The 71,098-nt window shown below is 44.5% G+C and overlaps 4 protein-coding genes and 1 pseudogene across 4 annotated transcripts; 3 read left to right on the forward strand and 2 right to left on the reverse strand.

Annotated features, from left to right (window-relative positions):
- Positions 1-13,370: 13,370 nt before the first annotated feature.
- LOC139659146 (uncharacterized) lies at positions 13,371-16,026 on the reverse strand (annotated as a pseudogene).
- A 2,980-nt stretch (positions 16,027-19,006) lies between these two features.
- LOC139659150 (trace amine-associated receptor 13c-like) lies at positions 19,007-20,215 on the reverse strand. The gene is made up of 2 exons (XM_071537370.1): positions 20,040-20,215; positions 19,007-19,805 (listed from the first exon to the last, which is right to left on the reverse strand). Exons 1-2 carry the CDS (start codon positions 20,213-20,215, stop codon positions 19,007-19,009), a joined length of 975 nt encoding a protein of 324 aa, XP_071393471.1.
- Positions 20,216-45,812: 25,597 nt separating this feature from the next.
- On the forward strand, positions 45,813-47,024 carry LOC139659152 (trace amine-associated receptor 13c-like). The gene is made up of 2 exons (XM_071537372.1): positions 45,813-45,988; positions 46,226-47,024. Exons 1-2 carry the CDS (start codon positions 45,813-45,815, stop codon positions 47,022-47,024), a joined length of 975 nt encoding a protein of 324 aa, XP_071393473.1.
- Positions 47,025-53,892: 6,868 nt separating this feature from the next.
- On the forward strand, positions 53,893-55,112 carry LOC139659148 (trace amine-associated receptor 13c-like). Its single transcript, XM_071537368.1, has 2 exons — positions 53,893-54,068; positions 54,305-55,112. The coding sequence occupies exons 1-2, from the start codon at positions 53,893-53,895 to the stop codon at positions 55,110-55,112; spliced, it is 984 nt and encodes a 327-aa protein (XP_071393469.1).
- A 3,933-nt stretch (positions 55,113-59,045) lies between these two features.
- Positions 59,046-60,272, forward strand: LOC139659151 (trace amine-associated receptor 13c-like). The gene is made up of 2 exons (XM_071537371.1): positions 59,046-59,221; positions 59,456-60,272. The coding sequence occupies exons 1-2, from the start codon at positions 59,046-59,048 to the stop codon at positions 60,270-60,272; spliced, it is 993 nt and encodes a 330-aa protein (XP_071393472.1).
- Positions 60,273-71,098: the final 10,826 nt, after the last annotated feature.

A 71,098-nucleotide genomic window follows, 5' to 3' on the forward strand; every position in this document is an offset into this window, starting at 1 on the left:
TAAAAGTGATCAAACATACATAACCCGGTGACCACATGTGTTTGATGTGTATGTAATGTTCAATGTGTTTGTAGTGTTCAGTATGTAGTAGTTCAGAATGATTTGTTTCTAGTTGTTTGTATTTTTATGTTTTAATGTTTGATTCTTTTTTGTTTGTTTTTACTCATATCATTCTGTTTGTAATTGATGATTTTTTTTTTTTTTTTTCTACTCGTATTAAAAAGTTTAATTTGTAATGTGTAATGTTTGTAGCGTTTGTAGTTTCTGAATGATTTAATGTTTTTTTCTACTCGTATTAAAAAGTTTAATTTGTAATGTGTAATGTTTGTAGTGTTTGTAGTTTCTGAATGATTTAATGTTTTTTTGTACTCCTATTAAAAAGTTTAAATTGTAGTGTGTAATGTTTGTAGCGTTTGTAGTTTCTGAATGATTTGTTTTTGTTTGTTTTTTTTTTTGTTTTTTTTTTTTTACTCACATCAAAATGTTGTAGCGTGTAATGATTCAATAAAAAATAAAAAAAACTCTGAAAACCGTGAAAACTCTGAAAACACGTCATTTCCAAGAAAGACTTCCTGAAGGAGAGATGGATATGGGGAGAGAAATGAAAAATATGTATTATGATCCTGCCCATCCAGGTAGTTTTGGGGGAGTGGATCGACTCCACAGAGCCGTACAAGATGAAACGGGGGTCAAAGTAAACGTAGACAGGGTGAAAGATTTTCTGTCTGAACAGGACGCTTATACTCTGCATAAGCCCGCCAGGATACATTTTCCCAGAAACAAAGTTTTTGTGCCGCGACCTCTAAATCAGTTTCAGGCTGATCTCTGCGATATGCAGGCCTTGGCCGAGCATAATGACGGGTTTCATTATTTATTAACGGTCATCGATGTATTTTCAAAAAAGGCTTACGCGAGACCCTTAAAGAAAAAAACAGGATCCGAGGTCTCTAAGGCCTTTGCCTCTATTTTAAAAGACAGCGGGACGCCTGAAAAGTTACAAACTGATGCGGGAAAAGAATTTTTTAACAAAAGTTTTGAGGCCTTGATGAAGAAACACAGTGTTACACATTTTGCTACAGCCAGCGATCTGAAAGCGTCTGTGGTCGAAAGATTTAATCGTACCTTGAAAACTCGGATGTGGAGATATTTTACGGCTAAAAACACCAGACGCTACCTGGACGTTTTACAGGATTTACTTGAAAGCTACAATAACAGTTATCATAAAAGTATAAAAATGACTCCTAAGCAGGTGACGATGGAGAACACCCCTCAGGTTTTTCAAAACCTGTACGGTAGTGCAGGGAATCCGGCGCTATGGGATAGCACCAAGTTCAAGAAGGGAGATCTGGTAAGAATATCCAAACTGAGAGGAGTGTTTGATAAAAAATATGAACAGAGTTATACGGATGAGTTGTTTACAGTGGTCGAACGCATACCTCGCCTCCCCCCTGTGTACAAACTGAGAGATTACGACGGGGAACCTATCGACGGCACGTTTTACGAAGCAGAGTTACAAAAAGTAAAGGTTGCTAAGGACAAAACTTATCAAGTAGAAGAAATTCTGGGAGAGCGTAAACAAAAAGGTGAAAAGTACGTCTTGGTGCGCTGGAAAAATTGGCCGGAGAAATTCAACAGCTGGGTCAAGGCTCGTGATCTTAAAAATGTATAAAAACAATAGGTAACCCTCTCTGGGTTTCATACTCTTTTAGGCAGCATATCAAACAAGATAACAAAAATAGAGTCAGAGTCATGGATCAAATGTCCGGGGAAGGTTTTTATGTGACTCTACCCTCCAACGCCAGTCTGGATGTTTTTAAAAATAATACAACTTCTAGTTTTCGCGTGGATTTAGCTCAGCATATCGATTTAGAGGGCCCGTGGCAGGTAGCCTTGACGGAAATTTCATACCCCCACACATGGTTTAACATTCCCTCAGAGTCGGCCTACTTTGATTGGAGGCCTAAACCGGTCAAGCCCAGCGCAGAGACCGAGGCCCGTCGTCAAAGGTTTAGAGGAGGTTATTACAACAGCCTGAGTCAACTCAAGGTGGAGCTGGACACGTTTCTTAGAAAAGTTGGAAGCGACGTTTTTTTAAACTTGAGCGGCATTCAAAAGAGATTTGAATTTCAGGCCGGAGGTCAATGTCATCTACGCTTTTTTCCACCCGTGGCTTACATGTTGGGCATGAAACCGGGAGAATGGTTCATTTTCGATGAACGCATGGCTCCCTACCCGGCGGATATAAAGTCTGGGTTTTATCAACTGTACTGTTATAGCGACGTGGTTCGTCATCAGATGGTTGGAGACGCTTACGCGCCGCTCTTGAGAACGGTTGAAATACGAGGGACGTACGGTGACATAGTCACACAGTGTTTTAACCCAGCCGATTATCTACCCGTGGCAAGGAAACACATTGAAAACATTCACATTGAGATCAAAACGGACCAAAACATTCCCGTAAACTTTACCTACGGGAAGTATATTGTGAAACTGCATTTTAGACCCGCGAAATCATGATCATGAACGATCCTCATCGCTTTGTCAGCTATTATGAAAATCAAGTCGGGGGAGGTCTCGAGGGCTTTTATGGAGCCCCTGTAATGTACGGGAGAGGAATAGGCTCTATATTTTCAAAATTATTTCGGTTCGTAGCACCCCTGATGAAAAAAGGTTTCTCCCTCGCCAAACCTCATCTTAAAACGGCCGCACGAAACATTGCCTCGGACGTATTTGGCCGAGTCGTTAGTAAAATAACCCGTAATCAAGACCAGGGGTCAGAAGGTCAAGAAGGAGCGGGTGTTATGATGCTGTCTAGAAGAGCGAGGAAGAGACCGCCGGGGCGACGTGTAAAAGGAGGCAAATCAAGAAAAAGAAAATCAGTCGAAAGACGCAGGCCTAAAGGAAAGAGCTCTGACGCAAGATCCGTAGATATATTTTAAAATGGCTCTTTTACATGAAAAATCACCCGAATGCACCATGACGGAGCTGGATTTATTTTCCGCACCCATGACGCAGCTGTCTATAGAAGAAAAACACTACACAGAAGTGATGCCTCTGTCGGCCATTACTGATAGAGGTCCTATTGAATTCTTTATTCCCGGGGATGGTGAAAAATACCTGGATCTCAACGATACTTTGCTACATCTCCGTCTAAAAATTACCAACGCCGACGGCACAAACCTGGCTCAGGACGCCGCTGTGAGCGTCATTAATTACCCTCTGAATACCATTTTTTCACAATGCGACGTAATTCTCGGAGACAGACTGATTTCTCAGGCCAGCGCCACTCATCCGTACAGAGCTATGATAGAGACCCTGCTAAACTTTTAAGAAGATACGCTAAAAAGTCAGTTTAGCGCGGGGTTATTTTACAAAGACACAGCAGGCGCTATGGACTCTGTAGTGATTAATAACGGGCCTAATAAAGGAGCTGTTCAGAGAGGTCGATTCAGCGCAGACTCTAGAGAGTTTCACTTGCTGGGCCCCCTTCACGCCGACATATTTTTCTGCGAGAGGTTACTTTTGAACTCTGTGGATTTGAGAATTAAGCTGACCCGGGGAAGCGACGCCTTCTGCCTCATGGCGGGCGCCAACGCCGATTACCGTTTAAAAATACTCGGGGCTGCCCTGTTTGTCAAGAAAGCCACAGTCTCCCCCGCCGTGCGTTTAGGTCATTCGGCAGCCCTGCTAAAAGGTAACGCTCTGTACCCGTTGTCGCGTATTAATGTGAAAACATACTCCATCCCCCAGAATTCCAGAATATGTAATCAAGAGAATCTATTTCTGGGGACCATGCCCAAGTACCTAGTACTCGGAATGGTTAACCACGAAGCCTTTACGGGGAGAAATGACTTGTCACCTTTTAACTTTATTCATAACGATGTGGAATACATGGCCCTCTGTCAGGACGGCAGACAGGTTCCCGCCAAAGCTTTCCAGCCACAATTTAACAACAACCAGTCGGTCAGAGAGTTTTACAATATGTTTACAGCCACGGGGAGACATCTTAAAGATTTACCTCTCTGTATTAACCGAGAAGATTTTCAACAGGGGTACGCCTTATTTGTTTTTAATCTAAACCCCGAAGAAGACAGCAACGCCTTATCACCCGTTTCCAGCGGAAATCTAAGACTGGAAATGAGATTCAGAGTCCCCTTACCTCATACGACCACGCTCATCGTGTACGCCTGTTACGATTCTATTTTGGAGATAAACTCCAAACGACAAGTGATGGTAGATTACTACTAAACCTGACTCCATTATGAATAATCATCAATTGGAAGGCCTCTTGCGTCATTTACTGGGAGATATATTCTGCGGCGTATGGGCCTCCGATGAATTACCGTTACTGCAGAGGACGTTTAGGCCTCCGGCCTATTTTATAGTAAACACGGACCCCCGTCATCGACCCGGACAGCACTGGCTCGCCCTGACTCTGGAGGAAGACGGAAAGGCTACTTTTTTTGACTCTTTTGGATTTCCCCCTGATTATCCCCATTACCCTAAAAGTATCTTACAATTTATGGATTTCAATTCCATAAATTCAATTTTCTACCACGAGAGAGAGCTTCAACACCCTCTATCAGTGGTTTGCGGGGAACATTGCGTTTATTATTTATGTCACAGGGCCAGCGGCCTGTCCTACGAACGTGTGTTATCTCTGTATCAAAATGATTCGATAAAAAATGATGTCATGGTATCAGATTTTGTGAAAAGATATAGACGATGTGTAAGGAATCAGCGCGCAGGGTCCTTTAACCATGCCTCTTGTTCTTTAAAATTGTTTAACGAGTGTCATTTTTGATTTTAGATTTAGAGTGTCACAATTGAGTGTCACAAAAAAAGAAAAAAAAAAAAAATGTAGTACTTTACTAAAAATGAAATGTTCTTTATCCTTAAAAATATGTACTTGAAACAATATTGGAAAAATGAATACGCTGAAGTTTGTCTTTAAATAAAAATGTTCTTTATTGAAGAAAAAAAGTTGAATTGAATCTTATTTATGAAATTTGTAACCAACGAGGGGAGAGTTCAATATTCCTCTTTTTCTTCTTTCTCTCTCCGACGGTCTCTGAATCTTCTGAGACATCTCGACCGATAGACCAGCGTGGAGAAAGTACAATATTCCTCTTTTCCTTCTTTTTCTCTCCGACGACGGATTCAGAACCGTCTAGGTCCGAATCTTCCGAGAGGTCTTTGAGCCTTAGGATATATTGACGCGCTTGAGTATTAGTCACGGTTGAAAGAGGTATTTTCAGATCAGACAACGCCTTCAGAAACACATCCCAACCTATAGGTCTGGTTTTACGGGCGGATGTTTTATGGGTGGATGTTAAATGTTTCATTAAATCCAACATGTGCGATCCTCTGACGGGGATATCTCTGTAGATAAATTCACCGTCCTTGTTCCATCCGGTCGCTCCTTTTGACTCTAATATTTTGCGCATAATATAGTCCGTATTCTTTTGAAAACGAGGATTAACGTTCCCGAGTACTTCATTAAAGATATCTCGGTGAGATTCAGTTTCAGTCAGATTCGATTCAGTCTCTTTAGGAAGGCTAAGGGTAATTTCTCTAGTTTCACCTTCCTTTTGTTTTTGGAGATTAAGATATCTTTGTAGGAGCATGTTGTATTTTTTAATTTTCTCATCGGGTAATAATCCTTTTTGATTAAGAATCTCTCTCATTTTCTCATCCAGCTCATTTTCGGCCTTTTGTCTGATATTTTCAGAACTCTTTTGCGTTTCCTGTAGACTGTTTAGATGCTCGGGAGAGATCATATACATTTTCTGCATTTTCTTTTTAGGATCTGTGAATGAGTCCGCTGACGAGTTGACCCACAAACGGTAAAACAGAAGTGAGCAGAGGCATCAAAAATCCCCCTTTTTGAGTCAATAATTGTCGTTTCTTGCTTAGGCCGGTGTTTTTATTTGCCATCAGTCTGATGTGTTTCTTGTGTCGTTTTAGTTTTTTGTATTGACAACCGGTGAGGGGGATGTTTCCTTTCAAAAGATTATGGCTGATTTCGCATAAAGCCTGTATGACGTCGTTCGGGCATCCTTCTATAGCGGATTTGCGTCGGCTCGGAGAGCTGTTGGCCAGCTTTCTCAGCAGCGGGAGGTTTCTTTTCAAACGTACGGACATGTTAATTTTTCTTCTTGGGCAAATACACGCAGGAGGGTTCTCCGGGTAGTAGACCCGTTCTTAGTCTAAAGTGTTCTGGACAGGTTGGAGTCAAGTCTAACAATAAATAACCGTGAGGGGTTTTGGTAGCGTCGTCATAACTTTCCATAAAAAAGGCTTTTTGTCGGGGATATATCTGATGAGCCAAGATGTTCATCTGTAACTTGTCACGAGGATTTTTAAACAAGATGAGATAATTACTGTTTAAGCTGATGGTGCGGCTGTATTTACCTCGGTGAAAAATATTCTGAGTCAAAAACATGACGCTCATATTTCTGTGATGTCTATACTGTGTAAAGATTTTTACAATTTCAGGATGGTCATTCGCTTGAAAAATAACATCGTCCAAAATAACCAGGTGTGATTTTGCAGAGGGAAAAAGTTGTTCATCTTCAAAAGAATCAGGTAGTCCGTGAACAAAGGTAATCTTTTTATTCAGTTTTTGTAATTCAGCATACATGGGTTGAAACGATGTATAAATCCATACAATGTTTTCAGGTACTGAATCCATCACATCATCACAGTTTTCTAGTACATTTTTTACAAAAAAAGTTTTTCCACTACCGCTGGGTCCCACAATCAGACAGGAAAAGGGTAACCGTAGCCTATGATCATAATCAGTTTCTTGTATTACACCGAGGTGTGACATCTTTATTTACAAAATTGATCAGGGGTTAATAACCAAAAGTTAATAACCAAAGGGTACAGTTCGACCGTGGGATAAGAGTCGCCTCTTGTCATACACCACTCTAAACTTTTTGTGAACTGAAGAGTTTTTTAGATGAAACCCCTTTTTATAGCGCACAATGTTATGCTGCGGGGCCGTTATCACATCTGTCTGTCTAGAGTTTTCAATGTAACCTTCTACCAACTCTTTAATGCTGTCAAAGTTGACCCGTTCTCTACACTCGTGAGTCTGAGTGATGCCCTTTGCTCGCAGCACTACTTTGTTGTTTCTGGTTTGATAAGCATAACTTTTGGGTCCCGCCGCCACAAATTCCTGTATGCTGTCACCTTCTAACTCGTCCGTCAGCTCCCCCAGATAATGACCCAGTTCAAGTTGCGTCTCCCCCGGTTTTGTGACATAGACCAGACTATCGGTATCGTAGTACAGAACCCTGTCTTGGAGCGGTTCCATAAAACTGTACAGCTTGAGACGCCCGTAAGCGGTGGTGAAAGCCGCTATGAAGACGTTATTAGCCTTGTTCGGGGGTGCTACACTGCGTTCACTGTGACACCACTGAAGCAGAGCCGTTTTGTCGTTGAGAAAAGTGAAGTACTTGACCGTGTATGTTTCTGAAAACATGATCTGGAAAAACTCATGAGGCTCTTTGACTAGCTGGGTTTGAGGCAGATTACTTCTCTGTGCAAACTTTCCCCAAAAGCTGTTGAGACAGAGTTTAGACACTTGTCTTTTGGCAGGGTTTGATGCTATTTTAGAAGGGTCTAACCAAATGCCCTGATTTGCGTGATAGTCCCTGATGTATTTTTCTCTGCTTTCTTGATTTTTCAACGCTTCGACGGGGTAGCCTGAAGCTTCCTGCTTTCCCTTGAGAAAAGTGTGAATGTATTCGACAAATATACAACTGCTACGCCTCTGAAAGTCCCACACCTCTGTGATTTTAGCGACCCTATAACCCATCTCTAAGGCCTTGTTAAATTCAGGAGTGACCCAGACCCCCGTCAACGCTCTAGCCTCATCGTTATGTGCACAAGGACCCTCTTGAAAATTCAATTCGGCGCACGTACGACAGAGAGTAAACACTAGTTTACCTTTTCCTGTTTTGTACGGTAACACGGGGAAAAACAATCCTCTCGGAGGGTAGACAACGGCCCTGATTAATCCGAAGTAAGCCTGAGGCTCTTTGAAATCTTTGTAGATTATTTCGGGGTGTCCTAGAGGGTAAGGATACTTACAGTTTACATAGGGGTAGAGGGAAGTCACGTCTACGTACTGTACAGTTTCATCAGAAGCGGCTGTGTACCTGAGCTGTACGGCGCACGTCCGACCTCCGTACAAAGCCTCTCGGGGTGAGAGAGGCTGAGGAGCGTCGTATTGTTTTAGAAAATCCTGCAACCCCCGATCTGATTTTTTCATCTCTGTCCAGACGTGTTCTCTCATCACTACCACTTTTACACCGTGCACGGATTGTAGCGTTTGTAATTTTACCTCGCAGGCCTCGTGCAGATATCCGTAACTACTATGTGTCAGAGGGCTAACGTCATGAGACGGAAAACAGGTGGGACAACCGTGGTAAAAACACCCCAGAAACTCCCAGACCCATTTTTCACCGTTAATTTCAGCGTATCCGTCTACAAAATACTTTCCTAGTTGTTTTTCTCCGAGATTCAGCGCGTGTTGAATAAAAATGTTATCTGTGGACATGACCCACTCTAACCACTGGATGCCGGCGCTTGAATATGTTTTAAATTGTTGTCTGTAGTCGTAGGGTGAGGGTATGGCGATGGTATGAGGTTCTAAGAAATTGGTGACAAAAACTTTCATGCACGCTGAGGCGATGGTAACGCAGCTGAAAGGGTCTACTTTTGTCTCTTTAATATACTCATTCCTAAATATCAAGCAAGCCTGCTTGAGGATGTCTGTGTCATTTTCGCAGTAAAGTTTAGCTTCCTTCTGAAAATCAAAAATCCCATGAAGAGCCGTAGTATTGTACCAGGCGTCAAATTCCTGTTTTTGTTTTTCAGTCATTTGGTCTACTCCGTAAAGCTCACGAGGGGGGTAGGGGCCCACGTAATTTAAATTGGCCTCTGAGCTGAAGCGGTGAGGGAAAAACCCTTTGACTTTATTGGTAAAGCCTAAGGCCTTTGGCATAGCGGCTAGCGACATGAATAGAAACGACAGCGAGTCTATGTATTTTTGTCTGTAGTCGTTGTCTTTGAAACAAATGACTTTGCTACCTTGCATGATTAAGGTGGGATGTACACCCAACTCGACCATGGCGTTCAGAACGAGATAGCTGTCAAATCCTTTAGAATTATGTGCTATAAACAGCGATTTGGCATATCTGGGATTTCTGAAATGCAGAACAAAGTCTTTGGCACATTGGAGCCCGCTAGAGTACCACTCCTCTCCCTCCAATGTTTTAGTAGTCACAAGAAAAGGGACGTGAACGCCGTTTTCGTCCGGAAACGTTTCAAAGTCATAAAATATCAAGTTCTGGTTATAATCTTCCTCGGGGCGCAGAGGCTGTATATAACACTCGTGCCTCTCGTCGGGGTCAGAGTAAGGCGACCGGCGTTCTCCGCAGATTAAACACCCCGGCGTCGGACACTCGTGCGGTTCGGCGTCCTTAGTCAGAGCCACGTAGTATAGCAGACCGCATTTTTTACATTTTTTATGCATTTCGCATTCGCAGGCGTATACTAGGGCTTTTGGATGCCATTTAGGCTTTTTGTGCGCTTCCAAACAGAAAAGGGAACGGCACGTCCTGTTGCAATCGTTACACGCAGTAAGTTTCAACTCATGCCCTGTACAATCAGAGTCTAAGCAAACTTTACAGTATTTGTCACAGCTGTGATTCAAAACATTGTTGTATCCCGCGTAACAATGCTCACACACGTAACTAACGCCTAGAAAAGCGCTGAGATTTTTAATGCCGTAGTAGTGATTTAGGAAGAGGAATAAAAACAGTGTAGACCCGTTAGTCGGCTTTTGGAAAGACGTCTGGTATTTAGAGAGCGCTTTTGAATTATCTGTTCTGTAAAACACAACAATTTTACGGTTCAGAATTTGTTCAAATTTACCGATGTCGCTAAAAGTCACAGCCGTCTGTGCGGTCAACCCCGCCTTATGCTGAATTTGAGCGCCGAGTATAGCGGCTCCCCTGTCACAGAGACTGGGACGCAGAAGATGAGCTATATTGATGGCAAAACACAGTTGATTATCGGGGTTTTCTACCACGTACAGAAAGCGAACCTTCTTTTTAAGGATTTCACACTCTAATGTTTTTTCCAACATTCTTCTTTTACCGCCTCCTCGCGGGTTGTGGATTACTTGGACGACTAATTCTAGAGTATCGTCCGTTGCTACGGACTGGTTTGACTGTACTAGTCGATCCAAGAGGTTCTGAAAACCGTTTCTATCCATTTCATCGCCGACGGTTAAAATGCGGGATACGCTATTTTGTAACCTTTCACCTCTCAACTCCATCTGGATTACATCACCGCGCCGCGCGTGTGAAAAAGCTCTTTCCGTCATGTTGTTTATTTGAACCGCTACATTATTATAGAACGCAACAAAATCAATCTCGGCATCACCCTCGGAGCGAGGAAAAGTTAGAAGCTCTCTTATTTCTACGTTATTAAATGTAGTGCGTGTTACCACTCTCGGTTCTGTGCGAGGCTCGGGGATAGGCTCTGTATGGGACTCTGTACGAGGCTCTGCGTGCTCAGGCGTTTGTTGTTGTTGTGAGTTGTTTACACCGTTTACTACGTTTACATTTTCACCCCCTCGCTGTAATTCAGAGAGAGCGTTGTTTATTTCACTCAAACAATCTGTTTGAGTTTCTGCGAGGGTTTGTGAATGGTCCGGTGCATTGAGGCTAGCGATAGCGTTGTTGAGGGGTCTAAAAGGGTCTAAAAGATCAGCGTCTACTCCTTCCTGATTTAGTTCACCTATGGCATCTAGTAACGGGGCAGGCAGTTCTTGTAAGGGGTCATTATCGGGGAGAACTCTAAAAGATTCTGATAAAGATTCTGATAAAGCCCTTAACTGTCTAAGGTCTAATTCTGTATTATTGTTTTCACCCATGATCAAATGAACAAAAATGTCACACCTAGGTTTACATCAATTTACGGTTTAGAGGCCAGATACAGTATCTTACTCATATTGCAGACGATGGAGCCCACGCTGTTGAAAACATCATTCACATTACAGCAAACATCGCTCATGGTCAGCAGACACTCTTGCGTAATCGACCTCCTCAAGTTCAAAGACCTTCCTCTTCCCTCTCTGGCTCTTTGTCTTCCGCCTGTCTCTGTGTGCGTGAGAGAGAGAGAGAGAGAGAGAGAGAGAGAGGGGAGGAGTTTAGGGAGGGGACGGTGAGAGAGAGAGAGAGAGAGAGGGGAGGAGTTTAGGGAGGGGACGGTGAGCGCGAGAGAGCGAGAGAGGGGAGGAGTTTAGGGAGAGGGGCGGAGAGAGAAAAAGAGTGAGAACAAGTTTTCATTTGAGGATTCAGTCATCACTTTTCCTGGCTAAAGAAACTTACCCCTTCTGCGCGATCTTCTAACGAAAGAAGAAGCTCTGGAGCTAGAGCTGGAGCTAGAGCTGGAGCTAGAGCTGCAGCTGGAGGATGACAAATTTTCATCCGGCTGAGCAGCCGGTGGAGCGGTTTGCGTTGCTACGGAATTCACCGGCGGCGGGGGTGGTTCTGAAATCTGTGGATCCTCAGCGGCTTTCTGTTCGGGTTGCGAGTTCCAGGGTGTCAGACACGCTTCCAGATCAGCCAGAGGTTCTATCGTGTGATAAAATATATATCGTTAATAGATGAATATACTATTATAATAATAATAACGGGATAATAATAATAAAAATAATATTCACCATAATTGTCTTGAGAAAGTTGAGAGAATCCAGGAAAGTCTGAGATAAAGGAATTTCTGTCTGAAATAAGGAAAATAATATATATATTAATGATAAGAGTACTTTTTGTAAAAATAATAATAAATAAATAAATAATAACCTACCCTCTACGTCCTCAGCAGCATTATGGTTTGTTGTTGATGTCGGGGATCCACCACGTGTTCCAGGAACTGTAAGAAGAAAAACAAAAACTCAATATTTAAAAAATAAAAAAAAATAAAAAATAAAAAGTAACTTTAACTAAAAGCAATATCTAAATAGGAATGTACCAGCAGCCATGGTTTTGTCTGTCTGTGTCTGTCTTCTTTTTACTAACGGCTCACACAATTTGAATTTATAGGCTAAAGTTCCCGCCAAAAGTTAAGCCTGAGAATAAAAATGAATAATAATCATACCTTTTTCTTTAGTCTTCTTTTGTCTTCTTTAGTCTTCTTTAGCCTTAGTTGTTGTAAATGATGCTTTGTCTTTTATTCATATTGTGTTGTGACTATTCAGCGTACCGAACCCCTGCATCGAACCCCTGCGATGATATCATATAGGTCCGCCGATTTAATATTCGGGGAAAGGAAAGCTTTTCTTTCTTTAGTCTCACCGGGAATAAAGGCTAAATGATAATAGCCTAAAACCTACTAGTCACCACAACATCACTCATCAATCATCGATCAACAACACATCATATCACATCTGGGGAGAAGGGGAGAAGGGGGCATTCCCATGACATCATGTCACAGCGGGAGGGAGGGTGGGCGGGCGGGCGGGCGGGCGGCGGGGGGGGGGGTACCCTGACCTTTGACCTAGACCTGTCACATTAATATTCTGATGAAAGCTGTTCTTTATATCTCTCTGATTTGGGCTAGATGAAGACCTAATTTTACCTACCAAATACATCTGGATTGTTCATAACATTGCTGTTTCTGAAGCACTTTACCGCCTCCCCCAAACCTCCTGAATGGTCCTACATGGTCAGGATTATAGTATGTTGTTGCCTCAATACCCATCTCTTTACAGATGAAGTTTCCTACATATATCTCTTAAGATGACCCTATTATGAGCTTGTAGGTGGCTGACTCCATAGCTGATTGCTTATCCTTACCATGGGGTGATACGTTGATAATCAGATGGATATGGCCATGACATTTACTATGCATGGCCTCAGATCAGTGAGTTTCTTAAAATAATATCCTAACTAGTGTTGTTGCTAAAAAAGTTGTAGGCGTCTAATACTGCTGCAAGAGGTTTTACCATGGAGTCTATTGAACACCCAGTGCGTTCGCGAAAGGGTACCTTTTGCATCGTCATAGTCACTCCAAGGGATTTGACAAAGCTTCAATACAAGACAAGTTGGGATCGAGAATGGGTTGGTGGTTCTGAGGAAAATGTGTAGTGCAAAGGTAGCTGGTAGCTGATATGTGTACCAAGTTTTGTGTAATAATAATAATAATATAATAATACATTTGCTGAGTGCTTTTCTAGATACTCAAAGACGCTTTACAGACAATAACAATGAATAAAACAGAGAATAGAACATGTCGAGCGCGAAAAAGAGAAGACAGTTAAAATAAAAGGCCAGGAGGCCAAAGGAGAGCTAGAGATTAAAAGCAGTTTTGAAAAGGTGTGTTTTAAGGGATCTCTTGAATGTGGAGAGTGAGGAAGAGTCTCTGATGTCCTTTGGGAGAGAGTTCCATAGGGAGGGAGAGAGCAATCGAGAAGGCTCTGTCCCCCCAGGTCCGGTGCTTGGTCCTGATGGGGGGGGAAAGGAGGTTGGCATCAGCAGACCGGAGGCTGCGGGTGGGAGTGTGCCAGTGGAGGTTTTGCAGGACGGGGGTGATGTGGTCGCGGGTACGGGAGCGAGTGAGCAGATGAGCCGCAGAATTCTGGATGTGTTGAAGTTTTCTGAGGATTTTGGAGGATGTACCATAGAGGACGCTGTTGCAGTAATCCAGTCTGGAAGTGATGAATGCATGAATGAGTGTTTCCACGGCTGAGAAGGAGAGAGATGGACGGAGACGGGCGATGTTTTTGAAGTGAAAGAAAGCTGTTTTGGTAATGTGATTGACATGTTGCTCAAAAGAGAGGGTTTGGTCGAAGCTGATGCCAAGGTTGTGGATGTGAGAGGAAGTCAGCACAGTGGAGCTGTCGATGGTGAGGGAGAAGTTTTGGGTGGATTTGATGAGAGCTTTTGGTGAGCTTTTGGCTTTTTTTTTTCATCCAATGGTGATGATTTCAGATTTGTCACAGTTCAGTTTGAGGAAGTTGGTTTGGAGCCAGGACTTTATTTCCATGATGCAGTTGGTCAGGGTTGAGTGAGTGGCAGCGGTGATTGCATTGGTGGAGATGTAGAGCTGGATGTCGTCGGCGTAGCAGTGGAACTGAAGTCCATGACAGCGGATTATGTGGCCATGGGGGAGCATATACAGAATGAAGAGGAGGGGGCCAAGCACTGAGCCTTGGGGAACACCTTGGGAGAGGGGAGCAGTGGAGGATTTGCAGTTGTTGATGCTGATGTACTGGGGTCTGTCAGAGAGGTAGGATTTGAGCCAGGGGAGGGCAGTGCCGGTGATATTGAAGATGGTTTCAAGGCGGGTGAGGAGGATGGAATGGTTGATGGTGTCAAATGCCACACTGAGGTCAAGCAGGATGAGAATATTGAGATTTCCAGCATCAGAGGAGAGGAGAATGTCATTGGTAACTCTGAGGAGGGCTGTTTCGGTGCTGTGTTTAGTTCGGAATCTGGATTGGAATGATTCATACAAGTTATTGGAAGATAGGTGGGCTTTGAGTTGTGAAGCAACTGCATGTTCCAGAATTTTAGACAGAAAAGGGAGGTTGGAGATTGGTCTGTAATTATTAGGGATGTCAGGATTGAGCCCAGGTCTTTTGAGGAGGGGGTGACAGCAGCAAGTTTGAAGGTCAGAAAGGTCTATAGGGGAGACTGGGGTGAACTGAGACAGGGACTGGCAAATTAAAGGGGGACAAATGAGAGAAGGGGGGACAGACATAGGAGTGTTATAGATGGTCTCTATTTTTGTTTGAAAGAATGACAGGAAGGAGTTGCATTTGTTGACTGTGAAAGATTGGGAAATGTTGTCCATAGGATTGAGGAGTTTGTTTATTGTTGAAAATAGGACTTTGGGGTTACCGGAGCCAGACTGTATGAGTTGAGAGTAGTAGGTGGAGCGGGCGTTGGAAAGGGCATCTTTATGTTGTTGCAGGTGTTCTTTGTGAGCCAGGTTATGTACTGTGAGACCTGTTTTCCTACAGAGTCTTTCCAGTTGACGCCCACGGGTTTTCATCTGACGAAGTTCGGGAGTGTACCAAGGAGCAGAGTGAGCGAAGGAGACTGTTTTGGTTTTGATGGGTGCCAGCTGGTCGAGGCATGAGGAGAGTGTGCGGTTGTAGTAGTTGGTGAGGTCAGTGGGGGTATGGAGCTCAGGGAGAGGGGAGGTGGACATTTTTTCGATGAGGGAGGATGAGAAAGAGGAGGGACAAACAGAGTTGAACTTATGGAAGTTTATTGTGCGTTTTTGTTTTGGCATGGGGGTGGGGATGTCAATGTCCATGGTGATGGCTAAGTGGTTGGAGATGGTGAGGTCAGAGCCAGAGAGTTGATGTATGCTGAGACCAGTGGAGCAAACCAGATCCAGGATGTGTCCGCGGTTGTGGGTGGGGAAATTGACATGTTGTGTGAAATTAAAACAGTTCAGTATTTCCATGAATTCAGTGGTTGTTGTGGAGTCTGTAGAGTCAATGTGTATGTTAAAATCACCTAGGAGGATGGAAGGTGAGAGAGAGCAAAGTTGAGTAAGGAAGTCAGAGAAGTCAGAGAGGAAAGATGGGTTTGGCTTGGGGGGACGATAAACAACAGCCGTGACCAGAGGTGTAGGGCCGGAGAGTTTAAAAGCCAGATATTCAAACGAGGGTGGAGGTGGAATGGAGATGAGACTTGTCTTAATGTCCTGCCGGTGTACCACAGCAATGCCACCACCTCGACCCTCAGGACGTGGTTTGTTGATGTATGTATATCCATTAGGTGTAGTCTGGTTGAGTGAGAAGTAGTCCAGGGGTTTTTGCCAGGTTTCGGTGAGGCAGAGAAAATCAAGTTTGTTGTCCAGTATGAATTCGTTGAGAATGTCACTTTTATTGTTGAGGGACCGGGTGTTGAACAAGACGAGTTTCATACAGTTTTGCATTCTGATTGGTTGAGAGGATCTGGCCAGGGGTCGCAGATTGGCTGTATTCATGTGCCTTCTGTTGTGATGATGTAGGGAGGAAGTGGGTGTGCGGCAATAGGACCACAGAGACAGGATGGAGGTGGCAGAAGCGTCATTGTAAACAAACTTACAACCGGAGCCTCTGTGGACAGGACGGGGTTGGCGCAATATCCCAGCTTCTTTTAGAATATCCATACAGTCCGGATATGAGTGGCTGTTGAGTTTGAAGAGATCTGCTGCGGAGTAAAACGGTGCCATGGCCGAGGAGCAGGACGCTAGCCCGGTGCCAGCTTGTGAGTGGGAGCCGGGAGCCCAGGGGAGGACCAGAGGGAAATCCACAGGAAAAACAACTGCATAACAGCTTGTAGACTGTGGCAGGCTGGTGAAATTCTGGAGAACTCAGACTGACGCTCCAGAAACGACAGCGTTAGACCAGGCGAGCTAACCGCACCTGGAGAGGAGTTCTTGCAGGTTCTGGCAGGTGAGCAACAAAAAAGTAATAAATCCAATGAATGAATCTGATCGATTGGGACAGCGGTGCGGTTGGTAGCACGTAACCAAACTCAGACAACCAGGTTAAAAGTAAAGAGAGATCGGTTTAGAAGAAAACGACTCAAAATAACGCAAATTCAGGTAGCAAAACGGCAGCCAAACGCGCCAGCGTCTGCCATGATATTGTGTAAATCATGGTGTAGTTGTATATTTTGACCATTAATTATAGCACCCCTGTAAGGCCAATTGGGGTAATATTTGCTGTGCAACATTTGCACACAACTTACCATCTCACAGGAATTTGTGAAAAATTTATGCCAGGCCCTCACACTTTTCTGGCATTTGTGGTGCCTGCTATTGGTTGATTTTAGAATAGTTGTACACACGTTTCAACAGCTTTATGAAACATATTTAGCAAGTTAAGTGATGAATGTACAAATATGTTTTGAGTTATAATCAAATTTGTGTTAGGCCACACCTGTTTTGGGCATTTGATGCGATTTGATTGGCCGATTTCCATGAAATTTTCTTCCATTAATGCATCTACCAAATTTTGCGATAATTGGACCAAGAGGTGTGGAGTTATGGCCATTTTTGTGTTAAGCCACACCCATTTTCAAGTTGATTGGTTAATTGTGGCCATACTGTTCATCCGATTGTGTTCATTTATACATCGTTTGTTAGGGGTGCAACGGATCACAAAACTCACGGTTCGGATCGTATCACGGTTTTGACTCACGGATCGGATCACTTTTCGGATCAGTAAAAAAAAAAAAAGGTTTAGGGTTAAATGCACTTTAAAAGTAGGTAGTTGGCAGCACAAAGCAACAAGTACTTTAAAACGAATGTAGCACTTTAGGACTTTATTATATTATGTATGTTTGAATGTATAAATGTGATAAGTGTTTTTGCAGTTCTTATTTTATATATTTTATTTACTTATGTGTGTGTGTGTTTTTGTGTCTGTTCATAAGAGCTGCACTGAGGCAAATTCCTATCAACTGTGTTGACATGGCAATATTTAATTGAATTAATTTAAAAATGTGCTACTTTGGCTCTGATGCAGCCGCCTCTCTCTGTCTGTAGTCACCACTCTGTAGTCTCGCTCAATGTCCTGCCCACAGCACTATCTGATTGGTTACACATCACGAGTAACAGCCTATCAACACTGAAGGCTATGCCACAGACAGGCAGAGAGACTGGAGCTTCTCCGAGCGGAGCTGTGTGTGAAGGGAAGGCGGCATATTGCAGAAGTTGAAATAAACATCACAATCTTGTGATCTATTTCAACGATGACAAGCATGCCCAGTTTCCCAGTTACACCACTGAAAATGCCCGAAGTCAAGTCACAGCCTACGGGATTTCACTCAACGGAGGCGAAAGCGACGGCTTTTAAATCAGTCGCTCTTCCTTTTTTTTTCTTCCCTAACGCAATCATTGGTCTTCAGAGTAAAACGCAGCACGCATCTGTCTTGTCTGTATCTTTTCACTGCAACTCTGCATCCAGATTTAGGGAATTATTACTTTAAAAAGTAACAGCGGCAGTAAAACTGTATTTCACACTATGATGGTTAAACTTTGCAATTAATCCGCGGTTCACATGCGTGCCGAACCGTGGGGGGGGATCCGTACGGATCACGGATCAACTACGGTCCGTTACACCACTATCGTTTGTGTATCTTGGTCCACTAAGCGGTCAAAAAACCAAAATGAACAGTGATGCTGTCATCTTCTGCACTGTGTGTGTTTACCTAAAAACATTTGATGGGGCTTAAGACTGACTGGATTGAGAAAAACAATTAAATAAATAATGTACAGCAAACAAAGATGGAAATAAGAGTAGAATACTTCTTTCTTAACCAATACTTCTTCCAGACCAAAAGTGCTATTAGAGGCATACAATCTAACACTGCATATTTCATAAAACTCAACAGTTGCTATCCTTCTCCACACTCAGGCAGATTGGGGTTTGCCAAGGCAGTTCCAACTCTGGGCCCTTCAGCTGGGAGATGAACTCACTAACCACTATGCCATCCTGCCTCCAAAGATAAGGTGAAAAGATCAAAAGCACTGTGGGTTTATCTGAAACTGTAAACCAGCTGGCAGATCATCTCTGTTAGAGAAACATTAGGAAAAGAGTCACAGACGTGATGTTTCATAAGCCCAGGCTAGCTCTTTTTGGCCCATTAGAGGGAACCAGGCTGTTGGTCCTATTTAATCTCATGTAGACAACATGCCTTTAACCCAAAACTGGTATTCTGGAAGAAAAGAAACGACTCTTTATGTTTGTAGTAACATTGGTAATGCAAAGATATCATACTTTCTGTGATATACATATGCAATGTTGAATTAGCAGCTTACATGAAACTGGGTGCTTCCCTAAAAACATTTATGGTGCTTACAACAAATATTTTGAGGATGGAAACAACACCAAAGAAAATTAATATAGCAATCAAAGAACAACTCAAATTAGTTTTTTTTAACCTCCGTTTCATTTAACTCTCTCCACAGCTTCTCGCTACAGTATCTTCCCCTCACAGGAGTCAGGCTGCAGTATCTGAAGTGTAACAATGAGTTTAATAGATTTTCTAAACCAGGGGTAGAAAAAGGCATAGACCACAGGGTTTAGACAGGAATTAAAATAGACCAGAAAGACCAAAAGGGCCGTGTTCTCCTGGCCTGTGAGAGAGACAAAGTAATGGGGACAAAAGCATATTAGAAACACAGCTATGACAATACCAAGAGTCCTGGCTGCTTTCCTCTCAGATTTCTTAGCAGTTACAGTCACTGAACAATGGCGTGTGACAGCCACAGTGTGGGACCGCATGGCACGAGCCTGAGACACAGCCACCACAAATACTCTCATATACAGAACTATGATGACAGTAATGGGACCAATAAAGGTGAAAACAAGGTCAACAGCTCCTGCAATGTTGTTGATGACAACCACACACTCTCCAACACAGGAATTATACCTGCCTGGTTCTCTCAGGTGATCATTTAGAATCAGACTGCCAAAGAAAGCAGAACAGACCCAACACAGACAAACACAGATTTTAACTCTTCTCTGAGTGACTTTGGTGGGGTAACGCAGAGGGTCACAAATAGCCACATAGCGGTCGACTGATATGAGCACCATGTTTCCTACTGAGGCAGAGATGATGGTAAAGGCAACAAAGAAAGACAAAGCACACATGAGGTCACCCAGTAACCAGCAGGCCTCTGTATAGAGCATTTCAGTTGGCATCAGGAGGCCTGCGAGGAAGTCTGAGACAGCCAGGGAGAGGAGGAGGAGGTTGGTGGGGGTGTGGAGCTGCCTGGAGAGAAAGGTGCATTAGATTCATTAATACTGTTAGTATCAGTAGTATTTCTGATCAGTAGATGTGACAGAAATCAAGCATTATAAAAATACAAAAGCATTGTATAACAACTTCTTTCTTCTCATCAGAGGCCAAGATGTGACAGTACCTCTGTTCTAGTCTATTAGCCATTTCTTTTGGTAAAGTCTACCAGTTTTATAAAGATTTGTATATGACAAAATCTATGGCCACCTGTAGTGGGAGATGGAGATGATGACCAGCAGGTTGAGAGCCGCAGTGAGCAGAGAGATGGAGGACAGCAGAATGTAAATGAGCATGGCCTCAGAGTGAGGACGTGTTGGCTTCCTGCAGGAAGTGTTGAGGAGCTGTGGAAAGCAGAGTTCACCTTCTTCCAGGGTCTCCATCATCAGAGAGAGAGGAGGAGAGGAGAAGCTGCTGAGGTCTGGCAGCTTTCTGACCAAAGCTCTCTACCATACAGCTAATTTATCCTTCTCCTTTCTTTGCTTCCTTTCCTCCCTCCCTCCCTCTCTCTCATTCTCTGTTTCTTGGAGATTGATGTCCCTCTTCCTTCCTTTGCATCATCCTCTTCATCTTCATCACTATCTCTGCTGCTATCTCTCTTCTTCCTCACCTCTTTTCTCGCTCCTTAACTTCTTTTCTCTTCTGCTCCCTTCCAAATCCTCCCTCTCTACTAACCACTCTCCCAATTCACCCACTTCTAATGGTGGAATCTAATGGAAGTGAATTCATGAAATCATATTCAATATATCAATAGATGTTGCATTTTCACCAGGCGACTGATAAGTTGATTGCGCAACACCTCTCAACTTACCTCTCCACTACCTCCACTATCTCTACACACAGAGGGAGGAATTTAGAAGCCTGTCACTCAATCTTTGACCTGACTAAGCCAAATTCCAGGAATGCATTTGTGCTTCAGTGCCATCTGCTGTTCAAACCAAAAATGATGTACTGTCCTTCATATGTGTGGGTGTCTGTACCAAGGCCCCAGTAAGTCCAAGTATAGATGTCTGCAGGCTGGATAAGGGGGTGTGGGCACAACATGGGTGTTCCAACAGCATGTGGGTGTTCCCATAGGAGGCAGCCATTAGTCAAAGACATATTAGTAAGTTTATGTAATAAATAATAACTCAGTCTTTTACTGCATCAAAAGAAGTAACAAAACAGCAAATGCTCTCTCTCCTTGGCCATCTAAATTTCGCAATGCGTGTTGTTCCCCAGGGTCACTCGTTCATTTCCAGACTGCTGGACCTGGCTTCGTCTGTGCCTAATTTGCATGACAAAATTTCATTGGATGAAGGTTGCCGCTCCAATCTGAATTTTTGGTCTTGTTTGCTGGATCAGTGGAATGGCGTAACGTTTTTCTATGATGATTTGGTTCATTCCTCTGATTTGCTGAAGTTTTTCACTGATGCTGCACCCTCTGTGGAATTTGGAGGGTATTTTCAAGGCCAATGGTTCGCCAGCAAATGGCCCCATTCCTTCCCCAAGCTCGATTCCTCCTCTGCACTGTTTGAAATTTATCCCATTGCAGTAGCGTGTCATGTGTGGGGGAAGTTCTGGCAACGCAAACGCATTGCAGTCCAGTGCGACAATCAAGCAGTCATAGGCATCATTAATAAAGGCCGTTCATCCAGTCTCGAAATCATGCCATTCATGCGATGCATTACATGGCTATCTGTCACGCAAAATTTTATAATCACAGCCCGTCATGTGTCAGGTCATGCTAATGTCATTGCTGATTCTTTATCCCGTTTTAATTTCCAGGTATTCAAGAGTCTTTGCCCAGAAGCCAGCCCAACGCCCATAGTAGTTCCCCCTCTAGAATCATTAGCCCTCTGTTAAACCAGCTTTCCCTGCAGTCATATTTAGAATCTGCCAGGTTTTATATGAGAAACGGTCTAGCTGCCTCTACCCTGAAATCAAATACATAAACAACTTTATTAACTGTATTAGAAGTGTTGGCATAATATAGTTAATAAAGTTGTTTTTTATTACTTCGGGGTTGTTGTATGTTGGTCCACATTTGAGCCACATGATTCTGCGGGAGAACCCGTCTTTACAGCCAGATATCGCAATGCCAAACGGTTTTAATTTGTCATACCCGTCTACATGCCACAAGTAATTTGGACCCATAGAATAGTACGTGCGTCTAATAAACCTACGATGTGTCCGCGACAAGGTTCCACGTGGGTTCAGTTCACGGAGCATTCGCATTACCGTCTCCCTTTTAACACAGAGGCCATGTTTCTGCTTTACAGTTTTACTCAATTGCTTTGGCACAATTCTCAAATGATAATGAATATTTTCAAAACATGTGCAAACCTCCAAATCACTGGGCACTTGTTTGAATTTCTCATTCTTTTAAATAAATTGCAAATGCTTTAGCACATCTATGCAAATGAGTAAGTACAATTGTCTACAATTTGCACAACTACCAATTGAATATATCTTGCTGATCAAAACTGATTATGTTGCTTCTCAGTTGAATAGTTGTACTCTCCAAAACATGTATGAATTATTTCATAGTCTAAGTCATCACATGCACGCTAGTCCATTCAATTGTCAAAATCTGTCAGGCATATATACCATGAATATCATTACACTAATATGAATTTTTTGTAACGTCCACTAAATTGGTTAATTGCCTGTCAGGTGAAACTTGACATCTTACATCAACCAATCACACATTATGTCAAGTTAGCTGACAGGTGCTATTCATGAGTATGGATTTTGCCAAACATATTTATAGAGCTTGACCACAACAGAATCACTACAATTTCTGAACATGGAGGAACCTGGCCAGGTAAATAATGAACAGGGGCAACTGCCTGCTCGAGGAAGAGGAAGAGGAGTAAGGATCCATGGTGGTGTAGTGAGGGGAAGACAGCAGAATAGAGGGAGAGGCAGAAGAGTACAAAGACATAGAGCTGTCCCAGATGAAATCCGGGCCACAACTGTGGACCATGTAATTAACCATGGCCTTACAATGGCAGAGACTGGTCGCCGAGTGCAGCCTAATGTAAACCATGCTACAGTGTCTTCAATTATCCAAACATTCCGCAGGGAAAACAGGTATGTACTCAGTCAATACTGGAATTATTCATGTTACAGTATTTCAGTTATAGCAATACTGTAGAATTAGAGTAAAGTAAAAAAAATACAGTAGAATTACGTAAAGTCAATAAAAGACAATGCATGTCTGAAACTCATGCTGTAAAAAATACATGAGGCACACAGTACAGCACAGGACAGTGCATATACAGTAATATTATCTATTTGTGAATTCCAATGTGTAGGACTAGACGACTATCTTGTGCTGGTGGCAGAAGAGCAGTTTATACCTCAACAAGAGCTAGAGATCTGCAACATGGTGGTAGTAAATAATGTTATTACACAGAGAGAGATCCAGAGTGCAACCTTAGAGGACAATGGCATCTTTCAAAATATCAACTCTGTCAGCATCTCTGCAATACATAGAGTGTTGAAAAGACATCAGATGACCATGAAACAACTCTACAAGGTACCATTTGAGAAAAACTGTGACAGAGTGAAGGAGCTGTGGTACCACTATATACAGGTAAAGCAGTGGCGTGCACTACACCTAGTATATTGTACAGTGTTATGGGTTTTCCTTCATTATGGCCTGTATACAGTATACTTACAGTATATAGGCCTGTATATTGAAGTTGCAGAGAAGAACACAGAACATTTTTACTTTGCTGTAACTGTATGATTCTATAGTAAAACTGATTTGATATTTTGTTTATTGTATTATAGAGAATAATGGAGCTGGAAGGAAGTGAAATCCCTCACACCCTTGTGTTTGTGGATGAGGCTGGTTTCAATCTGGCCAAAGGCAGGAGAGGTGGCCAAAATGTTATAGACCACCGAGCCACGGTGGATGTGCCAGGCCAACATGGGGGCAATATCACTATGTGTGCTGCAATATCTGAGAATGATCTGAGTACACATATTCCCAATATTGGCCCATACAACACCCAGAAACTCCTGACATTCTTGGAAACCCTCTACAGAGATCTTATCCCTGATAATGAGAGAGGTTTGGTAAGGCATGACTTGCCAAATTTTGTAATTGTGTGGGATAATGTAAGCTTCCACCATGCAAATGTCATCAGGGAATGGTTTGCTGTCCACCAAAGGATGCTGATGGTGTTCCTTCCACCATATTCTCCATTAACCTGACGCACCAGATGGTTTGTTACACAGAACCATCTGGGAAGTCATCCTTGGAAACTGTTTGGAAAAGGGCAGGCACTTTCAAAAAATACTTGACAGTTGATTGGATGAACCATCTGTCTATCACTGTCTATCACGGGCTAACTTCAACCAATCAGATCAACAAACCATATGACGTAGTAGGACAGCGCCGAAGAGGAAAGACAACAACAAACTATGTAGTTAGCATGTCGGTAGATAATTCTAGCCGTTTTTGTAAGGAAAATTTGCGCATAAAGGGCACTCTTACTCTCCAGTTCAGAAATAACTGATGTTATGGCAGCATCTATGCTAGCCTCTTTAGGAGCCGCCATTGTTGTGAACGAACAGTTGCTTCTCGCTGTCGTCACACCTAAACCACGCCTGTAGCTGCCCTCATAGGATGCTGATTGGGCCGCACCACTGTGGTTCGGCCACAAACGCATAACTTAAAGCCTGGCAAGATGGATTCTCGTGTGATCGTGATCAATTGAGGAATTCTTTTCTGCATGGAGGTGGAAGGTGTATGATCATCGGTCTCAAGACCAATGGTTTTTTATCTTTTTTTATTTATTTAGCACAAAAGATGTTCAAACAAAATATCCATAATGTATACCAACATCATAAAGAGCATGTGCAAGGAAGACCAAAGAAACCCCGAGGGGCTTATGGAGTGTCTCCCTTAATACCGATCACACATAATTACAATATAGTGTAATAAAACCCCCCAAAAAGTTTAGAAAGAACAAAACGATATAAACAAATCAATAGCTAAAGTAATACTGTTAAATAAATAGGTGGAAAAGTAGAAAATAAGTAAAGGAATATTAAAAGAAACCGAAAAGGAAAGAGAAGAGAATGAAAAGCGGGAGTAAAGGGATAGGGAAAACAACAAAAAAAAGGAAAAGATTAGTTAACATGAAGTAATTAATTATACCAAAAAAGATACAGCAGTATGATCACCTCAATAAACATGATGATTGTGAAATAAATACTGTTTGACAGCTTTTTTAAACAGATTGGGTGTGAGATCAAAGAAATGAGGGGGGGGTTGATTGAAAACTTTGGCTCCTCTAAAATGAAGACTAAACTGAGACATGGATGTTCAACAAAAGTTGTCTCTTACATCTTGTATTGTAAATATGATTTTCTTCAGTTCTTCTGAAGAAGCTATTGAATGTAAAGGGAAGCTGATGATAAATTACTTTGAAGACAAACTGTGCTGTGAGGAGGAAGTTTACTTGAAAGATGCTGAGTATAGATAATTTCTTAATTGAAGCTTACCTAGCAAGTTTCAGGAGCAGGACCACACCTCAACCGCGCCTCTTCCGGCATCCCTTAAATACCATCCTAACCCTCTCTTCCCCTTTCGCTCTCGTATTCTGTGCTAGAACCGAGAGCAAGCAACATCGCCTCAAGCACTCAAACTATTGAGCTACCACTTCGTACGAGCAATATCATTCATCCACTCACCTCATCTCGAGCATGGATTTCACTCTCTTTCCCCTTCGGACGATGACCTTTTCGGAAGGAATCAGGGCGGCCAAGCCCAAAGTTCCCACCAGCCCACGCCATCAGAGCCTGCAGCAGAAGCCGAAAACCTCCCCGTCGCCACCGTGCCTGAAACCCCGCTTACTATGGCCTGAAAGCCGGCCAGGACGCGGGCGAGTTCTGCAAATTCAGTCTCTTCCATCGTCCGCATCCCGCCCAGTTCATCCCTCCACAACATTTGAGATTACTATAGTTCACCTGACGAATCCTCCGCGTCTCCCAGCCCACCTCATTCCTCAGGAAAAAGAGGACGAGGCGATTCAAGGGCAATCCATCGCTGCAGTTCTCCAACTCCTTCGCCCTCGAGGATAACTCCAGCCCCCCACCATCGTTCCGCATATGTCGGCCTCACAACTAGCAGCCGGTCGCAGTGTCAACACGCTCCAGCGAGGTCCCCCGACGGCCAGCCTTCTTCAAAAATCTCCGACTGGACCGTAGCCACTCTCCAAAAAACACTAAAGGATAAAGGAATTCTATTTCATCGCACGGACAACAAAGCAAAACTCTTCAGCAACCTCATGTCTGCCTGCCGTGCCCACCGCTTCGTCAACACCAGCGCTCTTCCGGGTGACGTCATCACGCGCACCCCAACGACACGTCGCAACATCAGCCTTCCAGCTCAAAGGCAGCAAAAAGTGTGGCAACAAAAGCAACAAATCGGATCATCAGCCAGACCACATAACACCAGGGTTTCAGCAACCACCTCCCATCAATATCTTGCACAATCAGCGACATCAGTTGGAGCGCCTGACACCGGAGTTCCAGGACCCTCCACCCCCCATCTAGGTTCTCATCACCAGCACCGGCAGCCTACACCATCCAGGGCAAATGACACAGCACCCCCCGCCATCCAGTTCCAGTATTTGCAACAGCTCGCGCAAGCTAGGGGCTTCCGGCACCAGGATGCCGGCGCCCCCTGCTGCCTACTTCCAGCAACGATAGCAGCTTGCTCTAGCCGGGGCTTCTGGCACCGGGATGCCAGCACCCATCTTTCCTTCACAGCTCTCGCTGCAGCAAGTTCCTGCTGCACCTAACTCCGGTCTTCTCTCCCAACGGCATCAATAAAAAAGGCAGGCCCGTCATGCACCAAGGAGGTCGCACCATATGCAACAACTTCAACGATGACGGTTGCAACATGTCCCAGTGCCGCTTCCTCCATGTCTGCTCCTTCTGCGGCGGTGGCCACTCTTGGACGATTTCCTTATCATTTCCCCTCCCTCATCGCCACCCGCTTCCGGCCTGGTCACTCTGACTTCAGTTTTCTCCGACCTCGGGGTTCCCCTGTCTGCAGAGAAAACGGAGGGCCCCTCCACATAGAGCTTTGAGAATGTTAACACTGTTTCAAGAAATGAGCCAAAGCAATTGAGAAAAACTGTAAAGTCAACCACATAGTTCTGTATCCAAACATCTGTCCAGGTCTGCGCAGCTCTGATAAGATGGCCCTTCTGATGTCACTTGTTGAAGAGTAGCCGCCCCATCTCCTCAGTAATTCTTTCAAGCGTGCTTTCAGGGTTCCACAGGACATTTTATTGTCATGATATGTTGAAAGCATATCGAGAATTACATCATATGAATGTCCTTTGTTAAAATATTCCCTTATGATTTCAATCTCCTCTTCCATCCTTTCAAACTCAGTTTAAAATTCGCACAAGGACACTGCTGAGAGTAGTACACAATAGAAACAGGAAATTACATTGAACTGTCGCCAGGGACTTGGGTTCTGTCCAATCACAAACAAGAAGTGTTGTCCCACCTGTTCCGTAATCTGAAATGTTGTGTTCTGTGAAATGTTGTTGTGTTTTGTGAAATGTTGTTGTGTTTTGTGAAATGTTGTGTTTTGTGAAATGTCGTTGTGTTTTGTGAAATGTTGTTGTGTTTTGTGAATTGTCGTGTTTTGTGAAATGTTGTTTTTTGACCCTCAGGGCCACCGTATTAACTGCATCATATGGTCTCACGACTCTGACAAACACCTGCTACTCGCTCTGCTTGGCCACCTCAATTATGCCATAGCCTATGCATTATCCCTCAAGGTCGATCCTTCCTGCTCATGTCCTGTCCATAGCCACCGCTGTCCCTTCTCTGCACGCCCACATCGTCCTAGACAACGTATGGATGATGGATCTATGGAACTAAGACTATGGCAACATTTCCTCTCCTCCTGCAATGGCATAAACTTTTATTACAAAGACCACATTACCCAGCCCGAGGACATCCAGCTGTATACTGATGCAGTGTATTCATCAGATTCGGCAGCTATTACACAGGAAGGTGGTTCTCGTCCAAATGGCTGCCTGAATTTTCTTCCCTTTCTCCTTCCTCCACAAACTGTACCCCATCGTAGCAGCCCCTTCTTTGGGGGCAAGAGTGTTCCAAGAAGGACATTCTAAAACATACTGACAACACTGCAGTTGTCAACATAATAAATAAAGGACGGTCTCACTCGTTGGACATCATGCAGTTATTGTGCAAGCTTACTTTGGTCTCAGCTTAGCACCAATTCATCATTTGCGCTAATCACATTCCTGGTTACAAGAACTCCATCACTGACCACCCATGTCTCATTTCTCATTTCAGAAATTCAGACTCTTGCCGCCTGACTCCCATCCCACTCCAGTTGCACCATTGTCAACCACCATCTTCAACTTACCCGGCAGCTCCAACACCTGATTTCAGCGTCCCAAGAAGCTATCCTCAATAGCTTTGCTCCCCGAGCAGTCATTATATTTCACAGGATGGAAATGCTTCAAGGCCTTTCATACCTGTCACAAGCTGCTGTTTCCAACAAACTAGCCATAACTAGTTTCATCACCTATGCCCATTCAACCCTCAATGTAAGAACCTCGACCATTCAGGTCTACATCAGTAGCATCAACTTCTTCTGTCAAATTACTCACCAGTGCGCCATGCCTTTCTATTTATTCTTCCCACATCAGTATGCTAATCAAAGGTCTACGAAAGGCCAAGCCACAGCTCATATCAAAACGATTGCCCCCCACTTCAAACCTCCTCACATGTTGTATCCAAACTCTTAGCACAGGATCCTTCACACATCCCCTTTCATCAACGCCACCCTCAAATCCATATTCCCCTTGGCCTTTTTTGGTTTTCTACTATGTTCAGAATTTACCACCTCCATCCACGATCCATCTCGTCACGCAAGTCTCTCTGATTCCATTCTATTCCATTCATACTCCGGACTCCCTCACCTTCAACCTCAAATTCAGTAAGACCGATCAACTTGGCCTGTCACATCCCATTTTCCTGTTTCACCTAGGTTCGTACTTAAGCCTGTTCGAACCTTTATATAACTACATAAATTCCAGACTCAATCAATGTGGATGACAGGGTCCACTAAAAGGAAAAAAAAAACATAACAGAAATACTGTTGGGTTTCACCTGTGTTATCATAGCCTTAAGCATGTGATGGCTGTAGTTCCATACATACAAACAAACACACACACACACACACACACACACACACACACAAACTCTGCCTGATTTACCAATACCTATGAGACTGGAAGTGCTTCCAAGCACTGAACAAAACAAACATCCATTTATGCTTAATGGCTGTGTAGTGTGTCTCTCTACCAAAGGAGTCTGTTCACACCTCTGCTAATAATGTGAGATGATGACAGATCCAATCTCAGAGGTATCACTCCAATCAGAGGTGTTAAGAAAAACACACAAGTTCAAACAAACACATGATGTAGCCTCCTCACTTCAACACATGATGCAACTATGGCTTAAGAAACCAACAATTTTATTTTATTTTAATATTGGTGGTTGTTTGTACTATGGAGGATTAAGGGTCATGCCAATGTAAACCCTGCAACTTCAAGGCCTTGTTATTGTAACTCCATGCTTTGATGGCTGGATTATACAGAAAAGGCAAGGCAAGTATTTATATAGCACATTTCATACACATTGCAATTCAAAGTGCAAAATGAAAGAGAAAAAAAAATACAGGTAATAAAAGATATAAAAAGTTGTGCATTAAGTGCATTAAAATCACAATTAAAAAGACAGTGCAAAAAGATATCAATAAATAAATATGAAAGATTTTAAAAAATATATACATTTCTTAAAAAACCCTGGTGAACAGAAATGTTTTAAGTCCTGATTTAAAAGATTGTTAAGTGGAGGCAGACCTCAGATTTTCTGGAAGTTTGTTCCAGGCATGAGGAGCATAAAAACTAAAAGCTGCTTCTCCATGCTTTGTTCTGACACTGGGAACAGTAAGCAGACCAGTACCTGAAGACCTGAGAGGTCTGGCGGGTTCGTAACACTGAAGGAGATCAGAAATGTATTTTGGTCCTAAACCATTTAGTGCTTTATAAACATGCAACTCAATTTTTTGGCACAGGTCAGGCAGTCAGACTCCTTTCGCTTCGTGAGATGATGCGCTTCGTCAGATGGCCTCAAGAGGGCGTCTTTTACTGTGAGATGCAGTGTTTCCCTTACAGAGGCACAAAATCAAAAGTTGATCAGTGTATATAAATGGAGCTAAATCGATCTCTAATGTGCCTGATGTGCGCAACACGTCATGTTTGTCATGTGGAGATGCACAGACAGCAGACCAGCAGCAATATACTCAATCCACAGAGTCTGCCGTGCAAATTCGCCTGTGTTAGTAACAAGATTTGTAGACAGTGACATGATGCCCTACAAACTTTAATGGTAGGTAACGTTGTTATCTTGTGGTATTAACATTACTGGAAATAGGTAATTCGACCATGTCGCTGTGCTTCAGTGCATAGAATTGAACACACGCGCCTTGGGTCTTTACAGGACCTGTGCTTGTCTTAGGCCCCGTGTCCACCAAAGACCTGTGAAAAAAGTGCTGGCGCTGTTCTTTCATTAATTCCAATGGAAAAGTAGCGCTTTCAGCGCCTACGACCCAAAACAGGTACCTGACCTCTTTTTTTTTAGCGCTGAGCGCCGTGAGCGCTGAACCTGTGCTCCAGTTGAAACAATTTCAACTTTTCTGAAGCGCACCGCTCGTCAATGTCACTTCAGAGTTCTACCAACCAATGAGGATAAAGCAGGGGCGGGACAAGAGCTGGCATCCTTGTTGTTAATAGCTAACATTAGCTAGACTAACATTTAGAATAGCAACAACACCAGGAGACGTGTTCTCAGCTCCCTGCTCCAGCACTCACCTGATGCAGCCAAAGCACTCAGCACCAGCACTTCAAGCGCTGGACACGCCCCCTTAGTCCTGGTCAGAACCTTGGCTGCAGCATTCTGGATGAGCTGCAGTTCTCTAATAGCATTTTTAGAGAGACCTGTAAGGACACTGTTACGGTTGTCAAGCCTACTAAAAATAAATGCATGAATATGTTTTACAAGGCCCTACTTGGACATGAATTCTTTAATTCTTGTTATATTTCTGAGGTGATAATAGGCAGATTTTGTAATTGTCTTGATGTGGCTATTAAAGCAGACTTCTAGTGTTTTGTGTTTTTTTTTTTTTTACATACACGGGCACTCAGCCATTTTGTTGTTAGATTTGGTGAAATTGAAGTAGCTTACTAGCTAAGCTGTGGAAGTTTCAAAAGACGGATATCCCAATATCACTGGCTATTGAGGCGGATTTGACCAAAGGGCTGTCACCAGAAAAGATTGTTGACAGCTACACAGGAAAAACACAAAAAAGACGTTTACTACTGCATTAGGTAAGACGGCTGTTTATTTGAAGTTTGTGTGTGTGTTTTCAGTTGGAATTTATCTGGAGGTGTTGCACAGTGTGGTTATAACTTTTTCATGTGCTGTCCTCTGGTCTACTGCCAAGTCATCTATTTTTCCCAGTACTTAATTACTTTGCATCGTAGGGTATTAAATTATAAAAGCCTGGTTTTGGATGTGTCCGTCGGTTGTTGTTGTAATTTGTTGTGGTGTATGGTCTGTTGACTGTAAGTGATCTATTTTGGCATTGTGTGGGGCATGGTGCAGCATAGTTGGGAATTGACAGGAATATAATTTTTTTTTTCTTTTGGGCCCAGGTAACCAACCAATCAACCAACCAAATGCAGGTAAATTACATTTTTGTCCAGTAAAAAACTTTGGACAGTGAGGAATAGGACTGCATATTTTTGGCTATAATTATAATTGAGATGGATTTTATTAGACTTGTGATCAGGATCATTGACCACGATTGTTGTTGTAGAGCTGGATGATTTGGCTGAGCTCATAGGACTAGATTTTACAATCCCGTATTGTAATCGGCAGTCATTCCTTGAGTGGGGGGTAGGGCTAATCGCTTCACTGGGGTCATCAGGTGGGCACCCTCCTTCCTTGGTGTTTCGTTGATAGGCCTACGACACCTCCAGAGGGCTCAACGGTGACACCTGACATCCCAGGCGCACCCCCCTCCGCTTTTACCCCTCCTGCTGGCTGATTATCATCTTGCCGCCCAGTTCTTGTCCTTTCTTTTCAGCCAGAGCCAGTTGCTACTTCACTCAGCAACTTCTGCCAGTGACTTGATAGCCTGTTGGAGAGCCTGTCCTCGGACTCCCATCCCTTTCAGCAGCTTGGTGGTCGACATGGCCACAAAACCCCTGCAGCCGACCTCCACAGGGAGCACCTGTGTTCTTCAGCCCTTTTGTTCTGCTCCAGTTACTAGATCAGAGTAGGGTTGCACGCTATACCGGTACCAGCGGTGCCAAAATGTCACGATGCCTACTATACCATATGCTTTATACAACGCTACTACCGTGGAATACGCTACTACCGTGGAATACGTTACCAGCGGGACAATGTTTTACCTCTGTTCCCAAATTCACTGGTTTCTGCAGTCACAATATTGTATTGACGTTAGCGCACCCTCTTGTGGAAGCAACTAGTAGCGCTGTGACGTGTGTGTGTGTGTGTGTGTGTGTGCACGAGCCATTCTTGTTCTCATGAGCATCGTCATCATGGCAGAAGCGTTCCCTAGCCTTAGCTCTGCACCATCAACTTTAATATTACTTAAGAAGCCTAATGCTAAAAGTTTGATCTGGAAGTACTTTGGCTTTTTACCGAATGAGGAAGGCAAAGCTGTAGATGATGGGCAGCCGATGTGCAGGCATTGCAATAATCGCATACAGGCAAAAGGAGGCAACACATCTGCTGAAGCATCTCCTATGTCGTCACCCTGCAAAGAGCTAATGAGGGCACTGCAAAGAGCTAATGAGGTTAGCTAGCAGTTTTCTTGCCATTAAAAATGAATGAATAAACTTCTTAAAGCGTGTGCTGTTGCTAGCTAACGTTAGCTAGCTAATGGAGTGCCTGTCATCAGCTATAAGGAAATGCTTGCTAGCGTTAATGTTGTATGTCGGGTTACCGTAACGTAAGTCGCTGACCCTCACTGAGCTGCTGTCGGCTCCTCGTTATCGCTAGGTTGCATTGAGTTACATTATGATGTGTTCAAGCTCTATTCAGTAAAAATGAGTAGTGGGCGAAGGTAAATTATAACGTTATCATGATGTGTTCAAATGTAATCTTGTAAAATGTAGTTTTTGGCGAGAAACTTGAATAAATACAGTTGTTTGAAGGAGAAATTTGTTGATGTTTTCACAGCAATATAAAATAATAGATATTAGAGAGGGAATTATGACCTGTTTAACTTCCTAACACTAGTTCTAAGCAGCTTGTAATACATAATTAAAACTACTAATGCCAATAATTTTTTTTAAATCAAAGCAAATATTTAAATGCAAATACAATCATTTATTTCCTAATCATTTGAAAAGGGGCGTTTTTATGCAAATAACCACTATAGATGACAATAACAAAGTAAAAGGATAAGCTCCTGTAAGCTCCCACTAAGTCCCTAATACCTGTGATTGTACAAAAAATAGATTTCTCCGTGGTATCGCGATACTACCCGGTATTGTGATACTTTGGCTGGTATAGTATTGCAGAGTAAAATATTGGTATTGTGACAACCCTAGATCAGAGTACTTCAGCTTTTTTTTTTCGTACGCTTCACCAACTGCATCCTCCCATGGCACCGTCAGTTCTATGATGAACAAGGCCTTTTGTGAGGCTGACCACAGGATCAGATCCGGCCTAAGACTGGTTGTAATGATCTCCAGTGGAAAGGTGAGCTTCTGGTCTAGATCAACCTTCATCTTCCAATCCCGGGCTGTATCCAATAGGCTTGAATCTTTTCCTGCAGTTGACCTCTTTGGCACCTTTCCTGCTGGTACAAAGGCCATGGTGTTTGAAAAGCTAGGGGTTGGGGGAGAGAGGGCATTGTTGTTAGTCCTCCTTTCTTCCAGTACAAATGCCAGTTGCCGAAGGACCTGGTTGTGCCTCCAGGTGTAGCGTCCTTGGGTAAGGCTGGTCTTGCAGCCAGTGAGTATGTGCCGTAGGGTTGCTGGTGTTTGGCAGAGGGGACATGATGGGTCTCCCCCAAGCCACTGGTTCAGGTTCTTGGGACTGGGAAGAACATTGTAGATGGCTCTGATGATGAAGCTAAGTCTGCCTCCTTCCATTTCCCAAAGATCCTTCCAGGCAAGCTTCCGGTGTTCGAGGTTTTCCCATCTTGTCCATTGGCCCTGTTTTGCCTGTGAGACTGCCTTTGCACATCCTTCTGCCTCCTCCTGCTGCCGTATCTCTTTTACCACAAGCCCTCTCTTCTGGGTAGGTTTGCTCTATGCCATGTGGGTCTACTTGTGCCTAGCCCAAAGCCGCCTCTTTCATGCTGCACTTGGCCCACAATATATCCAAGCCTGAGAGTGGATTTCGCCTGCTGCCGCCTGTATTGTGGTGTCCTGAGTTTCTGTCAAGGTCATGTCCAGCCTTACCTTAGAGCATTTGTATTCTTCAGTAAGGCTAGTGATAGGCAGTTCAAGAGCCGCTTTCCCATACAAGCCGATATTGCTGAGGGAGCATGGGAGACCGAGCCTGGAAGTAGGGTCTTGTCTATGTTAGCAAGGCCTTTGATGGTTTCTTCCTTCAGTTGCTTACTCTGGTCTGAGTCCTTAAGGCCTGCATTGTACCACTGCCCTAAGCTCCTGACTGGCATCTCTGACAGGGTTGGTATGGGTGTTCTGTCAATGTGGAATCTCTGGTCTTTGAGCTTTCCTTTCACAATGGAGATGGTCCTGGATTTGCTGGGCTTAAACTTCATCTGTGCCCATGTTACGTTGGAATGTTACGTTGGAATGACTCCAGGAGTCGCTTTGTGCATGCGATGATTGTGGTCAGAGTGGTCATGTCATCCATATAAGTGCGGATGGGAAGTAGTCATTGTCCGGACTGCAGGCGTTCTCCTACCACCCATTTGGATCCTCTGATGATCAGTTCCATGGCCATGGTAAAGGCTAGTGGGGAGATGGTGCATCCTGCCATTATTCCTATTTCCAGGGATTGCCATGACATGGTGTACTCTGATGTTGTGAGGCAAAACTGCAGATCTTGAAAATAGTTTCTAACCAGTTTTGTGATGGTCACTGGACACAGAAGAACTCAAAGGCTGTCCAGAGGATAGTATGCGGGATAGATCCAAAAGCGTTGGCCAGGTCGAGGAATGCAACATGAAGATCTCTTCCTTCCTTCTTTGCAGCCTGAATCTGATGCCATATCATGGTTGAATGTTCTAAGCATCCTGAGAAACCTGATATACCGGCTTTCTGTACCGACGTGTCAATCAAGTTGCTATCTTTCAGGTAGGTTGTCATCCTTTGTGCAACAATGTTGAAGAAAATTTTCCCTTCAACATTCAGAAGATTTATTCGCCGGAATTGATCGATATTCGAGGCATTCTTCTCTTTAGGGATTAATAATCCCCCTGCTCTTCGCCATGCTTTTGGGATGTTTTTCTTCTTCCATACCACCTTCATTAGCCTCCACAGCAACCTCAGGACATCTGGAGTGTTCTTATACAGCTGGTAGGGAACTCCATTTGGTCCTGGAGCTGACGCTGTCCTTGCCTTCCTCACAGCTTTCTCGACTTCGCTCCATTTAGGAGGGCTGTCGTCACACTGGTGTTCTGGTTGAGGAATGGGGTCAGGAGGTATGTTCCTCTGTTCATGTCTCTAGTTGTCTGTGTACATTGTTTTCAAATGATCTTCGAATTCCCTCTTTGACACTTGGAGTGCTCCGCTCTTTTACTTTGTGAATAGCCCTTTCACAAATCTGAATGGATCATTGTAGAATGATGTTCTTGCCCTCTCCTTCTTCTTGCATCGAATTCTGAGGTTTTCTGCCCTCCATAGTCTTACCAGGCGTTCTTTTAGGTCTGTTTGCAGGAGGTTGATTCCCTCTCTCTCCTCTATTGAACCTTTCCTCCATCGCTTCCTCAAGTCCCGTCTCTCCTTGACTAGGCGCTCGATTTCTTGTTGCCTTCTGGACTTGGGTGAGGTTTTTGTTTTATTCTTCCTTGGGTCTCTTGCTCCAAACCTTTCTATCCCATATTCATAAATCTCTCCAACTTCTTCTCTGCTGTTCCTTGAAGTCCTTCCAGGATCTTGCTCAGATCTGCATTGACCATTTCCCACTCTTTTTTGCTGCAGGACTTTGGCCACTTCACGTGTGGCCTGTATCCTTGGATCTTCTTCTCCATCACATGTTGTGTCTGGATGGGTTCCAGGTTCTCAGATATCGTGGATGAATTACCTTCCTCTACAACCGGGATATTGATGCTCGGCAGACTGTGGGTTGTGTCCTGTCGCTGAGCTTCACTTGACTGACTTGACCCTTCTCTCAGGAGATAATGGTCGATGCAAGGTCCTAGTCTCACCTGCTTCAGGCATTTCATCCGGCCTTGGTGTATTCTTAGGCCTCGGAGAGATGTTACCTTGGACCAGTCACAGCTACTTGCTCGGAGCTCGTGTCCAGCAGCTGTTGTTTCTGTGTCAATTACGTGATTCGTTGTCATTTCCGTTACCGTTGTGTCAACCGATGAGCCATCTTCCAGAATGAAACATCTTATTTGGTAAATGTGTGAAATTCAGTAGAGTGGATTCTCTGCACAACCTGTTTGCAGTGGACGGTGAGGGGTGGTGAGGATTGTAGTGGCACAGCTGAAATGCATGAGTAATCAGTGTAGGTTGTGTATATAAGCTATGTTTCAGAGCTGACCAGACACAGAGCCGTGGGACCAGAAAACTTGCTGCTGTTCTGTAGAGAAAGGACTCGCTCCCTCCCTGGAAACCCTGCCTAAAGAAGGAAAGATGACTCCCCGAAGGAAGGAAGGGAGGAAGGGTGGAAGGAAGGAAGGATATGGACAACTAGAGTAGTAGGCATCCGTCCGTCAGTGCTGACGATGGATTGCGCCTGAAGGGTTGTCAGTTTTTCTTGCAGCGGCGATTGTGGCTGTGCAGCCCCACTCTGGAGTGGCAGTCTCTTCTGCAGTTGGCGCAGATGAATGGAGAGGGGCCTGGCACATGAGTGGGGGCTGCTGCTCGCAGTTTACCCTTCTGTCTCTTCTCCTGCAGTAAGGAGGTGCGCCTCTCCTCAGCGTGGCGAGTTCCTGCAGTGGCAGTCTGTCTCCAAATGCTGCGGTCACCTGCTTCATGTCACGTTTGCAGACATCCTTGAAGCGCAGGCACGGGCAACCAGCAGGCCTGGAGCCTGTCGACAGCTCACCATACAGGATGGCTCTGGGGAGCCGACTGGGGTACATCCTGTGGATGTGGCCAAGCCAGCTGAGGCGGCGCTAACTCAGCATGGCAAACATGCTGGTGGAGTGAGCACGTTCCAGGTCTTCCGTGTTGGGTACTTTCTCCTGCCACGTGATGCCCAGGATGCAGTGTAGGCATTGCAGGTGGAAGCTGTTCAGCCATTTTTCTTGTCTGGTGTAGGGGTTCCAGGCTTCACTGCCGTACAGCAGGGTGCTGATGACGCAGGCTTGGTAGACCTGGAGTTTTGTGCACACAGTGTTATGACCCTGGGTCATAATTGGTATTTGAGTGTATTTGTATTTCTGCTGGTCATAATTTGTATTTGATTGTATTATATTGTATTTGAGTGTATTTGTATTTCGGCTGTTCTCCCTCCCTGCCTGCGGGTGGCGGTGTTCACCCTGTTTGTGTGTTTTCCCCAGTCTGTTGAGTTGCAGGTGGCGGCTGGTGATTGGGCGAGAGACTAATGGCGCCTAAAGGGGTGTCTGTCCGATGCCGGCTCACTCCTTCTTCTTCCTGGCTCCCAACCAGACCGCGCAGTGCTGTAGTGAACCAAGTGAATGCCGTATTGACCTAGTGCTGTAGATTGATCTCTGTTGTACATAATATAAATAACTTCTAAAAGAGCAGTCCTGGTAGCTGTAGGGGTGGGAAGCCTTTTGCTTTGTTTTCTTTTCTCCTGTTTATGTTAGGGAGGCAGGTAAGCTGCTTGTATTTTTTCTTTGTTTTCTTTTGCTGGTTTAGGTAAATTAGTGGTTATAATTTTCAGATGGTTGATAAGTGGTGTCACGCCAGTAAAGCTGAGAACTTCGCGCAGCTGTGAGAGCTGGTGCTTCTGGAGGAGTTTAAAAAGTGTTTGCCAGAGCGCATTGTGGTGTATCTGAATGAACAAAAAGTTGCGTCTCTCACCGAAGCTGCTGTCCTGGCTGATGAGTTTGCTTTAACCCACAAGAGTGTTTTTCCATCTCCCATGCGTCGCGAATCTCCAGTACGTGAGAATAAAAGAACGCGTTCACCAAGAGTTTCTCGGGGCAATTTTTCCGCCGGGGGTGAAACCCGTGCGTGTTTTTATTGTCACAAACCTGGCCACCTCATTTCAGTCTGTCCTGTGTTACAGAAGTGAGAACAGACAAAGGGTAAAGGTCCCTCTGCTGTTGGTCTGATTCAGTGTGGGCCAGCCGCTAGCCAACCTGAACTTTTGACAGGCAAGTTGCCAACAAAAGAAATTGACGATGACTTTAAGCCTTTCGTTACACAGGGGTTTGTTTCTCTGACTGATAATGAGGTGGACAGGATTCCAGTCACTATTCTGCGAGATACCGGTGCGAAGTATTCTGTGGCTCGACATGGTGTTCTGCCTTTTTCCGACCAGTCGTACTGTGGTTCAGACCTATTGGTGTGGGGAATTAAATTGAGTGTATTACGCGTGCCGCTCCACACAGTTAATTTCTCCTCCTCCTTGGTGTCTGGTACAGTACGAGTTGGTGTGCGTGATCAGCTGCCTGTTGCAGGAGTAGATTTCATCCTCGGGAATGATTTGGCTGGTGAAAAAGTGTTTCCTACTCCCGAGGTCACTGAAACCCCCACTGCTGATGTGTGTGTTGTTGTTCCCGCTGCGCTCGACTCGCCTCCCGTTTTTCCGGTGTGCGTCGTGATGCGTGCCCAGGCTCGTAAGCTTGGTGATTTAGTGGACCTTTGGGATTCTTTTTTGAATGCGTCGGATGATTCGGTCAGCCCCTCTTCTGAACCTAAAAGTGTGCCTGTTAATGTGGATGTGTTGCCTGATGACATGGACTTGTGTTTGGCAATAGACAAGGATCAGCTCATCAAGGCTCAGCAATTAGATAGTACATTGGCTACATGTTTGTCTGCAGCTCAGGAACAGAAAAATGATTCACAGCCGGTGTCTTACCTGTTTGATGACTGTTGCGCAAATGGTCCCCGGTGTCTGGGATGGAATGTGATGTGGTTTCCCAGGTTGTGGTGCCAAAAGAGTTCCGGCTCCAAGTGTTAAGGTTAGCCCACGATCACAGTCAATCAAGAAAACATACCATCGGGTGCTCCGATATTTTTTCTGGCCAGGGTTAAAATCCGATGTTGCCAAATTTTGTCGATCTTGCCATGTTTGCCAAATAACTGGAAAACCAAACCAGGTTATCCCTCCAGCTCCGTTACATCCGATCCCGGTAATTGGCAAACCTTTTGAGCATGTCATAATAGACTGTGTCGGTCCCTTGCCAAAAACCAAGACTGGTCACCAGTACCTGCTTACCATCATGTGCGCAGCCACCCATTTTCCTGAGGCCGTTCCGTTGCGCACGTTGAGGGCTAAAGCAGTAGTGAAAGCCTTGGTTAAGTTCTTTTCCACTTTTGGGTTGCCCAAACGAATTCAAACCGACCAAGGATCTAACTTTATGTCCAAGGTTTTTTCGCAGGTGATGACGGAGTTGTCTGTTAAACATCAGATCTCCAGTGCGTATCACCCGGAGAGTCAGGGCGCACTGGAGAGATTTCATCAGACGTTTAAGTCCATGCTCCGAAAGTATTGTGCTGAGTCAAACAGGGAGTGGGATGAGGGTCTGCCACTGCTTCTGTTTGCCATTCGTGAAACCATACAGGAGTCTCTTGGGTTTAGTCCGGCTGAGTTGGTTTTTGGGCATACTGTGCGTGGCCCGCTGCGTTTGCTGCGGGAGAGGTGGCTTGCAGACAAACCCAGCCCCGCGCACAGCATCTTAGACTACGTGAGTTCATTCAGGGAGAGGTTGCACACTACTTGTGAGCTGGCACACAGTTCCCTCTCCGTTGCGCAGTCTAAAATGAAAAAGCAGTATGATAAGAAAACTCTCAGTCGCAATTTTCAACCAGGTGACCGTGTTTTGGTTCTGTTACCTATTGTTGGGTCCAGCCTCCAGGCTAGTAGTAGTTAGTACGCCGGATAGGAGGAAAAAGTCCTGTGTGTGTCACGTCAATATGTTGAAGCCATATTTTGTTCGTGAAATCTCCGACGTGCCATCTGTGAACTCTGTGCCATGTGTCTCTCCTGTGGCGACTATAGTGTCACCGTCATATAGTCCCGAGGACGACGGGTTGCGTGGGCAGCCTGCTTCAGTTCCGTGTGTGCGATTGGAGAATTCCAAAATTCTGGAAAACCTGGAGGAACATTTGTCGTATTTGTCAGAGCCGGCCAAAAGGGATGTTTGTCATCTCATTCGTTGTCACACACCATTATTTGGTGACAAACCCACCCAAACTACAGTCTTGCAGCATGATGTAGAAGTTGGTGACAATAAGCCCATTAAGCAGCACGCGTACCGCGTCAACCCGGTAAAAAGAGCTGCAATGCAAAAGGAGGTTAAGTATCTCCTGGAAAATGGCTTTGCTGTGCCAAGTCCCAGCCCGTGGAGCTCACCCTCGCTTTTGGTTCCAAAATCTGACCAAACTCCTCGGTTCTGTAATGATTTTCGTAAAGTGAATGCCGTTACCAAGCCGGACTCGTTTCCTCTGCCGCGTATGGATGATTGCATAGATCGTGTAGGGTCAGCCAAGTACGTCACAAAGTTAGACCTACTAAAGGGTTACTGGCAGGTGCCTCTTACACCTCGTGCATCTGAGGTCTCAGCTTTTGTTACTCCTGATTATTTCCTACAGTACACCGTTATGCCTTTTGGTTTAAGAAATGCTCCTGCCACCTTCCAAAGGTTGATGAATACGGTTCTGTCTGGTGTCAAAAACTGTGAGGCATACTTGGATGACATCGTGGTTTATTCTTCCACCTGGTCAGAGCACGTAGACAGTTTGCGGGAAGTATTCAATCGTTTGAAGGGTGCTTCTTTGACTTTGAATCTGGCGAAATGTGAGTTTGGTAAGGCGGTAGTTACTTACTTGGGAAAACAAGTAGGCCAGGGGCAGGTGCGCCCCCTGTTGGCCAAAGTCCAGGCCATCCTGGATTTTCCTGTGCCAGAAACACGGCGGCAACTCCGCCGGTTTCTGGGAATGTGTGGCTACTATCGGGGGTTCTGTAAAAATGTTGCTAGTGTAGTTGCGCCACTAACTAGCTTGGTAAGCCCCTCCAGCCAATTTGTCAGGACTGCTGCGTGTCAGGACTCATTTGATTCTGCCAAGGCTCTTCTATGCAGCGTGCCTGTACTGGCTGTACCTGATTTTGCACATCCCTTTAAGTTGGAGGTAGATGCCAGTGCTCATGGTGCAGGCGCTGTACTTCTACAGGAGGATGATCATGGTATTGATCACCCGGTGTGTTACTTCTCAAAGAAATTCAATAAACACCAATTGAATTATAGTACAATTGAGAAGGAAGCCCTGGCATTGCTTTTGGTGTTACAACACCTCGAGGTCTATGTTGGTTTGAGCGCAATTCCGGTTCATGTTTATTCAGACCACAATCCTCTCGTGTTCTTGTCTCACATGCGGAATAACAATCAGCGTCTTATGCGCTGGTCGTTACTGCTGCAGGACTTCAACATTGAGATACATCACATCAAAGGAGTGGATAATATTGTGGCCACATTGTCTCGTGTGGGGTGTTAGGAATCAAGCATTTCTTGGGGGAAGAAATGTTTGATCTTAGGTGGGGGGATGTTATGACCCTGGGTCATAATTGGTATTTGAGTGTATTTGTATTTCTGCTGGTCATAATTTGTATTTGATTGTATTATATTGTATTTGAGTGTATTTGTATTTCGGCTGTTCTCCCTCCCTCCCGGCTGTTCTCTCCCTCCCGGTGGCGGTGTTCACGCTGTTTGTGTGTTTTCCCCAGTCTGTTGAGTTGCAGGTGGCGGCTGGTGATTGGGCAAGAGACTAATGGCGCCTAAAGGGGTGTCTGTCCGATGCCGGCTCACTCCTTCTTCTTCCTGGCTCCCAACCAGACCGCGCAGTGCTGTAGTGAACAAAGTGAACGCCGTATTGACCTAGTGCTGTAGATTGATCTCTGTTGTACATAATATAAATAACTTCTAAAAGAGCAGTCCTGGTAGCTGTAGGGGTGGGAAGCCTTTTGCTTTGTTTTCTTTTCTCCTGTTTATGTTAGGGAGGCAGGTAAGCTGCTTGTATTTTTTCTTTGTTTTCTTTTGCTGGTTTAGGTAAGTTAGTAGTTATAATTTTCAGATGGCTGTGTTTGTTATTTTGGCTGTGCTCCCCCCAACGTTTTTTCGCTGCTGTGATAAATAAATCACTTTTGTTTGGACTGCACCTGTTGTGGCACTGGTCATCCTTGGGAGTGGGGAAGGAGGGGAGCCACTTTTATGCTATGCTCGGTGTTTCCCGTAGGCCGGGGCGTAACAACAGTTAAGTCCTTGTTGGACCGCATTCTCTTTGATAGCTTGGCCATCACTGTGGCGGCCCTCGCAAGACGAGTGCTCAGTTCCGCATCAAGTGACAGGTCGCTGGAGACTGTGGACCCGAGGTATGTGAAGGTGTTAACACAGTCAAGAGTCTTGTTGTCAATGGAGATGGAGGTGGGGTTTCGACTTCTTGGCCCATGACATTGGTCTTCTTAATGCTAATGGTGAGGGCGAACTCCATACAAGCATGTGAGAGCCTGTCCATCAGCCCCTGGAGCCCTTACTCGGTGTTGGATGCTAGCGCTGCATCATCTGCAAATAGCATTTCCCTCAGGAGCACGCTGGTCACTTTGGTCTTGGACCGCAAGTGGGCAAGGTTGAAGAGTTTGCCGTCAGCTCTGGTGTGTAGGTAGACGCCTTCAGGAGAACGCAAACGACAGCAGGAGAGAGAAGAAGATTCCGAAGAGGGTTGGTGCAAGAACACCACCCTGCTTCACTCCGCTGCGGATTGGGAAGGCCTCTGAAGTTTCTCCTTCACAGCAGACTGAGCCCTGCATGTTGTCGTGGAATAATTTTACGATGGTGTGGAGTTTTGGGGGGCAGCCAATCTTCGCAAGTAGCTTGAAGTGACCATCTCTGCTGATGAGGTCGAAGGCCTTTGTGAGGTCAACGAAGGTGAGATACAGGGGTCTCCTCTGCTTCCGGCATTTCTCCTGCAGCTGTCGAAGGGTGAAGATCATGTCCACCGTGGATCTTGCTGCCCTAAAGCCGCGCTGTGACTCAGGGTAGACACGTTCCGCTAGGAGCTGGAGTCTGGCAAGGGCAATGCGGGCGAAGACCTTTCCCACGGTGCTGAGCAGAGAAATGGTGCGGTAGTTGGTGCGGTAGTTGTTGCAGTCGCTGCGGTCTCCCTTGTTCTTGTACAGCGTGACGATCTTGGCGTCACGCATGTCCTGGGGGACAGCTCCTTCATTCCAACAGAGACAGAGGAGGTCATGAATATGTGGCAGTAAGGAAGGTTTCCCAAGTTTGATGACGTCAGGGGTTATCCCGTCAGCACCTGGGGCCTTGCCGCAAGCGAGGCTGTCAATGACTTTGCTGAGCTCCTCCCGTGTGGGTTCCTTGTCAAGCTCCTACATCACAGGGAGGCTTGCGATGCCGTTCAGAGCTTCCTCTGACAATGTGTTCCCTGTAGTGTACTGCTCCATGTAGTGCTCAGCCCACCTTTCCATCTGCTTGCTGCGGTCGTTGATGACTTCACCGGACTTGGATTTGAGTGGCGCCGTTTTCTTGATGGAGGGATCTGTTGCTTGTTTGATCCCCTCGTACATGTCCCTGATGTCACCCGTGTCGGAGGTGGCCTGTATGTTGGAGGAGAGCTCAAGCCAGTAGTTGTTGGCGCAGTGTCGTGCCATTTGCTGGGCTTTGCTCCTGGCTTCTCTCAGAGCCTCAAGGTTCCTTGTTGATGGGTTTTCCTTGTGTTTGAGGAAAGCGGTACGCTTGGCCTCGATGACTGGCTCCATCTCTGCTGCGTTGGCCTCAAACCAGTCTGCGTTCCTCCTTGGTTTCTTGCCATAAGCTGCGAGGGCTTGGTCGTGAATGGTGTCGCATAGACAGTTCCACTTGTCCACAGCACTTTGCTTGTTGGAGGCAGAGAGTGCTTGGTCAAGGGAGGTGAGGAAGAACTGGGTGACAGCTGGGTTGGTGGAGTGGCTGGCGTTGATGCGCGGACGTGCCTTCTGCTTGGCATGGTGGTTCTGCTTGGGCTGTAGCTTGACCTTGCTGAGGACGAGGGAGTGGTCCATGTCACAGTCCGCACTATGAAAGGTGCGCGTGAAATGGCCTCTCGTCTCATGATGATGAAGAAATGATGAGGAAATGGCCTCTCGTCTCATGATGATGAGGTTGAGCTGGTGCCAGCATTTGAATCTGGGGTGTCTCCAAGAGACCCTGTGCAGAGGCTTGGTCTGGTGTTGGTGATGCAGAGCTGGTGGTAGCAGCACAGCTCTAGCAGTCTCTCTCCGTTTTCATTTATGTTCCCCACTCCAAAGTGACCAAGGCAGTCTGGCCAGGATTCATGGTCGGTGCCAACCCTAGCATTGAAGTCCCCCAGAAGGAATAGGTGCTCGTTCTTTGGGATGGTACTGGTGGCCATGTCGAGCTCCTCGTAGAACTTGTCTTTTGACTCCGGTGGTGAGCAGAGAGTCGGGGTGTAGACGCATAGCAGGTTGGCTGGTCCGCTGCAGATGGCAAGGATGCGTTCGGAGCCTCCTGTCGGTGGTTCAGTCGTGGCAAGCAGGGTGTTGTTCACTGCAAAGCCCACGCCGTACTCTCAGGTCTCGTCTGCACTCTTGCCATGCCAGAAGAAGGTGTAGTTTTGTTCCTTCAGGGAGCCGCAGTCAGCGAGCCGTGTCTCTTGCAGAGCAGCAATGTCGACATTGAGTCAGTCGAGCTCACGGTTGATGATGGCGGTCTTGCGGGAGTCGTTGATGTGGTTAAGGCTGTCTGAGAGCCCTGTGCACATGGTCCTGACATTCCAGCTTGATATGCGAAGAGCTGGCATCTTCGTTTTCTTCTTGAGTTTCAGTGGTGCAGTGTTGACGTCCGCTTGTCGTGCTTTACACTAAGCCCCAAGCACCCATTGAGGCAGGCGGACGTTGTGCTTGTGGGCCATGAAGTTGAAAACGTTTGGTGATTAAAGCACAAAGCATAAAATTCCTTCAGAATGTATGATTACACACAATTAATTGTGCAACCCTTGCATGGAGTCATATCTCTTTCAGTGTGTGGAAAGAGTCACAGCACCTCAATCAACTACATTCTACACCTACAGACTTTTTTTTTAAATTATTTTAACATTGATCATATCTCTCCCTAACCCTGTTTTTGGAAACAAAAGGCTTTCTGTCATCCACAATAAACTGAAAGCAACCTCTTACATTGGATGAGGAAAAGGTCAGTAGGAGGAAAGAGTTGACGAGGTGGAAGACTGAAAAATGTAGGAGCAAGAGAGAAATAAGGTAGCAGAGGGATTGGGTAGGAAGGAGGGGAGAGGAAAGGAGACAAGGGGGGAAGAAGACACATGAAGAAGAGAAGAGAAAGGACAGCAGAGAGAGTGGTGATGATGAAGAAGATGATGCAGAGGAAGGGAGGGCGGAGGGACATCAGTCTCTGTGAGGGAGGGAGGGCGGGGGTATGGCAAAAAGGGAAAAGAAAAGAGAGATAAATTAGCTGTATGATAGAGAGCTTTGGTCAGAAAGCTGCCAGACCTCAGCAGCTTCATCTCTCCTCCTCTCTCTCTGATGATGGAGACCCTGGAAGGAGGTGAACTCTGCTTTCCACAACTCCTCAACACTTCCTGCAGGAAGTCGAAGCGTCCTCACTCTGAGGCCATGCTCCTCTACATTCTGACATCATCCATCTGTCTGTTCACTGTGGCTCTCAACCTGTTGGTCATCATCTCCATCTCCCACTACAGGTGGCCATAGATTTTGTCATATACAAATCTTTATAGACTCTGGTAGACTTTCCAAAAGAAATGGCTGATAGACTACAACAGAGGTACTGTCACATCTTGGCCTTTGATGAGAAGAAAGAAGTTGCTAAACAATGCTTTTGTATTTTTTGTAATACTTGATATCTGCCACATCTAGTGATAAGATATACTATTGATACTGCAAATATTAATAAATATAATGTTCCTGTTTCATTCCAGGCAGCTCCACACCCCCACCAACCTCCTCCTCCTCTCCCTGGCTGTTTCAGACTTCCTCGCAGGCCTCCTGATGCCGACTGAAATGCTCTATACAGAGGCCTGCTGGTTCCTGGGTGACCTCATGTGTGCTTTGTCTTTCTTTGTTGTCTTTACCATCATCTCTTCCTCAGTAGGAAACATGGTGCTCATATCAGTCGACCGCTACGTGGCTATTTGTGACCCTATGCGTTACCACACCAAAGTCACTCAGAGAAGAGTTAAAATCTGTGTTTGTCTGTGTTGGGTCTGTTCTGCTTTCTATGGCAGTCTTATTCTAAATGATCACCTGAGAGAACCAGGCAGGTATAATGCCTGTGTTGGAGAGTGTGTGGTTGTCATCAACAACATTGCAGGAGCTGTTGACCTTGTTTTCACCATTATTGTTCCCATTGCTGTCATCATAGTTCTGTATATGAGAGTATTTGTGGTGGCTGTGTCTCAGGCTCGTGCCATGCGATCCCACATTGTGGCTTTCACACTCCAGCGTTCAGTGACTGTAACTGCTAAGAAATCTGAGATGAAAGCAGCCAGGACTCTTGGTATTGTGATAGTTGTGTTTCTACTGAGTTTCTGCCCATATTACTGTCTCTCTCTCACAGGCCAGGAGAACATGGCCCTTTTGGTCTTTCTAGTCTATATTAATTCCTGTCTAAACCCTGTGATCTATGCCTTTTTCTACCCCTGGTTTAGAAAATCTATCAAACTCATTGTTACACTTCAGATACTGCAGCCTGACTCCTGTGAGGCCAACATACTGTAGAGAGAGACTGTGGAGAGTTAAATGAGACCTTTTCTGTTCAGGAGAAAATGTCTTTGTTCATGTTATGTTTTTTTTTGATCAGTCAAAAGGCCAGAAGTCTGCACAAATAAAAAAAAAATGCTCCTGTACTATTATCGTATATTCTGTATTTGATAGGAATCTTTAGAAACCAAGATGTCTATCAACGCTTTCAACAGAATCACAGAGCAGAGGGGTAATACAGAAAGACTGTTTAAGAAATCTTAAACTAAATCCTGAATTCTGACTTGAGTGAGCTAGACACGGCATAGCGGGAATTTTCGGTTCCACAACAACTAATTCAAATTTTAGTGATCGGGCTTGATCAACTCCGGATAGGTTGAGACTAAACTATGCGCGTTCATGGTGAATTTATAAAGCCATCCTCAATTGAGGACTGGAAATAGGATTAATCATGGATTCAGAGACGACAAGCAGAACAAAGCGTGATATTTCACTCCAGCTGAACAAGAAATATTAATGACAGCTTGTAGTGAATTTCAGCATATTTAAAAAAATAAATAAATAAATAAATGCACCTCAGCAACACTTGTGAGACTTGGCATGGCAAAAAATTTAAGTTAATGTTAATGCGTGAGTTAAGTATAAAGTTTAATGCTTGTTTTAGTCATTCAACATTTAATAGACCTCTGTAAACTAATGTTTAATTAATAGGAAGGGTGCAACATAGGCTATTGCCTGAATTGTACACTCTTCATTTTTTTTATATTTAATTTAGGTGTAATCCAGGTGGCATGAAATGCACTTGGCAACAAAAAAAAAAAGTATAAGAACATAATTCAAACTCGTAGGATTTTATTTGCTTGTAACTACTTCATTTTCTTAATATTAGCTGTTGTGAATTCTCTCATGCCGTCTAAATGGCTGCCCCCTGGTGGACAGAATACTCACTACAATTGAACCCAATCATTCCCCTGCTTGATGGCCAATTGCAGACACGTGTGCTTTAAGCCACTATATAAGGCCCTCACTTAGAACTGCAGATCTCTCTGACCTCCAGCCAACCTCCCTGCCATGCGTTCCTGAGAATAAACCGGTTTTGGATGGACAATAAAACTTCGAAATCTGCAATCGTCAACGTCTCTCTAATTTGAGAATCTCAGGCGGTCAGCTAAGTTTCCAGAACCTAAGAAAAGTGTAATATGGTCCTTCGAGCCGGAATGCTGACTACCTAAGTTCAAGACAATGGACATGCAAGAGGAACATAATAAAAATGAGCAGTATGGGAACAATGAAATTGAATCGGCACATCACAAGACCTATCCTAGGAGAGAAAGGCATAAACCTCAGCGTTATGGGTTTGAGGATGAAGTACAATCTACCAGGTCAGGGAAAGCCATTTATACACTTCACATGGATAAAGAGCCTTTGTCAAACATGGTGGAATCACTGAAGAAAACTGAAATGGAGGAAGCTAATGAAATGGAACTCATTAAAAGCAGAATGGAGGAGTTTGAGAAAAGCAGCAGGAAAAGACAAGAACTGTTGGAACATATCAGTATATTGCTCATGGGGCAGAGCACAGATCAATCCCAAATTCAAGATGATCCACAACTTGAGGCACAAGAAGGAGCACCTTCCCATGATCATCACTTTCCCAGCAGTCTTGAAATGATCAATAACCCTGCAGTGCCTAAACTTCATCCTCTAATAGATGCACACAATGCTAATTCTGTTCTTCATTCTGTTGTATCAACTGGAGGAAGACATAAATGAGCCTATGTACTAGGAAGTGCCTCTTCCCTCTAATGAACCTGACAATGATTCTGATTCTAATCAGTCTATTTTTCTTCATGGAATAAACACAAAGCATAATGTGTATGCGGAAGCTCAACATGATGGAATAAGGCCTCATACACATCTTGTGGGAACATCCACACCTCACCTGAAACCTGATCACGCATCAGAACCTGTGGTCAGGCCTAAAGCCAGACTGAGAGATATTCGGCAACTTACACCCCCGAATGAGCATATCAATTCGGCAGAGGAGAACTTTACTGCTTACAAGCTCTATAATCTTCCTCTCAGTACTGTCAAGATACCTGTAGCTTCTTCACTTCACCGCACCACCATATAAGCCTCCTCCCACCATTCAAGGCTTGAACACACAACCCACTTTACAGCCTGGATCCTTTCCTAAGCGTACCGCTCATGTTCCCTTTCATCAGCGTTTACCAGTACAGTATCAGGTAATACGCTCACCAATTCATGTGGTACATTCACAACCTATTCCATCCTCTTTAGGCCCTGTTTGCTCACGGCCTCTTCTGTCATCCAACCAGCAAAGTCCTCAACCTTTTACTGCTCCCCCTGCAGGTGATACCATGCCTGCCACAAGCCATCCCATTCATTCTTTCCATCCAAGAGCCCCAGGAAATCTGTGTATTGTTCCTACCCGCTCTCATCATCCACAGTTTCTTCCCTATGCTGGTGCTCAATCACAGCCACTTTCATCACAACAGGTAGCTCAGATACAGTTACCACCACCTTCAGAAATGGCTTCTCTTACCGCCACGGCTTCAGCTAGCACTGTTCCATATGAACCATCACTGTATGGAGTTCCATACCAGACTTCACTAAGGATAGTGAGAGAGACTTTGCCAACCTGAAGCTGGCACTGGACAATCTTCTGAACCCTTATCTTCAGCTGAGCAAGAAATATAAATATCATGTTCTCCTTGAGCATCTTAAATTGCCTGAAGCTCAGATGATCGCTCAGTCTTGCCGTCATCATCCAGAGCCATATACTGCTACAGCGCAGGCCCTCCAATTGCAGTACGGTCAGCCCCACCAGTTGGCTCAGTTGCCCCTGAGAAGCAATGTTCCATGCCACGTCTGGAGCTGTGTAGTGCTTCAGCTGGCACTCAACTAGCCTAGCTCGGCTGCAGTCCAAATCCTGCCACTTCAAGGTGTTTGTGGGTGTAAGAGTGGTAGAAATTCAAGAGCTCACAGACCTTCATTCCTGGCGTTATGTGGATTCTTTCAATAACCCTGCTAATGACATTACCAGGGGAAAAACCCTTGCTGACCTATCCCAGCCTAATCGATGGAGGAATGGGCCTGCTTTCCTTAAGCAACCGCATCTCAGCATCTATAGAGATGCTGAGATCAGCCTGCTCAAACAATGTCACGCAGAAAGTTTCCCAATGGAGCTGAAATCCTTGCAGTATAGCAAGCCTCTTCCTCTCAATAGCAAGCTCAGAGCTCTTGCCCCTGAACTTGATAAACTGACAGGCCTCATAAGAGTTGGTGGAAGGCTTCGGAACTTTCAATGGTCTCTTGAGATTCCTGTGCACCCTGTTGTATTGGATCCTTGACACCCAGTCACCAAACTGCTCATTAAGGACTTTGACGAGCGACTTCTCCATTCTGGCCCTGAGCGTGTCTTTTCTGAAATCCGTAGACACTACTGGATTCTTCGTGGGAGGCAGGCAGTAAAACGCCATCAATCATCCTGCCCCGCCTGCCATCGGTGGCGAGCAAAGTCTAGGGCTATTAAGCCCTCCATTCCTTTCCACAGGAGTAGACTGCTTCGGCCCTCTCATGGTCAAAATCGGACGGCATACTGAGAAACGCTGGGGTGTGATACTTAAATGCATGACCACCAAGGTGGTGCATCTTGAACTCCTCAACTTTCTGGATTCTGATGCATTTCTTGCTCTCAGGAGGTTAATTTCCTGCTGAGGTAAACCTATGGAGCTGCATTCTGACAGGGGCACAAATTTTCGTGGTGCTGAAAGAGAGCTTCAAGAAGCATTTCAAGCAATGGAACCAGAACTACAGAAGAAACTCTGTGCCTACCAACTCACTTTTAAGTTCTATCCTCCAAGCTCCCCTCATTTTGGAGGTGTATGGGAGAGAGAGATTCGATCAGTGAAGAATGCACTTCAAGTCGCAGTTGGTCACCAACCAGTGTCTGAGGACATACTTAGCACTGTGCTGATAGAGGTTGAAGGAATCCTCAATTCCAAACCTTTGGGATACACCTCCTCAGATGTGGCTGACCTGGACCCAGTTACTCCCAACATGCTACTCATGGGGCGGCGTGATTCTACATTACCTCAAGTAACTTACGCTCCTGAGTCCATGGGGCAGCGCCGCTGGTGCCAGAGCCAAATCCTAGCGGATCAGTTCTGGTCACAGTTCATTCGTGACTACCTTCCCACCTTGCAATCACGGAACAAATGGATAACTGCAACAAATAACCTGGAAGAGGACATAATAGTCCTTGTTATGGATCCTCAACTGCCCCGAGCCCAGTGGCCCATTGGCAAGATAGTAAAGGTCCATCCCAGTCCGGACGGACGGGTCAGATCAGCGGACATCTTGATTCAGGACCGGACCTACACCAGACCAGTTGCACGTCTTATCCCGTTACCCTCACTGCCAACTTGACAGCATTAAAGGAATTCTGTTCCCAGTCATAGCATAGCTGGGCTCCTGTGGGGGCGGCTGTTGTGAATTCTCTCATGCTGTCTAAATGGCAGCCCCCTGGTGGACAGAATACTCACTACAATTGAACCCAATCATTCCCCTGCTTGATGGCCAATTGCAGACAGGTGTGCTTTAAGCCACTATATAAGGCCATCACTTAGAACTGCAGATCTCTCTGATCTCCATCCAACCTCCCTGCCATGCATTCCTGAGAATAAAGCATGGTTTTGGATGGACAATAAAACTTAAGTTTCCAGAACCTATGAAAAGTGTAATAGTAGCCTAAATGTAGGCCTAGACTTAGGCTATTTGACGTCCACTCTGTAGCTAATTGGGGCCCGTAAAAATGGGTGGGGGTCCCAGCACCAACTTTCACAGCAGCAGAGGAGCTCGCCCTTACTCTGAGCGGTAATATCTGATGGCATGAAGGAGCTCATCAGAGCAACTACCCCCAGGACACATGCACCTACATAAATGGTAGGTTTATCACATTCATATCTCTTATCTCTATCTACAATGTTATACAGAAAGCTTCCAGTAGCGAATAAACAAAGGGCAATGCATAACGTTTGTACAGAGGTGAGGGGGAAATGTGAGGCTGAAGAAGGCTATTCAGATAAATTGACTCTTTTTAAAAACGGTAACGCTCGCGATGATATGCTACAGGTGGGTACAAAAATATATAAATATATCGTGGTTACCCTCTCTTGACTTAGAGCCCTGCAAATAATTTGAGCTTCCATGTCTATGGGATCTCCCATAACATGTTTAAAGCCATTTTCCAGAAAAGTTGAACAAACTGACTGTGATGCTTAAATGCTGCAGGCTGCTGCGGCCCCCCTAAATGCAGAGTCTGAAATAATTATTACAGAATTATTTTTTGCGATCATACTGTGGCAAAGCGGAACACAAAAGTAACCCAACACATTTTCTAGTCGGACCCCTTAAGGCGGAACTATAGAGCCCCTCTGGTGACATCTCATGTTAATAAAATAATACGTGGCCACAACTTAGTAACACGTGGGAACAAGATCCTTATGTTTGGGACTGAGAAGAAGCCGCTGCGCTACAAGTCCACATAGCGCTGTGTGCACCATGGAGGCCTTATCCATTTTTCTTCAAGCAGGATTTTTACACAATAGGCGTAGGCTATCAGTCGCTTGCTTTGAGCCCCGCTGCTGCACAGAGCGCTGTTTGCCCCGCCCCGCTGCTGCATAGAGCGCTATTCGCTTGTTTATTCAAAGTTTATTAATATTGAACATGTCGAGTGTCCAATCCAACAATGCACGTTCTTGGGTCCCCAGCAATACACCCGCCAAGTGTGACGTAGATCGGACGAACGGTTCTCGAGATATGCGAAGGACACACATACAGACAGAGATTCCTTGCTTTATAGTATGATGTGTGAAATTCAGTGGAGTGGATTCTCTGCACAACCTGTTTGCAGTGGACTTGAATCACCAGGAAGGGTGGTGAGGATTGTAGTGGTGCAGCTGAAATGCTGAGTAATCAGTGTAGGGTGTGTATGTAAGCTGTGTTTCAGAGCTGACCAGACAGAGAGCCGTGGGACCAGAAGACAACTTGCTGCTGTGCTGTAGAGAAAGGACTCGCTCCCTCCCTGAAAACCCTGCCTAAAGAAGGAAAGATGACTCCCCCAGAAGGAAGGAAGGAAGGAAGGATATGGACAACTAGAATACAAACCAGGAAAGTTAACTGTTGTGCTTGTGGGCCATGAAGTTGAAAACGTTTGGTGATTAAAGCACAGAGCATAAAATTCCTTCAGAATGTATGATTACACACAATTAATTGTGCAACCCTTGCATGGAGTCATACCTCTTTCAGTGTGTGGAAAGAGTCACAGCACCTCAATCAACTACATTCTACACCTACAGACTTTTTTAAGCCTCCGCGCCGGCGACAGCCGTGGCCAGAGGCATTATGTTTTCAGGTTGTCCGTCCGTCCGTCCGTCCGTCCGTAGAGACAAGAGGCTTTCTGTCATCCACAATAAACTGAAAGCAACCTCTTACATCGGCGGAGGAAGAGGTCAGTAGGAGGAAAGAGTTGACGAGGTGGAAGACTGAAAAATGTAGGAGCAAGAGAGAAATAAGACAGCAGAGGGATTGGGAAGGAAGGAGGGGAGAGGAAAGGAGACAAGGGGGGGAGAAGACACATGAGGAAGAGAAGAGAAAGGACAACAGAGAGAGTGGTGATGATGATGAAAGAAGATGATGCAGAGGAAGGGAGGGTGGAGGGACATCAGTCTCTGTGAGAGAGGGAGGGCGAGGGGGTGGCAAAAAGGGAAAAGAAAAGAGAGATAAATCAGCTGTATGATAGAGAGCTTTGGTCAGAAAGCTGCCAGACCTCAGCAGCTTCTCCTCTCCTCCTCTCTCTCTGATGATGGAGACCCTGGAAGGAGGTGAACTCTGCTTTCCACAGCTCCTCAACACTTCCTGCAGGAAGTCGACGCGTCCTCACTCTGAGGCCATGCTCCTCTACATTTTGACATCCTCCATCTCTCTGCTCACTGTGGCTCTCAACCTGCTGGTCATCATCTCCATCTCCCACTACTGGTGGCCATAGATTTTGTCATATACAAATCTTTATAAAACTGGTAGACTTACCAAAAGAAAAGGCTGATAGACTACAACAGAGGAACTGTCACATATTGGCCTTTGATGAGAAGAAAGAAGTTGCTAAACAAAGCTTTTGTATTTTTTGTAATACTTGATATCTGCCACATCTAGTGATAAGATATACTACTGATACTGCAAATATTAATACATATAATGTTCCTGTTTCACTCCAGCCAGCTCCACACCCCCACCAACCTCCTCCTCCTCTCCCTGGCTGTCTCAGACTTCCTCGCAGGCCTCCTGATGCCAACTGAAATGCTCTTCATAGAGGCCTGCTGGTTCCTGGGTGACTTCATGTGTGCTTTGTCTTTCTTTGTTGTCTTTACTATCATCTCTGCCTCTGTAGGAAACATGGTGCTCATATCAGTCGACCGCTATGTGGCTATTTGTGACCCTATGCGTTACCCCACCAAAGTCACTCAGAGAAGAGTTAAAATCGTTGTTTGTCTGTGTTGGGTCTGTTCTGCTTTCTATGGCAGTCTGATTCTAAATGATCACCTGAGAGCACCAGGCAGGTATAATTCCTGTGTTGGAGAGTGCGTGGTTGTCATCAACAACATTGCAGGAGCTGTTGACCTTGTTTTCACCTTTATTGTTCCCATTACTGTCATCATAGTTCTGTATATGAGAGTATTTGTGGTGGCTGTGTCTCAGGCTCGTGCCATGCGATCCCACATTGTGGCTGTCACACTCCAGCGTTCAGTGACTGTAACTGCTAAGAAATCTGAGAGGAAAGCAGCTAGGACTCTTGGTATTGTCATAGCTGTGTTTCTAATATGTTTTTGTCCACATTACCTTGTCTCTCTTGCAGGCCAGGAGAATGTGGCCAGTGCTTCATTTTTGGTCTTTTTGCTCTATTTTAACTCCTGTTTAAACCCTGTGATCTATGCCTTTTTCTACCCCTGGTTTAGAAAAGCTATTAAACTCATTGTTACACTTCAGATACTGCAGCCTGACTCCTGTGAGGCCAGCATACTGTAGAGAGAGGCTGTGGAGAGTTAAATGAGACCTTTTCTGTTCAGGAGAAAATGTCTTTGTTCATGTTATGTTTTTTTTGATCAGTCAAAAGGCCAGAAGTCTGCACAAATTAAAAAAAAATGCTCCTATTCTATTATCGTATATTCTGTATTTGATAGGAATCTTTAGAAACCAAGATGTCTATAAAACAATCTGTGTCCCTCTCAGTTGTTCATTGTTAGTGTTAATGTAACCTGTTATCTTTTCAATGTTTATGTTGGTATCTACTGGCATTCATGTTGGCATTTATGTTGGCTTATTTATTTATTTTTTTTAAGTGTATTATTTTATTTTAGTCATTTTTCCGAATAGTTAATAAATTGTAGCAATGCGAGCAAAATTATTTGAGCAAATGCAAAACACAAATGAGATTGCCCGACAGAGCTGCGCTATCAACAGAATCACAGAGCAGAGGGGTATTCCAGAAAGACTGTTTAAGAAATCTTAAACTAAATCCTAAATTCTGACTTGAGTGAGCTAGACACGGCATAGCGGGAATTTTCGGTTCCACAACAATTAATTCAGATTTCAGTGATCAGGCTTGATCAACTCCGGATATGTTGAGACTAAACTATGCGCATTCATGGTGAATTTATAAAGCCATCCTCAATCGAGGACTGGAAATAGGATTAATCATGGATTCAGAGACGACAAGCAGAACAAAGCGCTATATTTCACTCCAGCTGAACAAGAAATATTAATGACAGCTTGTAGTGAATTTCAGCATATTTAAAAAAAATAAATAAATAAATACACATCAGCAACACTTGTAAGACTTGGCATGGCAAAAAATTTAAGTTAATGTTAATGTGTGAGTTAACTATAAAGTTTAATGCTTGTTTTAGTCATTCAACATTTAACAGACCTCTGTAAATTAATGTTAAATTAATAGGAAGGATGCAACATAGGCTATTGCCTTAATTGTACACTCTTATTATTTTTTTTAAATATTTAATTTAGGTGTAATCCAGGCGGCATGAAATGCACTCGGCAACAAATAAAAAAAAAAGTATAAGAACATAATTCAAACTCGTAGGATTTTATTTGCTTGTAACTACTTCATTTTCTTAATAGTAGCCTAAATGTAGGCCTAGACTTAGGCTATTTGACTTCCACTCTGTAGCTAATTGGAAGAAGGTTGAGTTCTGTAAAATGGGTAGGGGTCCCAGCACCAACTTTCACAGCAGCATCTGGCCCTTACATACTCTGAACCGTAATAACTGATGGCATGAAGGAGCTCATCAGAGCAACTACCCCCAGCACACATGCACCTACATAGGTTTATCACATTCATATCTCTTATCTCTATCTACAATGTTATACAGAAAGCTTCCAGTAGTGAATAAACGAAGGGCAATGCATAACGTTTGTACAGAGGTGAGGGGGAAATGTGAGGCTGAAGAAGGCTATTCAGATAAATTGATTCTTTTTAAAAACGGTAATGCTCGCGATGATATGCTACAGGTGGGTACAAAAATATATAAATATATCGTGGTCACCCTCTCTCAACATAAAGCCCTGCAAATAATTTGAGCTTCCATGTCAATGGGATCTCCCATGACAGGTTTAAAGCCATTTTCCAGAAAAGTTGAACAAACTGACTTTGTGATGCTTAAATGCTGCAGGCTCAGTCAGGTTTAACTCAAGTCAGCCTCAAGTAAACCAGCCACAGAGCAGGTTCAATGGTGGTTCCCGGGGGGGCCAGTGCCCCTGTGACAACAAGCTTGGCCCCCTCTGTGGCCCCCCTAAATGCAGAGTCTGAAATAATTATTACAGAATTATTTTTTGCAATCATACTGTGGCAATGCGGAACACAAAAGTAACCCAACACATTTTCTAGTCGGACCCCTTAAGGCGGAACTATGGAGCCCCTCTGGTGACATCTCATGTTAATAAAATAATGCATGGCCATGACTTACTAACATGTGGGAACGAGATCCTTATGTTTGGGACTGAGAAGAAGCCGCTACGCTACAAGTCCACATAGCGCTGTTTGCCCTTTCAGCACCACGGAGGCCTTATCCATTTTTCTTCAAGCAGGATTTTTACACAATAGGCGTAGGCTATCAGTCGCTTGCTTTGAGCCCTGCTGCTGCACAGACCGCTGTTCGCCCCGCCCCGCTGCTGCACAGAGCACTGTTCGCTTGTTTATTCAAAGTTTATTAATATTGAACGTGTCGCGTGTCCAATCCGACACTGCATGTCCTTGGGTCCCCAGCAATACACCCGCCAAGGGTGTGTGACGAACGGTTCTCGAGATATGCGAAGGACACACATACAGACAGATTCCTTGCTTTATAGTATGATGTGTGAAATTCAGTAGAGTGGATTCTCTGCACAACCTGTTTGCAGTGGACTTCAATCACCAGGAAGGGTGGTGAGGATTGTAGTGGCACAGCTGAAATGCTGAGTAATCAGTGTAGGGTGTGTATATAAGCTGTGTTTTAGAGCTGACCAGACAGAGAGCCGTGGGACCAGAAGACAACTTGCCGCTGTGCAGAGAAAGGACTCGCTCCCTCCCTGGACACCCTGCCTAAAGAAGGGAAGATGACTCCCCCGGAAGGAAGGAAGGAAGGAAGGAAGGAAGGATGGAAGGAAGGAAGGAAGGATATGGACAACTAGAGTACAAACCAGGAAAGTAAACTGTTGTGCTTGTGGGCCATGAAGTTGAAAACGTTTGGTGATTAAAGCACAGAGCATAAAATTAAAAGAGTCACAGCACCTCAATCAACTACATTCTACACCTACAGACTCCACGCCGGCGACAGCTGTGGCCAGAGGCATTATGTTTTTGGGTTGTCCGTCCATACGTACGTACGTCCCATTCTTGTGAACGCGATATCTCAGGAACGCCTTGAGGGAAGTTCTTCAAATTTGGCACAAACGTCCACTTGGACTCAAGGATGAACTGATTAGATTTTGGTGGTCAAAGGTCAAGGTCACTGTGACCTCACGTCCGTCCCATTCTCATGAACACGATATCTCAGGAACGGCTGGAGGGAATTTCATTACATCTGGCACAAACGTCCACTTTGACTCAAGGATGAACTGATTAGAATTTGGTGGTCAAAGGTCAAGGTCACTGTGACCTCACGAAAGACGTTTTTGGCCATAACTCAAGAATTCATACGCTAATTATGACCAAATTTCACACAAATGTCTAATAGGATAAAATGATGAAGCGATGACATTTTATATCCAAGAGTTCAAAGGTCAACTTCACTGTGACATCATAATGTTTTGCTTACCACTGTAGCTGAGAAAACGATCTTGGGTCATTCTACAAAAACAGTGAGAGTGCTGTCACTTACTTTTGCAGACACCAAAATCCTTTAAACTGACCTAATAATCACGTTAATTGTGTTCAATAAATAACGACTGTCCTTGCAATGATAAAACAAAGTTTATTGGCGGAGGCATACAACCGCAAGTTATTTCTAGTTTTTTTTTATTTTAACATTGATCATAGCTCTCCCTAACCCCATTTTTGGAGACGAGGCTTTCTGTCATCCACAATAAACTGAAAGCAACCTCTTACATCGGCGGAGGAAGAGGTCAGTAGGAGGAAAGAGTTGACGAGGTGGAAGACTGAAAAATGTAGGAGCAAGAGAGAAATAAGACAGCAGAGGGATTGGGAAGGAAGGAGGGGAAAAGGAGACAAGGGGGGAGAAGACACACGAGGAAGAGAAGAGAAAGGACAGCAGAGAGAGTGGTGATGATGATGAAAGAAGATGATGCAGAGGAAGGGAGGGTGGAGGGACATCAGTCTCTGTGAGAGAGGGAGGTCGGGTGGGTGGCAAAAAGGGAAAAGAAAAAAGAGATAAATCAGTTGTATGATAGAGAGCTTGGGTCAGAAAGCTGCCAGACCTCAGCAGCTTCTCCTCTCCTCTCTCTCTGATGATGGAGACCCTGGAAGGAGGTGAACTCTGCTTTCCACAGCTCCTCAACACTTCCTGCAGGAAGCCGATGCGTCCTCACTCTGAGGCCATGCTCCTCTACATTCTGCTGTCCTCCATCTCCCTGCTCACTGTGGCTCTCAACCTGCTGGTCATCATCTCCATCTCCCACTTTAGGTGGCCATTGATTTGGCATATACAAATCTTTATAGAACTGGTAGACTTATAAAAACAAATGGCTCAAAGACTAGAACAGAGGTGCTGTCACATCTTGGCCATTGATGAGAAGAGAGAAGTTGCTAAATAATGCTTTTGTATTTTCTTAATGCTTGATATCTGCTACATCTAGTGATGAGATATACTACTGATACTACAAATATTAAAGAACATAATGCTTGTGTTTCTCTCCAGGCAGCTCCACACCCCCACCAACCTCCTCCTCCTCTCCCTGGCTGTCTCAGACTTCCTCGCAGGCTTCCTGATGCCAGTTGAAATCCTCCTTGTAGGGTCCTGCTGGTTACTGGGTGACCTCATGTGTGCTTTGTCTTTCTTCGTTGTCTTTATCATCATCTCTGCCTCTGTAGGAAACATGGTGCTCATATCAGTTGACCGCTATGTGGCTATTTGTGACCCTCTGCGTTACCCCGCCAAAATCACTCAGAGAAGAGTTAAAATATGTGTTTGTCTGTGTTGGGTCTGTTCTGTTTTCTATTGCAGTCTGATTCAAAAGGATTTCCTGGGACTATCAGGCAGGTATAATTCCTGCATTGGAGAGTGTGTGGTTGTCATTAACTACATCGCAGGAGCTGTTGACCTTTTTATGAGCTTTATTGTTCCCATCACTGTCATCATAGTTCTGTATATGAGAGTATTTGTGGTGGCTGTGTCTCAGGCTCGTGCCATGCGATCCCACATTGTGGCTGACACACTCCAGCGTTCAGCGACTGTAACTGCTAAGAAATCTGAGAGGAAAGCAGCCAGGACTCTTGGTATTGTGATAGTTGTGTTTCTAATGTGTTTCTGTCCATATTACTGTGTCTCTTTCACAAGCCAGGACAACATGGCCAGTGCTTCTTCTGATACCTTTGTGGTCTCTCTGGTCTATGTTAACTCCTGTTTAAACCCTGTGATCTATGCCTTTTTCTACCCCTGGTTTCGAAAATCTATTAAACTCATTGTTACACTTCAGATACTGCAGCCTGACTCCTGTGAGGCCAATATACTGTAGAGAGATATACTGTAGATTTCCATAACTGGAATTATCCTTTAACATTGTGGGCATTTAGGTGACACTCTTATCCATAGCTGCTACAATAAGTGAACAGTTATAGGTTCAGTATCTTGCTCAAGGACACTTGGACAAGGTATATGGCTGTACATGGACACACACTGGCTGTTGCAGATATCAAACCTGTGTCTTTTCAGTTACAGGACTGGCTCTGCCTTTGAATTCATATAACTCCTATTCAGCTTTTGGCTAGATAACTTTGTTCTAATTGGAGTCGTTCTTTGATTGCTGTATTCATTTTCTTCTGTTTTCTTGTTTCCATTTTCCAAATCACAGTTGCAAGCACCATGAAATGTTTTAGGAAAGAACCCAGTTTCATGTAAGCTGTGAATTCGACATTGCATATGTATATCACAGCAAGTATGGCATCTTTACATTTTAGTTAGTTACAAATTACAGTTACAAATATTAAGAGTTAGTCCTTTCTTTTCTCTCAAACAGGACTTACAGTTTTAGATAAAGACCATGTGCTTTTGACCTTGTCATTGGGGGCAGGATAGCCTTGTGGTTAGTGGTTAGAGTTCATCTCCCAGCTGAAGGGCCCAGAGTTGGAACTGCCTTGGCAAACCCCACTCTGCCTGAGCGTGGAGAAGGATAGCAACTGTTGAGTTTTATGAAATATGCAGTGTTAGATTGTAGCTTGTGCCTCTAATAGCACTTTTGGTCTGGAAGAAGTATTGGTTAAGAAAGAAGTATTCTATTCTTATTTCAATGTTTGCTGTATATTATTTATTTAATCATTTTTTCTCAATCCAGTCACAGTCTTAAAGGGTAACTTCGGTATTTAAGGTAAGGTAAGGAAGTACGTTTCATTTCTGTATAGAGTCCTTTCCATACTGTTGTCAGACACTTATAATAACAATCTGAGCCAGTCAGTGGCAAAAACAAGCACTTTTAGTCGACGTACATTGACGGTGCGCATTTGCCCCGTCGGATTACATTGCAGCCTGTTTCGCGGCTGCCGGCTGAAGCGATCTCGCTCAATACTGGACCAATTTCAAAAATTGTTGTCCCCATTAGTTTCTTAGACACCCGCAGTTGGGAAAATAGGGTCCAGGTTGAAAAATACCGAAATTACCCTTTAAGCCCCATCAAATGTTTTTAGGTAAACACACAAGGCAGAAGATTACAGCATCATTGTTCATATTTTTGTCCCATATGGATACACTCATAAAATCAGAGACAATGTGCACAATTTTAATAAATCAAAATGAAGTAAAGCTTCAGAAATCATGGTCTCTATGAGACAGTCTGTGTCCTGTGTCTCCCTCTGTTTATTGTTAGTACTACATCTAAATGTAACCTGCACGGCAGTCAGTCAATCAATCAGTCAGTCAGTTATTGACAAGTAGGCCTACTAGTATTGGCTGGCCCCGTTTTGCGGTCCGTCAAAAACACAATGATAAAAACTGGACAGAGCACTAACATGTAAAGAGCACCGCCATCAATCATAAGGGAAAGCAATTTTATAAAAATGGGTTTTAAGGTGAGATTTAACACAGAGACTGAATCAGCAGACCTAATACTATATGGAAGGCAGCTTGTTATTTGTTATTTAATTTTATTTGTTTTCTGTTTTGTTTTTTGTTTTTTACATGAAAATTATTTTGTGAAATGCTAATTGTTTTCTAATTTGTTCAATTGTTTTGTGAAATGTGGTTATGCTTTGCAATTCCAGGACAATGTAGCACATATCCACGTTTGGAAAGTTTACATTCAAGATGTAATCCACTAGAGATTACTGATTACTAGTTTAAAGAGTAATCCGTAACATTCTGTTGCAATTTTCAAACTTAACCTATTAAACCAACCACAATAGGCTCCTAGTACCTCCTGCCTTACAGTGCAGGCACTTGGGAAAAGTATGGCAACCTAACACCACAAATAGTTTGAGCAAAATTAGAACAATTTCTCCAGAATATTGCAATTTTCCCACAACACTGGGCTAGTAAACCTTGCCTTAAACAGAGGATCTATAAATGTCAGAAGGCATGAGGTTTTGTCATTTTGTCTGAGAGGAGTATAGCCTAGATTTATCCAGAATGCTTATAATTCTATGAAGGTAAAGGCCACTAAGGTTAACTGCTAGCTAATATGTCAATGTAGCAAAGACAAACTGCCAACTCTTTTCCAAGGATAGTAGCTATCGGCTGCTCAGAAAGTCGCTAGAAGTCGCCAGATGATGTCATACGATAATTTGCATATCAATATATAATGCTGCACTTGTTATGCACGCCGCAGAGCAGCTGGTTTTAATATAAGTGCTGACTCCGCCCACCCGGGCAAGTTTCGGCGTACGCCGGTAACAATTACAAGTGGACCCTATCCTACAGTCCCTGCTGTGGGAAGCACTGTGATCATCAGACTCTCTGGATTAGACAAGCAAGTAGAGAAAACCGGCATCAGCCGTACCAATTTATTGCCAAATGCTTTGGGATTCAACACATTAACATTGCTTCCCATGGTCAGAAAAAGTCGCCAGATTTGTCGCTAGTCGCTTTTGAGAAATAAAGTCTACAGGGAGGTTGGTAGTCTTTTGATTCACTTGCGCCACCGTAAAGTTGGATGATTATAAACTGGATAATCCAGTAACGAGTAACGAGCCCATTTAAATTTCAGTAATTGTAATTGCGTTATTAATTTGAAAAAGTAATTAGTTACATTACTAGTTACTGCCAAAAGTAGTGTAATTACAGTAATGCGTTACTTTTGGTTTTAATTTGGACTGGGGAAAGTGGAACAGAAATCTGACTACATTTTGGTTCTTAAACAGAAAATAGACCTAAAATAGAATTTACATGTTATTCTAATGGTGTTGGACAGTTCATTTTAGAGAGAGAATTATTCAAGTTTCCAAATCTAGACTGGACAGTGAATCTGTTAAACTAATCAGTGAATCTGTTTACTTTAAGTTTTAGTTTTAAGTTTAGTAATGTTTCTGGCTTGAGCTATCCCTGTTAAGGTCTCTCATAGTTTAAATAAGCACTGCAGCAGAACCACTGTGTTATAACGCAATGAACACCGCATGTACTGAACATGTTGTTGATTTGTTGTTGAGTTGATCCATCTTCTAAACTAGAATATGGAAGTTCCATTTAGAAAAGAAGGAATAAAGGGCCAGTAAACAAATGTTTCCAAGGTATTACACAGTAACTATTCAGTAATGATTACACAACTTGCTGTTGTCATGCTAATAATTATTCATTATCACCAGAAATTACTGGCATTTGACTGAGAAATTACACATTATAATAAATAGTTACTCATTATTATCAGATATTACCCTGTACTTTGTTTACTGTAATGTAATGTAATGTAAGTGCTACTGATGTCTTTTATGAAACACATATCCAAATGGCCTCGAGCTTGAGGTGCAGATTCTTTCCGATACAAGGTGCTTACAATTCAACCAAAGTATAGATGTGAATACATCTGGACTGTGTACAACACAGTACTTCTCTCCAATGTACATTATTTACCTGCCCTCAGTTGGCGGTGTTACATCCTGGCACAAGGAGGTAACAATGAGGGAGACCATGCACAACTTCAAAATGCCTGAATTAATTTATTATAAAGAATATAACTGAACACAACCATCTAAATAATGGAATGTGTAGATCAGCAGCATCAGCGGTGAAGTGGGGTGCATGGATGAGTGGAAAGTATGGTGTGCGGTGTTGGGTGGTGTGGAAAGACAAAACCAAACAAAACCCAGGGCACCTTCACAGGGAGAGAGTCAGAGACCAACTGCCAGGAGAAGCAGCCCTTTCAAGCCCTGTCAGCCAGTAGCCAGGTGCAGCAAATCCAGCTAACGATCCCCCAACTCTGTCCTCCAGCTCCCCTCCTGAAAAGGGAAACAAACACAAGGCAGGACCAGTAGACAGAGGGTGTGGGGGTCGTCACAGCGGGCACTGCGAGACGGTGCGCTGTCATCTCAGCACAGGACTCATTCCATCACAGGACCCCTATGCCATATGGTGGGAATCTGCCTAGAGACCCCACAGACTGACTGGACTTGCAGCTCACCCACCCTTCTGGCCAATGTTACTGCCACCAAGGTGACTACCTTAAGTGCCAGCCCCTTCACATCCACTGACTCGAGGGGCTCAAAGGGGGCACAAGACTCCAGTATTCTGGTCTCATCCCAAAGTGGGATTAGATATCCCCTGCTACAGGCCATGCTCCTCTGGGCACCATTGAGGAAATTGGGAAATCAGGCTGTAATCACCATCAGCCAAGCCCAGATCTTGAGCCCCTGAGGAAAGGGGTGGAATAACTTCTGGAATGTGCCTGCAAGAGCAGGTCCCATCAGGCCAGGAGTTCCCAAATGTTCCATCCAGAAGAGGTGGGATTTCCAAGAACCACACCATCTGGGGCCAGATCGAAGCCATGAGGATAAGTCCCACATCTTCTATCCGCACTCTCTGAAGGAACAGTGGAAGGAGGCTGAAGGTGGGAGAAGCACAGAGCAAGGGAGGGTCATCTCTCTCCAGAGAGAAGAACAGAGATCACTGATTTGACTCCCTGGAGGCAAACAGGTTGGGGCTCTATCTTCCCGAAGTGGCATCAAATCTCACTGACCACCCTGGGGTCGAGACTCCACTCCAGTGCTTGATGATTGATAACCATGTGCTCAATTGATATCTGTTGAGTGAAGAGTTGGTTTTCCAATGCTTCCTTCGCCAAGTCTAGGATGCATCTGGGTTGTCAACTATACAGCTCAAATGGGGAGTAATCAGTGGATGCCTGTGGAACCATGCACACATCTTTACCACCCAATACAAGAGGTTATTCTTAACAGCTACATGGGGGAAAGAAATCTGACTAACCCCCAGTAGTCCCATCAACAACAGCAGCCTTGGTGGGCTGGGGTGAGGTTCAGGTCCTCCCACTGCGCAGTGCTGAATTGGCCCCTATGCCGTCTTGCAACATCTTTGGCCAGGGGAAATCAGAGGACTGTTCGTGGGGGGTGCTGGTCTGTGTTGTTCTTCCTTTTCTTGTGAGTCCGGGTCCATGCCGGGTATCTCTGACTTTTGTTCTGAGGAGTCTATTTGGGGTTTTGGTGGCAGATATCTCTGGGAGCCCAGAGGTGATGGAAGATGGGACAGTCCTGCCCTACCAACACTAAGACCGTCAGTTTATCTACCACACTGACTGTTACAATGAATGTTACTTGTGTGGTCTGCGGATGCAGGAAGCAGGACCAGAGACCTGGATGGGGGTTTCTGGCTTAGGGGTGAATTCAGGTCTTATGAGGGTGACCATAATACTTCAGTCTAAGAGGGTTTCGGTGTCCCACTGATTTTGTACGTTTATGAGAAATCTGGGTTCTCAGGGCTCTCATGGGACCAGCAAGTGGTAATGTTACTGGCGAGTTTAGGGAGAGTCAGACAAGCTAGTGGGCGGCATAGAATCTTGAGTTCCTGCTGCTGCTGCTGTGATGTTTTTTTTTAGTTGCTCAGTCTTGATTTTCTACCACACTGTCATGGTTCGGCCATGACCTGCCTTTGTGTTTCTTTCTGTGTTCCCTGCCTCCCTTGTGTCTCCGCCTCCTGGTTTGTCTGTCATATCAGTGTGTAGTGTGCGTGTGGCTCCCTCTCTCCCCCAGCTCCTGCTCCCACACACCTGTACCTTACCTCATTACTAATCACCCATCCCCACAGTATATCTACCCCGGTTGTTCATCCACTCCTTGTCAGTTTGTCTGTTTAGTCTACCTGTTCTGTTTGCTTCCGTTTGCTACTTGTCTTGTTACCTGTTCCTGTGTTCCAGTGTTCCCGTGTTCCCTACCTTGTCACCAGTTTTTGACTTCTTGCCAGGTTGGGTTTTGTTTTCCTTGTTTTGCCTTTTGTCAGCCTTTATTAAAGTCTCTACTTTAGTTAATCCCTCGCCCTGCCTGTCTGCATTTGGGTCCTCACCTCTGCCCCCACGTGACACACACTTTGTATTAAGACCACTAGACCAAGCTTTTTGTACTGTGCCTAAGACTCTGCCAGTAAAGACTTCTTTAAGTTTACTTACTACTGTCTCCAGCCTCTTCTCTGCATTTGGGTCCACTCAGCTCCCTTGTTTCAGCAAGACTGAGCCATCCATGGATCCAGCAGAGATAGACTTCTTTAAGTTTACGTCTTTAAGTTTACTTACTGCTGTCTCCAGCCTCTTCTCTGCATCTGGGTCCACTCAGCTCCCTTGTTTCAGAATCTTCTTCCCTGGATACTTCCGGGCTGAGTTCACTGCTGCTATTTTCTTTCATGAAGTCCAATAAAAAATTTTCAATTCTGTTAAACCTTGGAGCTGCCTTTGACACTGATGATCATTCTGCTCAATTGCTTAGAAAACTGGGCTCACTGGTACTGATTTGCAGTGTGCAGAATTATTTTCCCATTTTTCCCATGGTGCAGCCAAAGGCATCACACGCTTCATGAGATGGCCTCTAGAGGGCGTCTCTGACTAAAAGATGGCCTATGGGCTAAATGCCACATTCAGTCTCATACACTGATAATGTCATATTGGATCTCACACAGAGCCACACTCTTCGTCGTCAATTTACAGAAAGCTACATCTGCTGTCCTGCAAACCTTAACAGTAGGTTGCGTTATTACCTGTGGTATGTGAATTTGGTGGCATAGGTAATTTAACCAATAAAGATGTCGCGCCGAGGCTTTAGCTGGGAATGTTTTTTGGCTAGCCCTGAGTCTCTTGACAGAGGAAACAAATTTTGTTCTTCATCAGAATCAGGTTTATTGCCAAGTAAGTTTTCACAACACAAGGAATTTGCCTTGCTATGAAGGTGCATACAATAAACATAAACATGGAGAAAAATAATAGGGATAGGTTAGGAGGAAGTACTGCAAGTCAAGAAAGTCAAGAAACATAAATACAGAATATGACAAAAAAAAAAAAATATATATATATATATATATATATATATATATATATATATAATAAAAAATATAATAAAAACAAATATGTGCAATATATCTGGGTTTTTTTTAAGTGAATGAAAAAGATTTACAGTTTGTACAGGAATGTGCAAAATATTGACCAGAGAATGTGCAAAGGTTAACAGTATGGAGTATAGAGGGGGGGATAAGTGTCCGTGTCAGTGGGGGTCCCGGGGCTTGTTGATGAGGGCTGCTGCAGACGGGAAGAAACTGTTCTTGTGGCATGAGGTTTTGGTCCTGATGGACCGCAGCCTTCTGCCAGAGGGGAGTGTTTCAAAAAGTTTGTGTCCAGGGTGGGAGGGGTCAACCACAATCTTTCCTGCTCGCCTCAGGGTCCTGGAGGTGTACAGGTCCTGGAGAGAAGGCAGATTGCAGCCAATCACCTTCTCAGCGGAGCGAATGATACGCTGCAGTCTGCCCTTGTCCTTGGCAGTGGCAGCAGCATACCAGATGGTGATGGAGGAGGTGAGGATGGACTCAATGATGGAGGTGTAGAAGTGCACCATCATCGTCTTTGGCAGGTTGAACTTCCTCAGCTGCCACAGGAAGTACATCCTCTGTTGTGCTTTTTTGGTGAGGGAGCTGATGTTCAGCTCCCGCTTGAGGTCCTGGGTAATGATGGAGCCCAGGAAGTGGAAGGACTCCACAATGTGGACTGGGGAGTCTCTCAGGGTGATGGGGGTGAGTGGGGCTAGGTTCTTCCTGAAGTCCACAACCATCTCCACTGTCTTTACAGTGTTGAGCTCTAGGTTATTCAGTCCGCACCAGGACACCAGGCGGTCGATCTCCTGCCTGTAGGCTGACTCATCCCCACCAGAGATGAGCCCAATGAGTAAAGTACCCAGACCCTCCACTGCAGAGTGAGTATCAGTAAACTATGTGAAGGAATGAATGTATGTTTAGCAACTAGGATTACACACATTTGATATACAATACAGAGTATATTGGTCACTCACTGTTCCTCAGGTTGTGGCAAGTTGCTACAAACTGTGCAGCCAGGTCTGCTGTATTTCCTTCTCCTAGTAGAATTTGTAGCTTTAATTGATCATCAAGCTCTTGAAAGTGGGGGACTTGGAAGCTGAACCTGTTTAAGTAGATATTTCTGGCTGAGTTACATTTTTTCACATTTTAGGAGGAAGTGCATGTCTGTCTCAACCTCACTTGTCGAACAGTGACCATTTATTCTGTTTTGTTTGGTTGCCAATATTTTTATGTCGACTGCCAATTGGTTTTCACTGAGCCTGTACGGCAAAACAACACAGGTAACAGAGCAGATAACAACGCAGGTAGCAAAGCAGACGATCCGACAAAACAACTGGGAACACAGACCATATATACGCACAGAGACTAATTATAAGAGGGAGCAGCTGGCTGGATGGGGATGAGTCCAGGAGCTGATAGGATGAAAGCCGGCAGGTGAGGGCGGAACACAGTCACAGGACTAATGGGCTGATGGCAGACAGGTGTGTAGGTGCAGGAGGGACAGAGAACAGACATGCCCACACCACACACAGAAACAGACTGGGAAGCAGAGGAAAAACACCAGGAAAACACAAGGGCTAGCCTGGGATCGTGACAGTGATTGAGGGGGAGTGGTTAATCTCAGTATCTTCTCTTTTCTGGATTCAGCTCTTGGGTTTGGAGGGCTTTGTAGTGGAGGCTGTCTGGGGAACTGGATTTAATTCAAGGTGATTAGAAAATGTTAGTGCTCTCTTTTGAATTTTAATTATTAATGGGTGTGTTTGTTGGTGTTTTTCTTTGTATGTGTAGAATGTGTCTGCAAAATTCAGCATGTAGGGATTCTGTCAGATGTTACCCCAACTAGTGAAGCTATGATGACTGAGTGGAGCCCAAACTTCACTATACAGCGCAGTGGGTTGGATCACACTATCAAATATTCTAAACCAAATTTAAATTGGAATTTGAATACTATAAAATTTCATTTTGATTGCATTTTGAGCCAAGTTCCGCAGTAGCAGTCTAGCAGATCCAGTTGCTGCTGTAGTCCAGTTTTGTGGGAGACAGCACAACTATATCATCTGCATAGAGTAGGAATTTGATTTCTTGGCCCGGGGCCATGTTTAGGTCCAGCTGCATTGCAATTAATTAAGTAGATATCGAATAGCATTAGACTCAGAATGCAGCTGGCGCACCTCTTCTCTGGGCAAAGAACTCAGTGTTTGTCTCCAATCTTCACACTGTATCTACTTTCATATACTTTACATACATTTAATAAGGTGGTATACTTTGCCACCTATACCACATTGAAGAAGTCAGTAATAGAGGCCTTCATGCCAAATTGAATCAAAAGGCTTTTCTAAAACCAATAAAGCAAATATTTTGCCTTTTCTTTTGGTGTACATGTTTTTCAATGAGCATGCGAAGGGTATAAATATGGTCGGTGGTATGATGTTTGGTGAAAGAGACAATTTGATTTTTACTAAGGATTTTCAATGATATATGAAATTCTAGTGTTTATAATAATGCAGAATAGCTTCCCCAGAAAATTGCTGACACAGATTCTGCAGTAGTTATTGGGGTCCAGTTTGTCACTGTCTTGGATGAGAACAATGACTGTTGTCTCATCTGCAAACTTCAGTTTAACAGAGGGGTCCTTGGAGGTGCAGTCATTTGTATAGAGGTAGAAGAGCAGTGGGGAGAGCACGGATCCTTGGGGGGCACCAGTGCTGATTGTCAGAGTGCCGGATGTGAGTTTCCCCAGCCTCACTTGCCTACTCGTCAAAAGTTGGTGATCCACTGACAGATGGAGGCAGCCACAAAGAGTTGAGTTTAGTGTGCAGCAGTTCTGGGATGATGGTGTTAAACGCTGAGCTGAAGTCCAAAAACAAGATCCTGGTGTAAGACCCTGGGGAGTTAAAATGTTGGAGGATGTAATGTAGGCCTATGTTGATTGCATTGTCCATAAACCTAATGGCCCAATAGGAAAACTGCACTCTCCTCCAACTGGGACTTGAGTTGAGTGGCTTCTCCGGGTTATCAAATGGTCACCCTCCATTGATATTTCGTTGATTAACCCATGACATCTCAGGGGGTCTCAATGGCAGACCCAGCCTCCTGGGACTACCCCCTCCGTCCACCACTTAACTCAAGTCACCACATTGGCTCTGCCACCGCTTGCCTCTCTTCACCCAGATCCACTGGGATGCTGCTTTCCCCTACTTGCTGATGTCAGCTATAAGCCCCCTCCTAGCTGGGCCTTCGACACCAAGCAGTACCAGGGCTTCCCAGAGTGACTGCCCTGTGAATCCCCTGCAGCCGACTTCAACCGGCAGATTCCAGGCCTTCCACCCCTTCTGATGGCCCTCGAAGATGAGGGGCTGATATTTCTTGAGCTTCCGCTCGTGTGCCTCCTCTATCCTCTCTTCCCAGGGCACTGTCAGCTCGAGAAGGACCACCTGCTTGGTATTTCTGGACCAGAGGACAATGTCTGGTCTGAGGCTTGTGTGGCTTATCTCATCTGGGAATTTGAGCTGCTTCTTGAGGTCTGCCCCCATCTTCCAGTTGCCTGCCGTGGCCAGGATCCCTTTGCTCCTCGTCTCCATTGCAACACTCTCCCCTGGCCTGAGAAAGTGAATGAAACAGGGGCCATTAGAAAGTTGGTTTGGCTTTTTTCTTGCTTGTTCCAATCCCGTGGCCAACTTTGTCAAAATCAGGTCGTGTTGCCACCAGAACTTTCCATCCACCAGACTTTATTGGCAAGAGGAAATAATGTGCAATCATTTGGCTTCAGAACAGATTATGCTGCATCAGCCGTTTGGAGTAAGTTTATAGTCATTTGTTGCCCCTTTTAGAACTGTAAAA

Source organism: Centroberyx affinis, unplaced genomic scaffold (genome assembly GCF_046629955.1).
Source record: "Centroberyx affinis isolate AG114_WGS23_722 - 3 ecotype Tasmania unplaced genomic scaffold, CSIRO-AGI_Caff_v1 ptg003022l_1, whole genome shotgun sequence".
NCBI classification, from domain to species: domain Eukaryota; kingdom Metazoa; phylum Chordata; class Actinopteri; order Beryciformes; family Berycidae; genus Centroberyx; species Centroberyx affinis.

Excerpts from the sequence above, each read along its gene's own strand:
- LOC139659148 (XM_071537368.1), top strand. The coding sequence starts at position 53,893 with ATGATGGAGACCCTGGAAGGAGGTGAACTCTGCTTTCCACAGCTCCTC. Across the intron at positions 54,069-54,304 it reads ATCTCCATCTCCCACTACTG|CCAGCTCCACACCCCCACCA; the intron begins GTGGCCATAGAT and ends GTTTCACTCCAG.
- LOC139659151 (XM_071537371.1), top strand. The coding sequence starts at position 59,046 with ATGATGGAGACCCTGGAAGGAGGTGAACTCTGCTTTCCACAGCTCCTC. Across the intron at positions 59,222-59,455 it reads ATCTCCATCTCCCACTTTAG|GCAGCTCCACACCCCCACCA; the intron begins GTGGCCATTGAT and ends GTTTCTCTCCAG.
- LOC139659152 (XM_071537372.1), top strand. The coding sequence starts at position 45,813 with ATGATGGAGACCCTGGAAGGAGGTGAACTCTGCTTTCCACAACTCCTC. Across the intron at positions 45,989-46,225 it reads ATCTCCATCTCCCACTACAG|GCAGCTCCACACCCCCACCA; the intron begins GTGGCCATAGAT and ends GTTTCATTCCAG.
- LOC139659150 (XM_071537370.1), bottom strand. The coding sequence starts at position 20,215 with ATGATGGAGACCCTGGAAGAAGGTGAACTCTGCTTTCCACAGCTCCTC. Across the intron at positions 19,806-20,039 it reads ATCTCCATCTCCCACTACAG|GCAGCTCCACACCCCCACCA; the intron begins GTGGCCATAGAT and ends CTTTCTCTCCAG.